We start from the raw sequence: 67,592 nt of genomic DNA on the forward strand, positions 1-67,592 counted from the left end.
GTTAGGCTTCCCAATCTGTAACTCCCAGGGTCGCCTCCATGAGCCCTGTTTAAAAATTGGCATTATATTAGCCTGTAAAGATAAGGCCTTTGTCTGCAGCCATATTGTAAGGCCTAAAGCCTTTGTCTGCAGCCAGATTAAGGGTATGTCTGCACTACGGGATTACTCCGATTTTACAGAATTCGATTTTTGGCAACTGACTGTATAAAGTCGAGTGCATGCAGCCACACTAAGCACATTAATTCGGCGGTGTGCCTCCATGTACCGAGGCTAGCGTCGACTTCCGGAGTGTTGCACTGTGGGTAGCTATCCCATAGCTATCCCATAGTTCCCGGTCTCCCCCACCCATTGGAATTCTGGGTTGAGATCCCAATGCCTGATGGAGCAAAAAACATTTTCCCGGGAGGTTCTGGGTACATCCTTCCCCTCCCTCCGTGAAAGCAATGGCAGACAACCGTTTCGCACCTTTTTTCCTGGGTGAACTGTGCAGACGCCATACTACGGCAAGCATGGAGCCCGCTCAGCTCAAGACAGCAGTCATGAACATTGTAAACACCTCACGCATTATTGTGCAGTTTATGCTGAACCAGAACCTGAAAAACCAGGCGAGGAGGAGGCAACGACTGCAGCGCGGCAACGAGAGTGATGAGGACATAGACACAGAATTCTCTCAAACCACGGGCCCCAGTGCTTTGGAGATCATGGTGTTAATGGGGCAGGTTCTAGCCGTGGAACGCCAATTCTGGGCCCGGGAAACAAGCACAGACTGGTGGGACTGCATAGTGTTGCGGGACTGGGACGATTCCCAGTGGCTGCGTAACTTTCGCATGTGTAAGGGCACTTCCATGGAACTTTGTGACTTGCTTTCCCCTGCCCTGAAGCGCCAGAATACCAGGATGAGAGCAGCCCTCACAGTTGAGAAGCGAGTGACGATAGCCCTGTGGAAGCTTGCAACGCCAGACAGCTACCGGTCAGTCGGGAATCAATTTGGAGTGGGCAAATCTATTGTGGGGGCTGCTGTGATGCAAGTAGCCAAAGCAATCGCTGAGCTGCTGCTACCAAAGGTAGTGACTCTGGGAAATGTGCAGGTCATAGTGGATGGCTTTGCTGCAATAGGATTCCCTAACTGTGGTGGGGCGATAGATGGAACCGTGTACAAGGGTTTGCCGGGGCTCGACCCCCTTCGGGGCGGCGGGGAGCCACACTGGCTTACTACACACAGTTGCTGGTCAGGGAATTAGTCTGGCTGTGGGGTCTTCCTCGGCAGCCCTTGCGGTACTGGAACAAAGACCATAAACCCAAGCCCTGGGTCAGGGCAGGGCACCAGAATCAAGGGCTCAGGCCCTCAGGCAGGGCTGAGCAACAATAGTACAGTTAGTGGCAAGCCCAGGCCCTAGGTCAGGGCGGGGCAACAATAGTAGGCCCAAGCCTCCAAAGGCCTGGGAGAGGGGGAGACTGCCACCCACGAGTTGGGTGGCAGGGGGGATGCAGACCCTCCCACTCCACTGCGTCCCAGCCCCAGACCCGCTGCTTAGTCAGTGGGGATCCTGGCCGCAACACACTGACATGGGCTCTGGCAGTGCTGCAGCCAGACTAGCGTCGGCTGCCCCCGGGCTACTTCCAAACTCCCCCTCGGGTCGTACTTGGGTCAGGGTGTTGTCCTCTGGGGGGGTCCAGCACCATAGGTTCCTCGGCGAGTGGCGGGCCCGGCAACTCCTCTGGGTAGTGGGCGCAGGGCAGGCCCGGCAACTCCTCCGGGTAGCAGGCGCAGGGTACACCCGGCCAGTCCTGGTGGCCGCCTTGAGCCATGGGGTTTTCCCAGTCGTGGGCTAGGCTGGAGGCGTCTGGCCTCTCCCGCAGCTGGAGCCTTACTGAGCTCTGAGGGCAAGCCTTTATACTTCCGGGTCGCCACCTGACCCTCTGAGGGGCGGGCTCAAAGCTCCCTAGTTCCGCCCACTCCGGCCTCCAGAGGGGCTCTTCCCTCTCCGGGGCAGCGGGGAGCCACATCGCCTCACTACAAACCCATATCCCTATCTTGGCACCGGAGCACCAGGGCAGCCAGTACATAAACCGCAAGGGGTACTTTTCAATGGTGCTGCAAGCACTGGTGGATCACAAGGGACGTTTCACCAACATCAACGTGGGATGGCCGGGAAGGGTTCATGATGCTTCAATAACACTAGTCTGTTTAAACGGCTGCAACTAGGATTTACTTCCCAGACCAGAAAATAACTGTTGGGGATGTTGACATGCCTATAGTTATCCTTGGGGACCCAGCCTACCCCTTAATGCCATGGCTCATGAAGCCATACACAGGCAGCCTGGACAGTAGTCAGGAGCTGTTCAACTACAGGCTGAGCAAGTGCAGAATGGTGGTAGAATGTGCATTTGGACATTTAAAGGGTCACTGGCACACTTTACTGACTCGCTCAGACCTCAGCCAAACCAATATTTCCATTGTTATTGCTGCTTGCTGTGCGCTCCACAATCTCTGTGAGAGTAAGGGCGAGATGCTTATGGCAGGGTGGGAGGTTGAGGCAAATCGCCTGGCCGCTGATTACGCGCAGACAGACACCAGGGCAATTAGAAGAGCACACCAGGAAGCACTGTGCATCAGAGAAGCTTTGAAAACCAGTTTCATGACTGGCCAGGCTACGGTGTGAACGTTCTGTTTGTTTCTCCTTGATGAAAACCTGCCCCCTTGATTGACTCATTCCCTGTAAGCAACCAACCCTCCCCCCTTCGATCACAGCTTGCTTTCAAAGGAAATAAAGTCACTATCGTTTAAAAATCATGTATTCTTTATTAATTGATTATAAACATAGGGAGAGAAATGACAAGGTGGGGTTTGGGAGGAGGGAAGGAAAAGGCCACTTCAAAAGTTCAAAATAATGACAGCCTTTTGCTTGGGCTGTCCACTGGGGTGGAGTGGCAGGGTCCACGGAGCCTCACCCCCCACATTCTTGGGCGTCTGGGTGAGGAGGCTATGGAACTTGGGGAGGGGGGTGGGCGGTTATACAGGGGCTGCAGCGGCACTCTGTGATCCTGCTGCCATTCCTGAAGCTCCACCAGACGCCGGAGCATGTCCGTTTGATCACGCAGCAGCCCCAGCGTTGCATCCTGCCTCCTCTGATCTTCCTGCCACCTCCTGTCATCTCGAGCGTCCCTCCTGTCCTCACGTTCATTGGCAGCTTTCCTGTACTTTGATACCGTGTCCTTCCACTCATTCAGATGAGCTCTTTCATTGCGGATCGACTGCATGATCTCAGAGAACATTTAGTCTCACATGCGTTTTTTTCGCCGCCTTATCTGAGATAGCCTTCGGGACGGAGGAGGGAGGCTTGAAAAATTTGCAGCTGCGGGAGGGAAAAAAGGGAGAGAAGTATTTAAAAAGATACATTTTACAGAACAATGCTTATACTCTTTCACAGTGAACAACACTATTCACATTACATAGCACATGTTATTTCAGTACAAGGTCGCATTTTGCATCTTAATATTGAGTGCCTGCGGCTTTGGTGTTAGAGATCACAGATGCAGGGCCGGGCAACAGAATTCGGCTTGCATGCGGCCATGGTAAGCCATTGTCTTTAGGCTTCTGCAACCTTCATAAAAGCAGCATCCTGCTTTCCCATACCAAGCAAAGCCCGTTGAGTGCTGCGGTTTTTGTGTTAACATGCAGCAGCAGAAACCAAACTAACCCCCCCGCCCATTCAATTCTCTGGGATGATTGCTTTACCCCTCCCCCCACTGCGTGGCTGGTATCAGGGAAGATCCCTGCTAGCCAAACGTGAAAAGCTCAGCGCCAATGCCCCCCCCACCCCCCAAACCACTTGGCTAACTGCAGGGAAGGATTTCTTTTCAGCCACAGATAAACAGCCCAGTAGGAACGGCCACCTCTGTCCCCTTAATTAAGTTCCGTATTTCAACCAGGTTACCACGAACTATATCACTCTCCTGAGGATAACACAGCGAGATAAAGAACGGATGTTGCTTGAATGCCAGCAAACACCGAGACCATATGCTGCCAGGCTTTGTCATGCAATGATACCAGATTACTTGCTACTAGCATGGCGTGGTAAAGTGTCCTACCGTGGAGGACGGAATAAGGCTGCCCTGCCCAGAAACCTTCTGCAAAGGCTTTTGGAGTACCTCCAGGAGAGCTTCATGGAGATGTCCCTGGAGGATTTCTGCTCCATCCCCAGACACATTAACAGACTTTTCCAGTAGCTGTACTGGCTGCGAATGCATTCCAAGTCCTCAGGGCAAATTAATCACGCTTGCTTTTAAACCATGTTTTATATTTACAAAGGTACACTCACCAGAGGTCCCTTCCATGGCTTCATGGTCTGGGATACCGCCTTGGAAGGGTACTTCAATCAGGCTGAGAAAAAGATCCTGGCTGTTGGAGAGAACGGAGTGCTGTGTGCTCTCCGCAAGCTCGTCCTCCTCCTCCTCTTCCTCATCTTCCCCGTCCGCAAAATCCTCAGGCATGGCTGAGAGTAACCCCTCATCGGAATCCACGGTCAGGGGTGGGGTAGTGGTGGCAGCCCCCCTAGAATTGCATGCAGCTCAGCATAGAAACGGCATGTCTATGGCTCTGCCCCGGACCTTCCGTTTGCTTCTTTGGTTTTCTGGTATGCTTGTCTGAGCTCCTTAACTTTCACACAGCACTGATATGAGTCCCTATTGTGGCCTCTCTCCATAATGCCCTTGAAGATTTTTTCAAATGTTTTGGCATTTTGTCTTTTGGAATGTAGTTCTGCTAGCACGGAATCGTCTCCCCATACAGCGATCAGATCCAGTACCTCCTGTACGGTCCATGCTGGTGCTCTTTTTCGATTCTCGGACTGCATGGTTACCTGTGCTGATGAGCTCTGCGTGGTCACCTGTGCTCTCCACGCTGGGCAAACAGGAAATGAAATTCAAAAGTTTGCGGGGCTTTTCCCTGTCTACCTGGCCAGTGCATCTGAGTTCAGATTGCTGTCCAGAGCGGTCACAATGGTGCACTGTGGGATAGCTCCTGGAGGCCAATACCGTTGAATTACGTCCACACTAACCCTAATTCGAACTGGCAATGTCGATTTTGGCGCTACTCCCCTCGTCGGGGAGTACAGAAATCAACTTTATGTCGAAGTAAATGGCTTCGTAGTGTGGACGGGTGCAGGGTTAATTTGATTTAATGCTGCTAAATTCGACCTAAACTCGTAGTGTAGACCAGGCCTAAAAGAGCAGCCGAGCAGCAGCCATAGCTGAGAAGCAGGAAGTCACATCCTCACATTCCATCTAAATGACATGAAAACACTGTAATATCAGGCTGTGAAGAAGGAGGTCCCATCTTAGTAACACCCACTATCACCAGATAAAGAAACAGATCTTAAGATGGCTAAAGAAAACTTAGTAAAGAAAACTTAGTTTGACAGCATTCTGTATGGCAAGAAATCACTTATCAAGAGTTGTGGTTGTGAAATCCTCATTTCTTTATTGTTTTCTCTTTATGGTCCCCACTTCCCTATTGTTTATCTGTATGATCTGTCTGGTTCTTTAATTGTTTCTGTTTGTTACATAATTAATTTTGCTAGGTGTAAATCAATTAAGGTGGTGGGATAGGACTGGTTAAAGAATTTTGTTACACTATGTTAGGATTGGTTAGTAAAATTTTAGTAAAATGATTGGTTAAGGTACAGCTAAAAAGGACTCAAATTTCACTATATAAACTGGGGTCCAAAAGGAAGTTCTTTGGGAACCAACTCCAGGACACAGCCCCAAGATCAGAGCTGCCAGACCTCAACACTCTGCCAATAACACCGTGCAGAAACTGGAGTCCCCCAGATGGACCTGATCCTGACTGGCCATCAGGTAAACTTCATGTGTCTTATTGGGAGCGGTGAGCACTGTATGTGTAGCGTGTGCAGTCTGTTTTTGGTGACTGTTAATAAATAGAGGTTAAGTAGTATATTACTGTGTAAGGCGCTTTCACTGGTAAAAGACCCTGTAAACCCACAAAAGATTAAGCCCTGAGTCCATAGGGAAAGGGTGTTTGCTCTGATTCCTCAGGGAAAGAGTGTTTGCCTGGAGCCCACAGAGGGGTAAAGTTAGGTGCTTTTCGCCGGGAGCCCTAGGAACTGGGAAAGGGTGGGGGTGCCTAAATTAAAAGGGTTATGCCTGGAGCCCTAGGAACTGGGTGGGTGCCCTTGAATGTGTGAGTAACAAAGAATTTTGTGCGGGTAATAAGTCCATCTATCCATGGGCATATAAAATGGACAGTAAGTTCAATAAAAAGAACAGGAGTACTTGTGGCACCTTAGAGACTAACAAATTTATTAGAGCATAAGCTTTTGTGGACTACTGCTCTAATAAATTTGTTAGTCTCTAAGGTGCCACAAGTACTCCTGTTCTTTTTGCGGATACAGACTAACACGGCTGCTACTCTGAAACCTGTCAGTAAGTTCAATGGTGCTATATGGAAGTAAGTGGTTTCTGTTCCTCTGGGGAGGTTCAGATTTATATGCAAGTAACTCCGATGGGTACTTCAACGCTTTCCCCAGCTGCCTGTTGTGTCTCTAATCTGTGCCAGCCATAAAGGGCTGCCCCTAGATGCCAACCTCTGCACAGGGGACTCAGGTTCTCTTCAGAGTTGGCTCTGCATTTCTCTTTCAGGTTTTGGGAATGCTGTCCCCAAGGTTCCTGTGAACCCCACAGGTCTTGCGGAGCTGTTCAGACACAGAGCCATCCTGGACACTCCACTGCACCCATGTCCCCTGGGGCCTAGGCCTGCCTATCCCAGCACCCTGGGGGTTTCCATGGAGAGCAGCTGCCTTCAGGAACTCCTTTAGAGAAGCGTCCGTCTTCTGATTATCAGTCTGCCTCATGCCACCAGGCAGGATGGTGGAGGAGGGCTCTGGCTCTGTGTCTACATTGTGAGCACATACCCAAGCTAGCTTCAATCTAGATCAAAGGGCAGCATGTCTATCGATGCCTATGTTGCAAGCACAGACCCCCAGTGGGGCTCTGCTGCCCTCACACCTGCACTGGCAGCATCCAGACCCGCTGGCAATGGCTGAGAGGCTCTGTGCTGCCCGGGACTGAGCACAGAAGGGCCGGGCTGGGTGCAGGGGGGCAGGGCATTGGGGGCCTGGACTTGCGCTGGGGGTCCAGGACACTGGGGGGTTGGGGCAAGGGGGGCTCGGGGCAAGGAGGGCTCAGGGGGGAAGCATTAGGGCACTGGGGGGAGGGCATTAGGGCAAGGGGGCTCTGGGGGGAGGGCATTAGGGCAAGGCAGGCTCTGGGAGGAGGGCATTGTGGGGCCAGGGGCCTGGACTTGCACTGGGGGTCCAGGACACTGGAGGGAAGGGCATTAGGGCACTGGGGGGTTGGGGCAATGGAGGCTCTGGGGGGAGGGCATTAGGGCGAGGGGGGTTGGGGCAAGGGGGGCTCTGGGGGGAGGGCATTAGGGAGAGGGGATGTTGGGGCAAGGGAGGCTCTGGGGGGAGGGCATTAGGGCGAGGGGGGTTGGGGGAAGGCGTTGGGGCGAGGGGGGGCTCTAGGGGAGGGCACTAGGACGAAGGGAGGCTCTGGGGGGAGGGCATTAGGGCAAGGGGGGTTGGGGCAAGGGAGGCTCTGGGGGGGAAGGCGTTGGGGCGAGGGGGGGCGAGGGGGGAGGGCATTAGGGCGAGGGGGGGTTAGGGGAGGGCATTAGGGCGAGCGCGAGTGGGGCACTAGGGGAAGGGCATTTGGAGCTCTGGGGGAAGTAGGGGCGGGGCGGGGCAATGACGCCGCGCAGGTCCCGTCTCGCGCTCCACGCCCCGTCCTGGCGGTTACCCGGGGAGGGGCCCTTTAAGGGGTGGAACTTCGAGGCCACGCCCTGTCGTTACGTCACCACTGACCCCCGCCCAGCGCACTTTTCCCAAGATGGCGGCGGCGGCGGCGGGGTCCCTGGCTGCTGGGCGGTGCTGAGGGACCCGCCGCCCTGGGACGCAGCGCGCCGGGAGTGGGGCGCAGGTGCGTTGCGGGCCGCGCGGGCGGAGGGGTGGGGAGCGTCTGGCAGGGCTGCGCGCTGACTGAGCTCCCGGCCCTGGCGCGCCCTGTCGGGGCTGGTGCGCTTGGCGTGTCCGGCCAGACCGGGCCCGGAGTGGGGCTGGTTGGGGCGGGGGAGGGGCCTCCCTAAGGCCCGGTGGCGGTCTCAGAGGTTGGGTGCTGCGGGGTCCAGTGCAAGTTGCCCAGCCGCGGCAGCGCCTCAGGCCAGGACGTATAAAGCCAATGCTCATTTGCTGGCGCGTGGGTGCCCTGCGGAACTCCCTGCTGCTGGATCTGAGGCGGACGCACAAGCAGCTGGAGCTAGGAGGAGCGTGGTTCTCTGTGAAGTGCTCTCCTGTCTGTAGTGGCACCTGCAGAGATGGGAATGACTGATCTCTTCAGGACACCCGCTCTTTGCCATGGGAGCGCGGAAGGAATCCCCCTGCAGGATTGGCCCCTTGCATTACGGGGACAGGGCTGCTTTCCACTGGAGGCAAGATGCCAAATGCGATGGCGTCAAGGTCCGTTCTGATACGGCAGCTCATGCAATTACCTGTGAGACCAGATTTGGCCGAACACATTTCTCCGTGCACGTGGTGCATTTTTGCCTGCTGGCTAATGGACTCTCCTGAGCACATGGAATGCTGCCAGAGCAGCCAATCTTATCGCTGTGCCAGGTGTCACCTGAGCCCTTAGAGAAGGAACTCCAGTTCTGCTCTCTTCATAACATTAATGTTCCCACCCCCCAGTAACAGGAAGAGGGATGGACCAGGAAAAGAAAAGGGCTGTGATTGCTTTAAGGGGCTGGAGGGCCTAATGCCTATCAGAGAGGACTGGGACCACTGCCCTGTCTCCTGTCCCTAGAACAGACTCCAAGGAAGGGCGAGGGTGGCATGCATGGAATTTCATCTCATGTTCATTTGTGACGTGGCTTTTATTTCTAACGTGCCCCTGGCAAACACTGGCTTTCCTTGGGGCTGGGCTTCAGACTTCCTGGGGCATCTTTGAAATCCTCAGCCGGAACCATGGGTACTGAAGGCGCATTGTATTTGCACACAGGTAATGGCTCTAGGGTGTGTCCGTGGATGGAGCTGTCCAGTCACCCTCAGATCCTGTGCCTTGTGGTGGGCTGTGGGTGAGGGTGGCTGGGAGTGTGCAGCAGAGAAGATGGGGAGGATGTTAGCAGCATTGATTAGGCAGGGCTGGTGTGGGGACTGCATGAAGCATTAATGGAATAGATTTTGATGGCTTCACTTTCCAGCACCTGCAGCCTTTTGCCATGGACTCTGTAAAGCCTGCTGTGTGCCATGCCCTCGAACCTGGACAGGTTTGCACCGTGTCTGCCTTGTTACCCTGGCCCCAGCAATGAAACGCTGCTCTCTGCTTATCTGTGGTGAGAGAATCGATTGCAGCAGGTCTCATTCATTTGTGCCTAGTGAGGGTTGGGCCGCAGCCTGAGCATGAGGCCCGGTCTCCGTACACGGCTGTTCAGTTCCTGATTCTGACTGGGGCCTCGAGCAGCTATTGACCATTAATATCCTTTAGGAGAGAGAATCCCGGCTCTCCCACTGACTTGCTGGGTGACTCCCCACTCTATGCCTTAGTTTCCCTGTCTGTGAAATGGGGATAAAACTTAGCTATCGTGCAGGGGGCTGCGGAGAATGATTAATGCTGTGAAGGTGAAATTATACCACATCTGACTCCTTAATGGCTGGGGGTTGCCTAGGTTCCCCCATGTTCCTAGTGGGAGAACTCTGCAGGGCTCTGATGTTCCAGCAGCAGGGTCCCTAGTTGACCCAGCAGCTATTTGAATCCCAGGATCCTACTGACCAGGGCACAGTGGAATCATGCAAGGAGTCTTCTCCGGGGTCTGGCACATCTGCGGGAGAGCTGTTGGTTTTTGTGTTTTTCCTGCTTAGTTGGGCTAAATTTGAATCTGCGAGAATGTTCGTCGTTCAGACATATTGATTAGCAGTGAGACTGAACCCACGGTTGCTGCTACTGGGCCACGTTTTATTGAGAGCTCTCAAATTCTGTAAACTGCATTGCATGCACACAGCAGCATTTTTTGACTGAGTCTATAAATATTTTTACCCTGCTCTCTGAAAACAGTAGCAAATCCCTCAATTATCCCACACCTCCCCCCTCGATGCCCTGTGGTGTGTTTGCTTTCTGGGTACTATAATTTAAACCTCAGGCGTTTCTGTCTGCTGAGACGGTAGCCTTTGTGTTCAGCTCCATGCAGAGGGGAGATATGCTGAGCATTGCCAGAGACGCTTGCTTTGGGAAAAGGACTGGTTTTAGATTAAGGACAAAGGGTTTGTCTGCTCTTTAAGTGGGGGGCAAACTGCTGTGGCTGCAGTAGGAAATATGCACCTAGCTGCATGGGAGAAGCATGCCCGCTGGATCTTTCTGGGATGGAGATTGGTGCGAAAACAGCATCGACCCTCAGTTGATCTGATAAGGCCTCAAAATTCACAACTCCATAGAGGGGGACAGTAGCAGCTCCCTTTGCTCTTGCTGGGAGATGGCAGCCTCGTGAGCTTCTCTTTCTAGCCAGAAGTGCTAGAAACACAATCTGATTTGAATTGAAAGCAGCAGTTTGTGAGGAGAGCCCATGTCGGCCCAGGCAGCTTCCCGCTGGCTGTGGTGATAGCTTCCGCGGCGGGGGTCTGCTCTGGAGGGAGAGATGTAGAAATCATAGAGGGAGGGAGGAGCAATGCTCCCACTAAGAGCTGAGCCCTCTTCTTCCCTGCAATCTCCTGGGTTCCCACCTCCCCTTCCCTTGCCCCCAACATGCCAATGGGCCTGACCCGCTGTGTGCTGTCTCCTGCAGCACCTCAACTCAGGATCCGACGTCACGCCGACACGTTTCCAGCTCGATGCAGAGACAGAAGATCTCCTTAGGGGGAGCAGACCGGTGATGTGACGGGGTGAGGGCAAAGGCAAGGCCAGCGGAACTCCTAAATGGAAACTCCCTTCTCTTCATTTTGCACCCAGCCCCCTCCTAGGTCGTCCTTACAGGGTGTGGGACTCCATCCTGAGAAGCACTGATGCTGAAAAAGATTTGGGGGTTGTGGTAGATAATCAGCTGAACGTGAGTTCCCTGTGCAGTGCTGCAGCCAAAGTGGCTAATGTCTTCCATGCATTGGCCATATAAACAGGAATATAGGGTAGCAAGAGAGAGGTTATTTTACCTCTGTATTTGGCACAGGTGCGACCTCTTGGGAAATACTGCATCCAGTTTTGTGTCCAGAACGTTGATAAATTATAGCGGTCAGAAAAGAGCCAAGAGAATAATTAAAGGATTAGAAAACATGCTTCTTAGTGGTCTACTCAAGGTGCTCAATCTAGTTAGCTTAACAAAGAGAAGGTGAAGGGGTGAGTTGATCACAGTCTGTAAGTACCTACATGGGGAACAAACCTTTGGTAATGGGCTCTTCAGTCTAGCAGAGAAAGGTCTAACATGCTCCGATGGCTGGAAGTTGAAGCTAGACAAATTCAGACTGGTAATAAGGCCTGAAATTTTAAGTGAGGGTAATTTGACCATTGGCCAGTGAAGGCAGGACAAGACGTAATGGGCTTAATCTGCAGCAAGGGAGATTTCGGTTAGATATTAGGAAAAACTTTAACTCTCAGGGGAGTTCAGCTCTGGAAGCGACTTCCAAGGGAGGTTGCAGTATCCTGGAGGTTTTTAAGAACAGGTTGGACAAACCCCTGTGAGGGATGATCTAAGGTTCCTTGCTCCTGTCTCGGCGCAGGGGGCTGGACTAGATGCCCTCTCAAGGTCCCTTCCAGCCCGACAGGTCTGTGATTCTATGATGGCACTAATCCCTTCTGGCCTTGGAATCTGCGGCTCCTCCGGGGGCTCAGCAGGGGCCACTTCGGGCTGCAGTGGAGAAGGCCAGACTTGGGTGTGGGTGTGAATGCTCTGCTTAGAGCTGGGGTGGGGTAGACAGGAGGAGTCCCAGAGAAGGCTCTTGTGCCCTGAGACATTGACGGGGCAGACGAGTGGCACTAGATGAGCAGAGCCGGGCGGGGAGGGCAGTGGGGCTGGCTGATCCCAGCCCCTTGGGGTGCTGACAAGGAAGATGACTGGAGGGGGTTCTGAGTAGAATAAGGAACAGGTGGAAGTGTGTGAGTCTGGGGAGATGGGGCTGTTCCCTCTAAATACTGGCAAAGCAGGCAGGAGTTGGAGCCAGGACATGGTCCCAGCGCAGAGTCACAGGGCGAAGAAAGGCCTGGAGGATGTGAGCAGAGGTGGAGCCAAGGCAGTGTCAGCTGTGCCGTGCTGCAGGGCAGTAGGTATTAGTGCAGACCTGGAGAAGGAAGATGCCATGGTGCAGACAGGGGAGGTGAATGGAGGGGGTGCAGTTCCCGTGAGGACAGGGATGGATCAGCCAGTCTGTCTCCTGCCAACGCAGAGCTGTTCCTTGCAAGCCGTGACGCTGCTCCACTGAGGTGGGAGTGACTGATTCTGTGCCCCAGCCTGGTGCTAGAGGACACAGCTGCAGAGTTCCCAAGGGCCTTTGCTAATCCGGTGGCACTTCTCACTAGTCTGTCCCTGGCCAGACCCAGATGCAGGCATTTCTGTTGAACTTCCCTCCCTCCACTCTCCCTGCAGCTCTGAGTGGACACGGGATGCTTCATTCCCTCCTCTAAACTTTTGCTGCTCTTCACCCCAGAGGTGGCTGCATCTCCTTGCTATCCCAATGCCAGCAAGAGTTTGCAGAGCGCTTTGGCGGGAGATCAACTCTCCACCAGGACCTGTAATTCTTCACTTAATGGCATTTACCAGCTTGCTCCTGGGCTGGGAAGGGAGCAGGTTGTACTTCTCACCCATTGCACGGGAGTGGGAGGACTTGGGCATGTTCACGTCACAAGCTGATTTCTCCAGCTAAACCAGAGTCCTTATAATTCTTTGCCAGCCTGTTCCCTGCGGCCAGCCAGCTCTGCTGGGTGGAGGAGGTGAGGCCCTGGCACTGAAGGGAGTGTCTCCAGTAGAGACTAGCACCCTGTGTGGGGGATGAGGCTGGCTGTGCTCTTCCCAGGAGGAGTTGGGGGGCTGCATGCTGCTGCCCAGGGCAGCTGAAAGGGGCACATCACCCAGTTAATGTGTGGATGTCTGTGTCTCGACAGCACCAGCTACACACACCACCTGACACTGCTTGTCGGGGAGGAGAGCTCTCTCCAGGCATCATGATCCGGAGACTCCTGGACAGGCCCTGCACCTTGGCCCTGCTCATTGGCTTCCAGTTTGCCTTCATGGTGTACTTCTCCTTCGGCGGTTTCCGGAACCTGACCTCCATCTTCGGGCGTGACTCGAACCCCGTCTTCGACTACTCCCGCACCCGGGATGTGTACACCAACCTGAGTCACCTCCTGCCCCGGCCGCCTCCAGGCAGCAGCCCCACGGGGTCCCTGCCCTACTGCCCCGAGCGCTCGCCCTACCTCAGTAAGTTGTGCACTGGGTGTGGGGCCAGAGTGGGAGCCCTGTGGGGTGGTAGAGGATCAGGGGGCCACAGGCAAGGAGTCCTGTGGGAGATGGGTGGGGCACCAGTGGGAAGCCCTGCAGGGGAGGCGGGGGGATCGGTGGGGTGCAGACAGGGAGCCTTGAGGGCCAGTGGAGTGGGGTTCACTCAGCCTTTCTGTAGCATCATTTGTCATACACGAGCCAAACTGGCTTTTAGTCAAGTCTGCTGTTTTCCAACAGGAATAATAACGAGCAGGGTATTTCCCCTCCCCCATCGGTGGGTGCAGGCCAAGCTATGGTGGGGAGCGAGCACCCCAGAGGCAAGGCAGGGGGAGGTGGGGAGACCCTTGTAGGGCAGGACAGGGCCGGGCAGGGGGAATGGCCTGTGTCATGTCTCCAGAAGGCTTATTGGTTACTTGTTAGACAAGGCGCCTGCCCTCTAGGGGACTCTTCTGCCATGTTCGGAGCTCCGTCTTGCTGTGGGCTGAGGGTCTGGGAAGGGCAGCAGAGACGCCCTCTTGCTCATGTGGCTGAGGTTTGCCTCTGGCGCCCCCAACAGTGTGACCCCCATGCACCACAGAGCTGCCGGGGCAATCGGCTCCTGTCTCCGGGTGTCTCAGAGCACTTGGAGAGCGCTTTGGAGTCCTTGACTGTCTCCCATCAGAGGGAGGGAACCTTGCGCCAGTCCCAGGGGAAGGAAGCACAGGCCAGCCTGAGCCTGGTGGCACGCACCAGCTCACTTGAGATTGTTTTGCCTTAACTTTTATTCAACTACAATTTTCTGTTGTAAAAGCTCGTGTGTGGCTGTGATGTTGCTCAGTGGGGATAACCCAGGCAACGTTGCCCCCTCCGAATGGTGATGTGGGTGCTCTAAAAACCTAGGGATGGAGCAGAACTTGGCCATTGATGGGTGGCGATTCTGTACCCATTGCATCCTGGGTAGGTCGATCAGCCTGCCCATTTCTGCACACCCAGTATTCAGCTCGCAGGCAGTGTGGGACTCGCTACAGGCTGGGATCCATGACCTGCCAGGACACGGCCTGTGTTTGGAGGAGCAAGAAGTCTCTGGAGCTTGCTGTGTCAGATGCGGAGCCATTCCCGCCTCAGATGCTCCCCCTGGGCTTAAACCCGGGGGGGCACCTTCAGGCTAGTGCCCAAGAGAGCTCAGACCAGCCCACTGCCTACACCTCCGAGTGGTGAAAAGACTAGAACGCTCCTCTGCCCCAGTGGGGCTCCAGCTCCCACTGCCAGCAGCGCTGAGGGAGACAAGGGGCTGGTGGCCCTGGGGGGCAGCTGCCATGTAGCCTGCACTTGCTGTGAGCCCAGTTCCAACGCCATGCAATGCCCTGCCGAGCTCGCTGTGGTGCTGGGCTAATGAGACTGCTGTGCTGCCGGGAGGCCCTGCACTGCTCTGAAATGAGATGTCCGGCTGTGCAGCTGGCGTGTACTCACCTAGACACGCCTAAGCACCCATAACAGCAACCCTGGGACAGACCCTGAATGGGGAAGCAGGCTCGGGCAGGGGGTGCATGTCAGCGGGGATCTGTTCAGGGATGCAGTGCATCAAACCCATCCAGGGAGCAGGGCACCTAGGCCCAGGCCTGCGTTCCAGTCCTACCCCCTGCTCTGAGAACCAAGCGACGCTGCCAGCGGGGAGCTGGCTCCTCTGCAGGGAGCAGATGGAGGCCCAGGCTGCTTGTCCTGCTGTCTGTCTCACCTGACGATACCTTGTTGGGGCAGGAGCGGGGCCTCCTGGGTGATGTGAGTTCAGCCGCGGAACTGAGCTAAGAGCTGCCAGGCCATGGGGAGGCTGTGCCTAAAGATGGGCTCCGGACAGGGTGGGAGCTCCAGCCTTGAGACCCCTCCATTGCCCCGCCCAGCAGGGACAGCTATGCCCGTCCTCCTTGTGAGGGCCGATGGAGCCCAGCATGGTGAGCACTTGTCTCCTGAACGAGCTGTAACTGCAGGCCTGTCTGTCCTGCATGGTGCCACACGGTTGTGCTGGGGTCCTTGGGTTAGCACAGTTCCCCTTTGTGTGCTGTGCTGCCCTGCCCTGCCCCGACACTGGTCTCCTCCCCAGAGGTGGCTGCATGGAGCTTTGGGTCTGTGGGAACGGGAGGGACTCTGAATCCTCTGCAGTCCCCTGCTCTCAGCCCCACCTGCGGCTCCGAACGACCCAGACCGGGCTCCCCTTGGTGTGAACAACCCCCCCTGCAGCGCTGACTCAGGGCACAGAGAGGAGAGGGCTGGAGAAATTGCAGACTCCTGTCCCCGGACAGCTGCGGTTGGAGGGAGCCATCATGGAGCTTAGCTGCACCTCGGATGCCCTGGCTGGAGTGCAGGCCGGCCCTGGAGGGGCAGAGCTGGCTGTTCAGGCCTATGGCTGGCTGTCCAGTGAAGAATGACCCTAAAGGACAGCTGGGCTCACGGCAGCCACTCACTCTCCAGCGCCTTGTTCCGCCCCCACGTGGTGCCAGGCTCCCTCGGGCTTCACCCGTCTGCCTGAGCCGGACTGACGGGGTCGGCTTGGGCAGCTGGCTGGGCGACTCTCCACGCCTGTGCCTGAGAGCATGTGCGGGCTGCCTTAGCAATGGCTGAGTGGGGAGGAAACGTTCGGGGCAGCAGCTGTGAGAGCTGAGGGGTCCGAGTGGCCAAGGCTGGCTGGGGACGAGACAGGGACACCAGCACAGAGGGGCCGTGTAGTGTGTATGGATGGGGATGCTGGTGCTGCTGCCTTGCTGGGTGTGTGGCCAGGCGCTGGGGGTGGGGGTGGCTGGGCACTGGGGCTGGGGTGTGGTGGCCTTAGCTGGGTGGGCTCTGGGGCTGTGGGCCCATGGCCAGTGTGATGGGCTGCGGGTGTGTCTCTGCTCCTGATGCCAGCAGTGCTCTTTCCCCTGCAGTTGGCCCCCTGACAGTGAGCTTCAGTCAGGTGCCGACGCTGAAGCAGATCGCGGAGAAGAACCCGGCGGTGAGGGAAGGGGGCAGATACCGGCCCGTGACCTGCGAGCCCCGCTCCCGTACAGCCGTGATCATCCCCCACCGCAACCGGGAGACACACCTGCGCCACCTGCTCTACTACCTGCACCCCTTCCTGCAGCGCCAGCAGCTGCACTACGGCATCTATGTCATCCACCAGGTCGGTCTGCGCTCGCCGCCGCCAGGCAGGGGGCGCTGTACTGGGGATCCCCACTGACCCAGGGTGGAGTTGGGGCCTCAATGACCTGACTGGGCTCCTGTCTGTCCTGGCCTGTCTGAGCTCCTTGCGCTGCCCCGTTGCAGGCTGGAAACTCCACCTTCAACCGGGCCAAGCTGCTGAACGTGGGAGTGAAGGAGGCTCTGAGGGACGAGGAGTGGGACTGCCTCTTCCTGCACGATGTCGACCTCATCCCCGAGAACGACCACAACCTGTACACCTGCGACCCCTGGAGCCCCAAGCACGTCTCCATCGCCATGAACAAGTTCGGCTACAGGTGAGATGCCACATGCCATTCTCCCACATGGCCTCCTGTCACCGCATTTGTCTGCTCGTCACTGGGCGCCATGGAACAGAATCTGTGTGAATCTGACTGAAAACAGCGGTCATGGCTCAGCATGGGGCAGGCGCTCCTCAGTCCTGCCCCTGCTGTTCCATTCCTGGGTCCCCTTGCCCTGCTCCTGAGTCATAGAATCATAGAATATCAGGGTTGGAAGAGATCTCAGGAGGACATCTAGTCCAATCCCCTGCTCAAGGCAGGACCAACCCCAACTAAATCATCTCAGCCAGGGCTTTGTCAAGCCGGGCCTTAAAAACCTCTAAGGATGGAGATTCCACCACCTCCCTAGGTAACCCATTCCAGTGCTTCACCACTTTCCTAGAGGAATAGTGTTTCCTAATATCCAACCTAGACCTCCCCCACTGCAACTTGAGACCATTGTTTCTTGTTCTGTCATCTGCCACCACCGAGAACAGCCGAGTTCTATCCTCTTTGGAACCCCCCTTCAGGTAGTTGAAGGTTGCTGTCAAATCCCTCCTCACTCTTCTCTTCTGCAGATTAAATAACCCCAGTTCCCTCAGCCTCTCCTCATAAGTCATGTGTCCCAGCCCCCTAATTATTTTCATTCCCCTCCGCTGGACTCTCTCCAATTTGACTACATCCTTTCTGTGGTGGGGGGACCAAAACTGGACACAGTACTCCAGGTGTGGCCTCACCAGTACTGAATAGAGGGGAATAATCACTTCCTTTGATCTGCTGGCAATGGTCCTACTAATATAGCCCAATATGCTGTTGGCCTTCTTGGCAACAAGGCCACACTGCCGACTCATATCCAGCTTCTTGTCTGCTGTAATCCCCAGGTCCTTTTCTGCAGAACTGCTGCTTAGCCATTCAGTCCCCAGCCTGTAGCAATGCAAGGGATTCTTCTGTCCTAAGTGCAGGTCTCTGCACTTGTCCTTGTTGAACCTCATCAGATTCCTTTTGGCCCAATCCTCCAATTTGTCTAGGTCACTCTGGATCCTATCCCTACCCTCCAGCATATCTACCTCTCCCCCCAGCTTAGTGTCATCTGCATACTTGTTGAGGGTGCAATTCATCCCATCCTCCAGATCATTAATAAAGAAGTTGAACAAAACGGCCCCAGGACTGACCCCGGGGCACTCCGCTTGATACCAGCTGCCAACTAGACATCAAGCGGTTGATCAGGAGGACCCATTGAACCCGACAATCTAGCCAGCTTTCTATCCACCTTATAGTCCATTCAATCCATACTACTTTAACTTGCTGGCAAGAATACTGTGCGAGACCGTATCAAAAGCTTTGCTAAAGTCAAGATATATCACGTCCACCACTTTCCCCATATCCACAGAGTTATCTCATCATAGAAGACAATTCGGTTGGTCAGGCACGACTTGCCCTTAGTGAATCCATGTTGACTGTTCCTGATCACCTTCCTCTCCTCCAAGTACTTCAAAATGGATTCCTTGAGGACCTGCTCCATGATTTTGCCGGGGACTGAAGTGAGGCTGTAGTTCCCCGGGTTCTCTTTCTTCCCTTTTTAAAGATGGGCACTATATTTGCCTTTTTCCAATCATCCGGGATCTCCCCTGATTGCCACGAATTTTCAAATATAATGGCCAATGTCTCTGCAATGACATCAGCCAACTCCCTTAGCACCATCGGATGCATTAGATCCGGCCCCGTGGACTTGTGCATGTCCAGCTTTTCTAAATAATCCTTAACCTGTTCTTTCACCACTGAGGGCTGCTCACCGCCTCCCCATACTGTGTTGCCCAGTGCAGCAGTCTGGGAGCTGACCTTTTCTGTGAAGCCCAAGGCAAAAAAAAAGCATTCAGTACTTCAGCTTTTTCCACATCATCTGTCACTATGTTGCCTCCCCCATTCAGTAAGGGGCCCAGACTTTCCCTGACCTTCTTGTTGCTAACATACCTGTAGGAACCCTTCTTGTTACCCTTCACATCCCTTGTTAGCTGCAGTTGTGCTTTGCCTTCCTGATTATACCGCTGCATGCTCTAGCAATATTTTTATACTCCTCCCTAGTCATCTGTCCAAATTTCCACTTCTTGTAAGCTTCCTTTTTGCGTTTAAGCTCACCGAAGAGTTCACTGTTGAGCCAAGTTGGTCGCCTGCCATATTTGTGATTTTTTTTTCTGCACATCGAGATGGTTTGTTCCTGTGCCCTCAATAAGTCTTCTTTAAAATACAGCCAGCCCTCCTGGACTCCTTTCCCCCTCAGATTAACCTTCCTGGGGATCCTGCCCATCAGTTCCCTAAGGGAGTTTTAAGTCTGCTTTTCTGAAGTCCAGGGTCTGTATTTTGCTACTCTCCTTTCTTCCTTTTGTCAGGATTCTGAACCATCTCATGGTCACTGTTGCCCAGGTTGCCACCTATTTCTACTTCCCCTACCAATTCTTCCCTGTTTGTAAGCAGCAGGTTGAGAGCAGCACATCCCCTAATTGGTTCCTCCAGCACTTGTACTAGGAAATTGTCCCCAACACTCTCCAAAAACTTCCTGGATGGTCTGTGCACAGCTGTATTGCTTTCCCAGGAGATGTCAGGGTGACTGAAGTCCCCCATTAGAACCAGGGCCTGTGATCTGGAAACTTCAGTTAGTTGTCCGAAGAAAGCCTTGTCTACCTCATCCTTCTGATCCGGACATCAGCCTTGTTGCTCTCACCTCTAAACTTAACCCAAAGACTCTCAACAGGCTTTTCTCCAGTTTCATACTGGAGCTCTGAGCAATCATACTGCTCTCTTACATACAGTGCAACTCCTCCACATTTCCTCCCATACTGTCCTTCCTGAACAGTTAATACACATCCATGACAGTGCTCCAGTCATGTGAACTGCCCCACCAAGTTTCTGTTACTCCAATCACATCATAGTTCCTTGATTGTGCCAGGACTTCCAATTCTTCCTGCTTGTTTCCCAGGCTTTTTGCGTTCGTGTACATGCACCTAAGATAACTAGTCAATTGCCCTTCTTTCTCAGTATGAATCAGGAGGCTTCCTGTCTTGTACCCTCCTCCTGGTATCCAACTCCTCCACTTACCTCTGGGCTTAGGTCACCAACCCCTGGCAAACATAGTTTAAAGCCCTCCTCACTAGGTTAGCAAATCTGATTGCGAAGATGCTCTTCCCTCTCTTCGTTAGGTGGATCCCATCTCTTCCTAGCAATCCTTCTTCCCAGAACAACATCCCATGGTCAAAGAATCCAAAGCCCTCTCTCCGACACCACCTGCGTAACCACGCATTCACCTCCACAATACGACGGTCCCTACCTGGGCCTTTTTCTTTGATAGGGAGGATGGACGAGAACACGACTTGCGCCTCAAACTCCTTTATCCTTCTTCCCAGAGCCATGTAGTCTGCAGTGACCCACTGAAGGTCATTCTTGGCAGTATCATTGGTGCCCATGTGGAGAAGTAGGAAGGGGTAGCGGTCCAAGATCTTGATCAGTCTCGGCAAACACTCCGTCACATCCTGGATTCTAGCTCCAGGCAAGCAGCACACTTCTCAAGGCTCCCGGTCTGGTCAGCAGATGGATGACTCCATCCCCCTTAGGAGGGAGTCCCCAACCATCACCACCCATCTCCTCCTCTTGGAGTGGTGGTCATGGAACCCCCATCCCTAGGACAATGCATCCCATGCCTTCTGGCCGTTGGGGTCTCCTTCTGATCCCTTCCCTCAGAGGGCTCTTCCACATCCTTCTCCGTAATAGTCCTGCCCCTGCGGCCCCTGAGTCCTGCCCCCACGGCCCCCTGCTGGTCCACACCTGGTTGCATCTGTCAGTTAATACCAGCTGTGCCAGTTGGCACCATGGTTTATCATTGCAGCTACACGCCCTCACTGCCCGGTATCCAAGCCCCAGCCAGCCTGCCCGGAGCAGGGACTGAGCTCTGAGATGGTTTCCCAAGGGAATCACAGCACCCGGGGCCTGGCTGCTGCAGGTAGCCTCTGAGCCAGGATCCCTCCTCAAGCCATCAGTCACTCTTCTCTTCTCTTCTCCAGCCTCCCGTATGCCCAGTACTTTGGCGGCGTGTCGGCGCTCACCCCAAATCAGTATCTGAAAATGAACGGCTTCCCCAATGAGTACTGGGGCTGGGGTGGGGAGGACGACGACATTGCCACCAGGTGAGAGTCGCCTCCAGCGCCTGCCCTGCGCCTGCACCCTGCTTCTCACCCCCTCCCGCTGTGCTGGGTGTATAACTAGCAGATCGGTCCCCACCCCGCTGCTCTTCCTCCCCTATCCAGACACAGGCCCAGTGCACGCATGTCGGCAGGGTCCCCGTGTGGCCAGCCAAGAGAAGGAGCATTGGGGGCCAGGGAATCCCGGCTGCTCTGGCCAAGCCATAGGGTCAGAGGGAGCAGGACTTGGCCCACACCCCCTGCTAGTGCAGCTCCTGTCTCTGGGGGGCACTAACAAGCTGTGGGGTGAGTAACTGGCCAGGGGACGGGCATCAGGCACTGCCTGCCTGGCGTCAGCGGCCTGGTGCTGGTGACACATACTGTCCTTTGGGATCAGTCACATGGGTCCCCTGTGCAGGAGGGAGGAGTGTGATTGCGCCCCTCTCCATTGGCTCAGTGGGGCATGCCAAGGTGGACCTCTGCTCGGCCCATCCTGCCTCTTGCTCCCCCAGTCGCTGTCTCCCTGAGGATCTGCTCCCCAGAGTGAGAGGTGTCTCTGCTGCCATCCCCGCCCCCTTGGCCCTGGGCAGCGTGCTGGGCACAGCTGTCAGGCAGGGCCTGTGTACTGCCAGGGCTGGGAGAGCAGGCTGCAAGGTGTTCGTGGGCCGGCAGGCCAGGCTGGTGAGGAGCTCGCTCGGGGACCTAGGCGGACGCTCTGTTCTAGCTGTCGCCCCCCAGTCTCTGGCTGAGCCCGGTGACAGCGCTCGGGCAGCGGGTCCCTCTGGGCTCCCGCAGAGGCTGAGTGTGTAGTGCTCCTCTGGCCCTGCCCCCGCTTCCTGCGCTCTGAGTCTCATTGTCAGCCCGCTGTGGTCCATGGCTGTGTCTCATTGCCCTGGTGCCCCCCTTCCCGCCCATGGTCTGTGACTGTCTGTCTCATTGGCCCTGGTGTGCCGCCCCCCCTCCCCACCATGTTCTGTGGCTGTCTCTCCTTGGCTCTGGTCATCCCATCACCACCCTGCCCCCCACTGTGGTCATGTCTCATTGGCCCTGGCGTGCCCCCCTCCCCGTGGTCTTGGCTCCTCTCACCATCTCTCTCTTCTCTCCACTCCTGGCTCTCGGGACTCTTTGCATGCTCATTTCTCCCAGTGCCATTGCCAGCCATGCTCAGGTAGGTCCAGCGCAGCGGGAAGGAGGCGGGTCGGTAGCTGTAGCAGAGCTGGTGGGGTGAGGACGAAGTGACTGCCCTGAGCCCCCTGCCCATCGCCATGGTCCCTGGGACTGCTCTGCTGAGGCTGACCTGGCCCTGCTGTTCCATGGCCTGCTGCCTGCACTGGTGCAGCTGGCTCCTGGATGCTAATGGGAGAGAACCTGCTCGCCCCACGGCAGGAATCGGGTGACTCCTGGCCGGTGCTGCACCCGCTGGAACACAGCTCCCTCTGCTGGCCGGGGAGCTGATCTAACCCAGAGCCCTGCAGCCTGCTGCACCATCGCCATGGCAACTCTCCCCGTCACATGCCGTGGCAGCGAGTGGGGGCGGATCCTGCAGCCCCTGCGCTGGGCGCCGCACTGACACATCTGTTCCTGTGTCTCCAGGGTGCGTCTGGCTGGCATGAAGATCTCGCGCCCCCCCATATCGGTCGGCCACTACAAGATGGTGAAGCACAAAGGCGACCAAGGCAATGAGGAGAACCCGCACCGGTGAGTGTGCTGGGGCCCCACCCTGTGCCGCTCCTTGGCAAGGCGGGGAGTTCACGCTGGCTGGGCCGGTGGGGAGGCTCCCAGAGGGCAGGGGCTGGGCTGGGCAGAGCCCTGGCGCTGACTCTCCTCCCCACCCTGCAGGTTTGACCTGCTGATCCGGACACAGAGGATGTGGACACAGGACGGCATGAACTCGCTCACCTACACGCTGCTGGCCAAGGAGCTGCATCCCCTGTACACCAACATCACCGCTGACATTGGGACTGACCCCCGGGCGCTGAAGGGCAAGAAGGGCTCTGTGCCCGGCTTCGGGGGGCAGAAGTACAAGACTGAGACCAACCATGAGTTCAGGCAGGAGATGCTGCGCAAAACACATCCTGCCAAGCTACCCTGGGCCACAGCAAACTGGGGGAAGCAGCCCGCACCCCTGCCCCAGAGGTCTGGACAGGATGCTGGCTGGGGAGTGCCCACAGCCCCCGGGACACAGAGCAAGGGGCCTGGAGCCGCCGCAGGCCAGCTGGGGGGCAGGGAAGGGGCTGCATGGGACAGCACCCAGAGGAAGGCCCCGGGCGGAGCTGCGGACAGCTCTGGGCCTCAGCGTGGAGCTGCTCAGGGCACCCAGCCGAGTGCCGGCATCCCTCCACGGAGCCCTGACGCATTGCAGCACAGCCAGGAGACCTCTAGCAAGGGGAAGCCTGAGTCTGGGGCAATGGATTTGGGTGGGGCTGAGAATGCAGGGGGCAGTGCCCCGCAGGCCCTGGCACAAGGGCAGCCCCCCCAGACACAGTGGGACAATCAGACCCTCCCGCCGAGCACCCGCTAGCCAGAGAGGGCCCTGGACATCAGGAATGGGGTCGGGGCAGCCAGAGACTCACCGTGTGAGCTGAGCCCTTCCCAGCTCCTAGAACAAAGCCCATGGGTCATGTTGGACTGGAGGCACTGGCCCTGTGCTGCTCCCATGTGCCAGGCTTGGTTGTGAGGCCTGGCACCCAGGGGCTCCTGCCCAGGCCAGGCGTGGACAAGTCTGCAGGTGGACCCTGTGTGAGCTGATAGGTCTTGGGCCTGTTCACAGTGGGACAGGACCCATCAGCCAGCTTGCCCCCACCGTTGGCACCTTTGTCTGCAGCCTCAGCACAGGCTGTGGCTTAGAGTCCCCCAAGCTGGGCTGTAAAGCAGAGAAGGTTGGCCCATTGCTGGCTGTGTTGGCCCAGGAAACCATCCTGCTGAGGCAGTAGATCAGGGCAGAGCCTAGTAGCACAGGAGGCAGGGGGTAGTTTCCAGCAAGGAGGCTAAGCCCCCAGGAATGAGACTGGTTGTGCTGGTATCTGCTGCATCTTCATGATGGGGCCCTAACCCATGGGTGTGGTTACAGTAGGTCCCTGGCTGGGTCCTGCAGGGGCAACAGCTGCAGTCAGTCCTGGCATGCTGCAGGGGAGAAGTAGGTGCTCTGGTGCCATGGGCACGAGCTGGGGCAGAGCTGAGCAGTAGTGCCCCCTAGAAGCCTGGTGCTGTTGGGTGTTCAAGCCAAGTATTAGCTGTAGTAGGCTCTTCCTGAGCCCAGGTGCCCTGCCCAAGACCCCTTCCCCCCCTTAGGGCTGTGAGCTCAGGGGAGCTGAGAGTCCTTGAGCCTCAACCCCTCCCATCCTGCTGGGCTCCTGAGGACAAGCTGAGCCAAAATCCCTGTGCTGTAGGTGGGGCAAGCTCATGTTTTCCCCCCAATCTAGCACCCCCTTCCCTGGCAGGGAGGAGGGCCTAGGACTTCCTGTGTTGTACTGGAGAAAGCCCCCACCTGACCAGTCTGCCTGGGCCAGTCGTGAACTGCAGTGGGGCCCCAGGCTGCTCATAGCACCCACTGCTGTGTGTGTCTCTGGGCACTGTGTGCAGCTGCTGGCAGCCCTTTGTCCTGGAATTGGCTGCTGCCACCCCTGGGTGTTGCAGTGGGCCCTGGCCAGGCTGCTGAGTGGGGCACTGGGATTTGGGGAGAGGCTGGGCTCAACTCTGCCCCTTCACGCTGGAGCTGGTATCCCTTTGGTGCTGGATTTACATACCACACTGGTCTGCTGCTGTTAATCCTCTGCAGGTGGGAGGGGGCACTGTGTCCTGAGGGGAAACACTGCTGGAGGTGGGCAGCCCTGTGCCAGGGAGCTGCTCTCCCATGGGGGGAATGGGATAAGGGGACTTGGCTCCCTCCTTTCCTGGGGGCTAGTACTCACCTTGTGCCTGACTCCCCTGGCTGCTCTTGAGCTGGGGAGCCGCTAGTCTGGGCTTTTGGCCATGCCTTCCCCCAGTCCCTGGTGCAGCTGCCCGAGCATTCAGCACCAGCAGCCTCCATTGTACCTAGCTGTGCCCTTGGCGCGCACAGCCTGCTGGGGCAGGGCAGAATCCCAGCCTCACCTCCCTGCCCCCTTAAAGCAAGAGGCAAATGCTGGGTGCCCAGCCTCCCCTCCCCCTGCTGGGCAGGAGCCTCCAGGGGAACAGCTGGGCAAATGGCCTGGGCTGGTCCTGCTGCCTGGAGCAGCAGAGAGAGGAGCCCCTCAGTGGGATTCCAGCTGGGGCTTAGCCTATACCTGCTGAAAGGCCTGCAGGCAGCAACTTCCCCAGCACTGAATTCACTTTAAGGGATGGGTGCTGAGAGCGAGCCAGGCTGCTCCCATCCCCTCGCCCCAGAACAGTTTGTGACCTAGGGGGCTGTGTCTAGCCCCCACAGTGGTTTGGGGGAGCCCCAGGGTCGATCCTCCTCTACCTGTTGACAATTTGCTGTGGTTATTTATTTAAGAACGTGCTTGCCGTGCCTGGCGGCTGCTGTACCACACAGGAACTGAATAAAATATTTGGTTCCTCAGTGGCCCCATAGCTCATCCCTTTGCATCACCCCAACCTCCGGGGGAGGGGATATCACAGCCCAGGGAGCCTGGCCCTGGCCCGGGGCTGGACTTCCTCCACTCAGCTCCCTTGGCCCAGACAGAGCCTCTAGAAACTGGCTGCCTCCCAGGGTGCTGCTGCTGCTTCTCCGGAGCTGTTCTGTACCTAGCTGTGTCCACCCACTGCTGCAGCACCAGCTCAGTGCCAGGTGCTGTGCTCCTTGGCAGTGGCCTGCCCACCCCCATCCCAGCATGCTGTAGTGAGGGGCAAATCGGTCAGCACAGAGCCACGCTAACCCAGCCTTGGGGGGTTTATTAGTCAATGACAGAGCCTGAGGTTGTCCAGGGAGCTGCAGGGGTCACAGCCAATCCCCCACACACACAGTGAGCTCCACAAAGGCAGCAAAACCACACCAGCCAGAGAGGGGCTTGGCCAAGGGACAGTGGGGGGGGGGGGGGGGGCCTGAGTGAGACAAGCCAGCCCACCCCCTCCCTTGGGCTGGTACCTGACCACTGCTGGGAAGAACCCAGGCTGCAGCCTACAGCTGCTGCGAGTCAGTGCCCCAGCCTCCAAACTCACCTTCTCGGAATGTCTCTATCACAAGAGATCCCCCAGCAGGACACCCCAGCCCCCCCTCGGGCAGGAATCCAGCTCCCAGTGCCCTCAGAGGAGGCAGCCTCTCCTCACAGTGCGAGAGCCCATTGCCTGGCTGGGGGCTCCACTGTTCTCTGCTCGAAGCAGAGTTAGTTCAAGAGGCGGGTGCCCGGTGGCAGATCAGCAGGCCTGGTCCAGGAGGCGGGTGACTGCCGTCTTGGCACTGTAGATACAGTCATTCACAGAGACACCCTGGTAGGAGGCCCCGATCAGGCTCAGTGGCAATCCTTCCTGCTTCAGGTAACGATTGATGGTCTCTGTCAGGGGGACAGAGGGAATAAGGCTAGAGGGGTCTCTACCACCCCCAGCACATGGGCTGGAGCTGTGCTCCCCTGGCTGTGCTGATAAATCCCACCTGTGCCCTATTGCCCAGCTCAGGACCCCACCCCCAGGCTTGACTTTGGGGGGATAGCTCAGTGGTTTGAGCATTGGCCTGCTAAACCCAGGGTTGTAAGTTCAATCATTGAGGGGGCCATTTAGGGATCTGGGGCAAAAGTCTGTCTGGGGATTGGTCCTGCTTTGAGCAGGGGGCTGGACTAGATGACCTCCTGAGGTCCCTTCCAACCCTGATATTTTATGATTCTATGATACTGCAGAGGGGAGAACAAGCGAGGGGCAGCCTGATGCCATAGATGTGAGAGGGCACCAAGGGCTCTGCCAGCCTTACCTGTCCTCTGCCAGTGGCCGAGCGTGTACTGGGGGATGCAGGCCTGTGGAAGGACCAGAGACAGGGTGAGGGCTGGTTTGGCCTGTATGGTTCCCAGTGCTGCCCACCCCCACCCCACCTACCTTGAGCACCTTGACGATTGTGCGAGAGGGCTCGGCCACAATGCCCAGGTGTACCCTCACTGCCTCCTTGGCACGGCTCAGCAGCACAGCCAGTGGCACAGTGTCTGGGTCCCCAAAGCCCTGTTCGAACCACGCACCTCCCAGCATCACCTGCAGGCAGCAAAACAACCACTCAGGGGGGAGCAGGATCTTGGCTGCGGGCCAACAGGACTCCTCTGAACTGGGGTGGGGAGGAGTAACGGCTCCAGAAAACTAGGGTCTCCCCCCCTCCCTACCCTAAACTGGTTTCAAAGTGGAGTAGGTATTAAGCACCCCAAGGGAAAATCAGCGCCTGTGCACCCTGTGACCAGGGGTCAGGCTGCCAGGGCCCACGGCTGGATCTGTGCACATCCACACCCAGCCCCCTCTGCCACCAGCACGCCTTCCTGGTGGGAGCAGGGTGGTGTGCTCACCGTGAGCCGGACGGAAGGGCCACAGGTGCCATTCTGCTCCGGGAAGGCGACCGAGTCGTAGACAATGCCCAGCAGGGAGCTGTCTTCGAACGAGGGCACCAGGTGCCCGAACCCCTGGGACAGAGACAAGGAAACACCTGTTAATCCCCAAGGTCTGCCCCACTTCTCCCTGGAAGATGGCAGCTGGATGGGCAGACGGGTGGACACCCTGCCCCCACCCCCAGCTCTGGGAGCCAGCTCTGCATGGGACTTGCTGGCAGCTCCCCCCCCAGCCCCCACCCCACAGCCACCCGCTGCTCCCAGGATGGGGTAGGGCCCCATGATATGAGGCTAGGGCTGTAGTCGTGGGGAGTTCTCCCTTCCCACTCAGCCCCATGTAATGCTGGGTGCTCAGGGACGGGATGGGGGCATGCTGGGCCAATGCTGAGGGCTGCAGTGGTTTATGGTGGCAGGTGGGGGCGCCCCAGTCTCACCGTGATGGGCAGCGTGGCACCGTTGTACTGCAGGTTCACCACACCCACCGACACGGCCTCAATGCTGCGCAGCTCCTGGGCCAGCGGCTCGGCCCAGCCAGGAAGCAGCACCGCCAGAGCTGGAAACAGAGATGCCTCAGCACAGTGCAGCTGGGGGCTCCACACCCCTCTCCCCCCTGCACAGAGCCGGAACGCCTGCTCCAAACCACAGCCAGGGAGAAAACCCAGTAGTCCGCCACTCCCATCACTAGCCCACACTCCTGCACAGAGGGGAGGGCTCCCACGCCCAGCCACCAAACGGGGGTCCCAACCCCCACTGTTCTAGTGCCTAGATGGCTCCACAGCCACATGGGACCACACCGGGCACAGATCCCCATCAGAGCAGAGGGGCTCCCCTCAGCACAGCACCACCCCTACCTCTGGCTGGGATGGCACTGATCACATGGTCTGCTCTCACGCTGCCATCCTCCAGGGTGATCTAGATGGGAAAGGCACAGTCAGAGCAGAGACCTCGGCCCACCTGCTGGCAAGCCTGGGCCTACACCCCTGCCCCACAGAGCAGAGAGGTGATTCACCCAAGCAGGAAGACAAGTGGCCAAGCTGGGATAGAACCCAGGAGTCCGGGCTCCCAACCCCCCTGCTCTGACCACCAGCCCCACTCCCTTCCCAGAGCTGGGAACAGAACCCAGGAGTCCTGGCTCCCAGCCCCCCTGCTCTGACCACTTATGTTCACACCTGAACGGGGCAACGGTGAAGTGTTTGACCAAAAAATACAGCAAGAAGTGGAGGCTCAGTTTCAGTTCAACCCTTTGGAGCCCAGCTCCCCTCCCCTCCGTGTCCCAGCAGAGCCCTGGGGTCTCCGAAGGGGTGCAAGAGGATGCACCCTGCTGCCTCCCACCTGCCAACACGCAGCCGCCGTTCTCTCCAGGCGCTGCAGTCGAGCATGGCAGTGCATTTCCACCCCACGCCGTCTCAGGAAGTCCTGCAGGGCCTCGGACAGTGTCTCCATGCCAGCACGCAGCGACCACTGGCTCCAGCGCTCGTCGCGGGCCCTGCGGCTCAACGCCGAGTCCAGGGCGGGGTCCTTCCCTAGGACGGGAGAGCAGGCTAGAAACTCGTCCACACGGCAGATCCCCCAGGAACCCGCCAATCTTCCCACTTCCCAGCTCTCCCCCACTGCCCTGACCCACTGGGCTGCCAACCAATGGGAAGGGGCTCCAGAGATCAGAGCTGGCCCTGGGAGCCAAGGGAGGAGGCTGCACAGCCAGTGATGGCGCAGGGTCCTGACTCAGGTGCGTGCTCCTGTCCCTGTGGAAAGCCTTTCTGCATCACGCTCTTCTAGAGCACAGGCGCAGCCTATCCCTGGCCCAGCGGCTCCAGAGCCCCTTTGCAGGTGGCTGCGCGGCCGACTCTCACCTCCGCCCAGGGCCATCCCCAGGATGACGGAGCGCCGCCTCCGCTCGGCCTCGAACAGCGCAGGGAAGCAGGAGCGCATGCTCAGGGCCCGGCAGTCTCCAGCAAACACCCCTCGGCACAGGCTGTCGATGGCGATGTCGGCCAGCTAGGGAGCCAAAAGGAGAGGATCAGCCAGGCCCTACCCCAGCCCGAATGCTGCTGGGCACAGGCAAGAGAGAAGCCATCTTCCCAGTGGGGCTCTGGATACGCTGAAGAGCCAGTGAGGGCAGCTCTTGCATCCCCCAGGGGGCAGCTGTGTGAAGGGGCAGAGACCACCCTGGACCGGAGTGCTGCTCTCCATCCTCCCAGCTGGCTCCACAAACCCTGGAGTGACCAGGGACAACCCTGGGTCCACCTGCCCTTCCCCCACCGGGACTGGGCAGACGAGGCTGCCAGGCAGCCCCCAGAGCTCCTGCACCAGGCCAGGCTCACTCCTCACCAGCACAGAGCGCAGAGACTGGAGAGGCCAGCCCCAGGCCTGCAGTCAGACTGTGCCCACCCCACAGGGGGGAACACACACCCCACCCGGCCACAGCAGGTTTCTCTCACAATCAAGCATGGGGCAGGAGAGCTCCCCATGCTGGGGGCAGGAGCCTCCTGCTCCGCCGTTCATACTGGTTGAAGCAGCCCCTCTCTCCATTCATAGGACTCCCAGCAAGTTCCCTCTCCCCCGCCGCTCAGTGGTGCTCTGATCCTCCAGCCCTGCTGGCTGCCTGTTCACCCCTCGCCTCCTCTAGCGCCTTCCCACCCTCGGGCTCCAGAGCACCGTGGCAACTAGGCTCCCCACCGCCAGGATGTCAGGCATGATCAGATGGGGAAACTGAGTCACAGAGCGAGGAAGAGCCATGCCTTGAGGCACACTCTGTCTGTGGCAGAGCCAGGAATAGAACCCAGGAGCCCTGACTTCCAGTCTCTCCTGCTTCACCATCAGGCCCTGCCCCATTGAGATACCAACAGAGAAACCAGTCATGGCAATGCAGCCCCCTCTGGGGCAGGAAGTGGCAGCGGTTCCACTGCACAGCAACACTGCCTGGCAGTTTGGAATGGGAAATGCAGAATCCTGCATGCGTCTGCCTGCACTCAGGGTACTAGGAGAGCCTGGCAGAATGGCCTCAGGACACCTGGGTTCACACCCTGGCTCTTATGGAAATTGCCTTGGGTCTCCAGTGGGCCTGAGCAACAGGGCTTGAGGCAAGACCCCATGACAGTGCGGCACAGATCACAGGCTGCCTGGGGCCCATCTGGGAGGGCCACGCCTGGCTCCCTTCCCTCACCCGCTGCAGGATGAAGATAGGCAGAGCTGCTGCCACCACGCCCTGGGGCCCAGTCCCAGCTCCTCCCCTGCACTAAATCTCTCCCAGTGCCCTGCGCACAAAGCTGCCTCCCCCTGCCCTGTGGGCAGAGCCCACACTCACCCCTCCTAGGCTCCCCTCCCTGCACAGACTGGGCTCATACCTCCTTTCCGAAGCGGCGGCTCACAAAGCTGTGGATGGTCTCATCCGGCTGGGTGCCCCGGGGGGCTACCAGCTCACGCAGCCCACTCCAGAGTAGGGGTCTGGTGAAGGGCGGCACTGTCCGCAGAACACCGCTGCCAACAAACACAGAGGGGTTACCAGGCTGGGGCATGGCGGGCAAAGTGAACAGAGGCAATGCAGCTGGGAACCTTCCCTGTCCCCACCCCCAGACCCATCACCCCCTGGCACAGTCACTAGCTGCTGGGATTGAGGGGAAGAGTCAGCTCCCCCACACAGAGGCTGGGCAGGCCCATGGACAGGGACATCCGCAGCAGCAGGACACGTACCCAATGCCGGATGGCAGCCTGTGCAGCGCCCCGCTCACGTAGAGGTAGCGGTTCTTGGAAGCCGGGTGATCGCCGGGCACCGGAAGCACGTCTGCATCCAGGCCAAGTTCAGAGACCTAGGGAGAGACAAGCAGGCCAGACATCGACTGCTCACATTACTGGGTATTAGGGCAACACCAAGAGGCCATGACCAAAATTGGGGGCCCCTGCTGTCCCACAGACCCCCTACTCCTAGCTGAGATCAGGGGAGCGCTAGTCATGCCAGACCCCCTGGCCCTGACTGAGATGGGGCAGGACAGACCAAAATCAGCAGGCTCTGCCCAACTGCACACAGCCATTTTGCAGACTCCACCCAAACCGCCCCAGAGCTGCCAGATGTTCCCCACCTTTGACCATGCCCCATGGGTTCCTCTAAGCCATTGCCTGCCCTCCCCCTGCTCTGTAGTGCGCTGGCATGTCTGCTTCCTCGCCAAGGCCATTCCAGCCAGGGGCTGAGTACCAGCCCTTCAGCAGGGGTAGACCCAGCTATTGGAATCAAGAGCACCCAGCTGTCACTGTCCTGCTGGCGTGCAAGCGATTGCCAGGCTCTGGGGCCTGCCCCTGCATGGGGGCTCCCAGCCCCTCCCTCAGGAGATCAGCCCAGCTGGACAGATCCCACCTGGCTGCAGAGCCAACACTCCATGTCTCCCTCTCATCCCCCCACCTGGGCCCTGCCCCCTTCCCCCCATCCTGCAGGCTCTCCCCACCTACCATGAGCAGAGTGTTCTTCCCCACGGTCCCGGTAGGTCGGATCCCCCTGGGGCCATGCTCAAATACGGCCCCGTCCTCAGTTCGAGTGGAATGGAGCCAGCCCCCCAGGCGGCCGCTGCCCTCCAGCAGGATTATCTGTGGGGAGGTGGGAGCCCATCAGGGCAGGGCTGCAGTCGCCCCAGTTCTCGCAGGAGAAGGTGCCAGCAAGCACCTGTCGCTTAGCCAGCTCCCCGTAACACCAAGGCTCCCGGTACACATGGCCCTAACTGCCCCGGAGCCCAGCCCAATCCAGCTTCCCCTGAGCCCCGGACTGTGGCGGCCATTTCCTGGCATGAAGCACCACGGTCAGCACTGGATTGCACCATCTCCCTACTGGTGCCCCAGCACTGCAGAGCCTGGCACCAAGAGGTGGGGGAAGAGCCCCAGGACCTGCCCCACAGCCAGGTGGCCGAGCCTCACAGAAGGGACCAAGGGCCACCCACAGGCCTGAACTCCAGGCAGGGTGATGCCCTAGCTGGGTGGGGCAGCTGTGATCACAGGGTCATTGAATGCTGCACAAGCCAGCCCCACACCGGGTACCCTTTACCCCCCCCACTGGCACTTCCAGCACAGAGGCCAAGAGCTGGAAGCTGTAGGGAAGGGGCTCCTCTCTGCCCCCGGAAGGCAGGGCAGCCCTGGTGCTGTCCATGGTCTCCACAGAAAGGCCTCAGTTGGTCTCCAGAGCTGTGGGGCAGCCCCATGGTCAGCAACCCACCACGTTAGTGCCCTGCAAGCAGCCCCTGGGGATGCTGCCCCGGGAGGTCTCACCTTGGGAGCATTGGGGCACCTGGCCAGGTGGTAGCAGGCGGTGAGGCCACTGATCCCACCACCGACGACTGCCACCGTCCTCTGCATCCAGCAGCCTGGGAGAGAGGAAAGGGGTCGGTGTGAAGAGGGGCTGGCTGTGCCCCCACACTGGGATCAGCTGCTCCCCGTGAACCTGGGGTCTCTGGGGCTAGACCCCACCCAGAGGGCCAGCAACATGGGACAGAGCCACACGTAGGACGGGACCCATGACACGCGCTGCCCTGCCACCAGCCTCAGCCCCCCACTACCCTCACCCCAACCACCCACAATCTCAGCCCCCCACCCCCATTACCCTCACCCCAACCACTGCCAGCCCCCCACTGCCCACAGCCTCAGCCCCCAACCACCCCCCCACAACCTTCCACCCCAACCATTCCCACCCCAGCCTCAGCCCCCCACAACCTCAGCCCCCCACCCCCATTACCCTCACCCCAACCACTGCCAGCCCCCCACCACCCCAAGCCCCCCACAACCTCCCACCCCAACCATTCCCACCCCAGCCTCAGCCCCACACCGCCCCCTCCTTCCCGTCCCGACCGTCCGGCCACTCTCACCCTCAGAGCAAAAATGCCCCTTCGCCGCCGCGGCCGGGATTGGTAAGAGTGGGGGCGGGAACAACGAGCTATGGACCAATCAGACAGCAGACCGTCCCGTCCTGCCTCAACAAGGTCGGCCCCGCCCCTGTGACGGGATGGGGCGGGGGCGGGGCGGCCCGGCAAGGCGGGGCGGGGCCGACCTTGTTGAGGCAGGACGGGACGGTCTGCTGTCTGATTGGTCCATAGCTCGTTATTCCCGCCCCCACCCTTAGCAATCCCGTCCTGTCCCGTGACCCCGCCGCAAAGACCCCCCCAGCCCCCGTATCACCCCCCATTGCCGCCCCCCAGCCCCCTTCTGCCCCTCCAGCCCCCTGTCACCCGCACTGCCCCAATACTGTCCCCCAGCCCCCGTGTCACCCCCACTGCCGCCCCCCAGCCCCCTTCTACCCCTCCAGCCCCCTGTCACCCCCACTGCCCCAATACTGTCCCCCAGCCCCCGTGTCACCCCCACTGCCGCCCCCCAGCCCCCTTCTACCCCTCCAGCCCCCTGTCATCCGCACTGCCCCAATACTGTCCCCCAGCCCCCGTGTCACCCCCACTGCCGCCCCCCAGCCCCCTTCTACCCCTCCAGCCCCCGTGTCACCCCCACTGCCGCCCCCCAGCCCCCTTCTACCCCTCCAGCCCCCTGTCACCCCCACTGCCCCAATACTGTCCCCCAGCCCCCGTGTCACCCCCACTGCCGCCCCCCAGCCCCCTTCTACCCCTCCAGCCCCCTGTCATCCGCACTGCCCCAATACTGTCCCCCAGCCCCCGTGTCACCCCCACTGCCGCCCCCCAGCCCCCTTCTACCCCTCCAGCCCCCTGTCACCCCCACTGCCCCAATACTGTCCCCCAGCCCCCGTGTCACCCCCACTGCCGCCCCCCAGCCCCCTTCTACCCCTCCAGCCCCCTGTCACCCCCACTGCCCCAATACTGCCCCCCAGCCCCCGTGTCACCCCCACTGCCCCAATACTGCCCCCCAGCCCCCGTGTCACCCCCACTGCCCCAATACTGCCCCCCAGCTCCCGTATCACCCCCCATTGCCCCAATGCCGCCCCCCAGCCCCCTTCTACCCCTCCAGCCCCCTGTCACCCCCACTGCCGCCCCCCAGCCCCCTTCTACCCCTCCAGCCCCCTGTCACCCCCACTGCCGCCCCCCAGCCCCCTTCTACCCCTCCAGCCCCCTGTCACCCCCACTGCCCCAATACTGTCCCCCAGCCCCCGTGTCACCCCCACTGCCGCCCCCCAGCCCCCTTCTGCCCCTCCAGCCCCCTGTCACCCCCACTGCCCCAATACTGTCCCCCAGCCCCCTGTCACCCCCACTGCCCCAATACTGCCCCCCCAGCCCCCGTATCACCCCCACTGCCCCAATACCGCCCCCAGCCCCCTTCTACCCCTCTAGCCCCCATGTCACCCGCACTGCCCCAATACTGTCCCCCAGCCCCCGTGTCACCCCCACTGCCCCAATACCGCCCCCCAGCTCCCGTATCACCCCCCATTGCCCCAATGCCGCCCCCCAGCCCCCTTCTACCCCTCCAGCCCCCTGTCACCCCCACTGCCCCAATACTGCCCCCCCAGCCCCCGTATCACCCCCACTGCCCCAATACCGTCCCCAGCCCCCTTCTACCCCTCTAGCCCCCATGTCACCCCCACTGCCCCAATACTGTCCCCCAGCCCCCGTGTCACCCCCACTACCGCCCCCCAGTCCCCTTCTGCCCCTCCAGCCCCCTGTCACCCCCACTGCCCCAATACCGCCCCCCAGCTCTCGTATCACCCCCACTGCCCCAATACCGCCCCTAGCCCCCTTCTGCCCCTCCAGCCCCCTGTCACCCCCACTGCCCCAATACTGCCCCCCCAGCCCCCGTATCACCCCCCATTGCCCCAATGCCGCCCCAGCCCCCTTCTACTCCTCCAGCCCCCTGTCACCCCCACTGCCCCAATACTGCCCCCAGCCCCCGTGTCACCCCCACTGCCGCCCCCCAGCCCCCTTCTGCCCCTCCAGCCCCCTGTCACCCGCACTGCCCCAATACTGTCCCCCAGCCCCCGTGTCACCCCCACTGCCCCAATACCGCCCCCCAGCCCCCTTCTACCCCTCCAGCCTCGTGTCACCCCCATGGCCCCAATACCGCCCCCAGCCCCCGTATAACCCCCACTGCCCCAATACTGCCCCCACTACCTCCCCAGCCCCCATATCACCCCCACTGCCCCCAATACCGCCCCAACCCCCCACTACCCCGTGTCACTCCCCCCAGCCCCATATCACCCCCATTGTCTCAATACCGCCCCCCAGCCCCATATCACCCCCACTGCCCCAATACCTTCCCCCAACCGCCCACTACCTCCCCAGCCCCGTGTCACCCCCCCAACCCCCTTCTACCTCCCCAGCCCTGTGTCACCCCCATGGCCCCAATACCACCCCCCAGCCCCCGTATCACCCCCACTGCCCCAATACCGCCCCCAGCCCCTGTATAACCCCCACTGCCCCAATACTGCCCCCACTACCTCCCCAGCCCCCATATCACCCCCACTGCCCCCAATACCGCCCCAACCCCCCACTACCCCGTGTCACTCCCCCCAGCCCCATATCACCCCCATTGTCTCAATACCGCCCCCCAGCCCCATATCACCCCCACTGCCCCAATACCTTCCCCCAACCGCCCACTACCTCCCCAGCCCCGTGTCACCCCCCCAACCCCCTTCTACCCCCCCAGCCCTGTGTCACCCCCTACTGCCCCAATACCCCCCCAGCCCCGTATCACCCCCTACTGCCCCAATACCCCCCCAGCCCCGTATCACCCCCCACTGCCCCAATACCGCTCCCCCAGACCCGTCACCCCCCCACTGTTCCAATACCGCCCCCATCCCCATATCACCCCCATTGCCCTAATACCACCCCCAGCCCCGTATCACCCCCCACTGCCTCAATACCCCCCCAGCCCCGTGTCACCCCCTACTGACCCAATACAGCCCACCATGCCTCCTCCCAGCCCTGTATCACCCCCTGCCCCAATGCCGCCCCCCAGCCCACCATGCCCCCTCAGCCCCATATCACCCTCCACTGCCCCAATACTGCCCCCTGACCCTCTCCCAGCTCCTGTATCACCCTCAATACCACCCCAGCCCCCATATCACCCCCCCACTGCCCCAATACCGCCTCTCCCAGCCCCGTGTCACCCCCCACTGCCCCATACTGCCCCTCCCAGCCCCCATATCACCCCTAATACCCCCCAGCCCCCATATCATCCCCCCTGCCCCACTACCCCCAATGTTGCCCCTCCCAACCCCCCCACTACCTCCAATGCTGCCCCCCCAGGTCCCCACTACCGCCCCTCGTGTGACTTGCACCATCCCCTGTGGCAGCTGCTCCTGCCAGCCGCCGGGCTAGGAACCCTGCTCAGAGAGCAGCAGGCCTGTCCATTTCAGTCCCCGGGCCGCCCCAGATGGGAGGAACCCCCCAGAGCCCTGCACGTCTCCAGCACCCTAATGCCAAGGACCTTTACAGTCACCAAGGAAACCATACCCTCCCTTGGGGGCGTGGGGGAGGAGCAGGACTCCGCTGTAACTATGAAGAGAACCCAGGACTCCCAGCTACTAGCAGTGCCAGGGCCCACAACACGCCCCATTCCGCACCTGGCAGGGTGCATCAGAGAACCGGTCTGAGCAGCCCTGGGGGTGACGCTGATGAGGCTTTTCAGGGTCACGCCTTAGACTCTGGGGTAACATTAATGTAGAGCCTGGATCCCAGGCGATCGAGCTGGAGAGGGGCCCCCCAGAGGCCCCATCCAGGGCTTTGGCCTGTTTAAATTGCCCCATGCGAGGGAGCAGCGGCAGCCCATAGAAACAGCTCTCGTGGCAAAAGGCTACTGACCATTCCTGCCTCTCCTGGCGGGGAAGGCGTCTCGCTGGGCTGGCACATGTAGGGGCACTCAGTTCATCTGCCCTAGGCCTGGCTCCCCTCACAGCCTGACAGTGAAGTGCTGCGGGCAGGAATGGTGCCCCACACCCTCCGGAGGCTTCTCTGCTGCCCTTTTAACTTGCGGGAGCCTGAAATAAGCAGCCCGAAGGGCCGTGGGGAAGCCAGGCTTTCTATACACATGCTGCAGTGCTTTAGCAACCGGGGCAGCCCGGAGGATGCAGGCCCCTGAGATCGCAGCCTCCCCTTCCCCACCAGCTGGGGCTAATTAACTCCTGGCAACCAGCACGGCATGTTTGTCAACACACAGCGCAGCCCTCAGGAGCCCTCCCCAGGAGCAGCGGGATCCTGGCAGCATGGGGAACCTGCCAGCCCTAGGCCTTGGGGTGTTCTCAGGCAGAGTGGGAGAAGACAGCAGCTGAACATCCACCCCTCTCTTCCCCTCGTCGGGCGTTTGCGGCAGGAGCCGCTCGTCTGGTATTAAACCTATCGGAGAGGCTTGTCCCCCAGCCGGTACCGGGGGTTAGTCTGGTAGCGGCTGAGGGAGCCACTCTGCCCCGTGCAAACAGTCATCCTCAGTCCTGAAAGCAGCACGAGCGCTCCCCAGCCCCCCACTCATTCACATGCTCCCCCAGACCTCCACTGCGGCTGTGGGCACTCCTGGCTGCTAGCTTAACCCCTTCTGGGACAACGCAGGCTGAGCAAGGGAACTGCTGAACCACATAACAGCCACAGTGGATCAGACCAATGGTCCATCCAGCCCAGTATCCTGTCTTCCAACAGCAGCCAGTGCCAGGTGTTTCAGAGGGAATGAATGGAACAGGGCAATTACCAAGTGATCCAGCTTCTGGCAGGCAGAGCCATAGGGTTGCATCCCTGCCCATCCTGGCTAATAGCCCTTGATGAGCCTCACCTCCAGGAACTCAGCTAAATCTTTCTTTAACCCAGATATACCATTGGCTCTCACGCCCTCCCCTGGCAATGAGTTCCACAGGCTGACTGTCATGTGAAGTACCTCCCAATGTTTGTTTTAAACCTGCTGCCTAGTCATTTCATTCGGTGACCCCCTGGTTCTTGTGTTATGTGAAGGGGTAAATAAGTCTCATCACTTTCTCCACACCACTCACAATTTTATAGACCTATCGTATCTCCCCTTCATTGTCTCTTTTCCAAGCTGACCAGTCCCCCCCCCTTTTTAATCTCTCCTCATATGGACGCTGTTCCATTTCCCCCTCATCTGTTTTGTTGCCCTTCGCTGTACTTTTTCCAGTTCTAATGCATCTGTTAGGAGATGGGGTGACCAGATCTGCACACAGTAATTCCAGGCATGGGCAGACCAGGGATTTAGATAGATAATGACAAAATATTAGGATGCTACTATCGCTTTCCTAGTGGTGCCTCCCTTTCTATTGGCTTTTCTGACTGCTGTTGCTCACGGAGCAGTTGTTTTCAGAGAACTACCCCAACCACCGTGACTTTACACTGAAAGTCCTCGAGTGACACAGCTTTGGAAACAACACCAATATAGGACACACTCAGACACACCCCCTCCATCTGAGCTCCACCCAGTTGGTGTGCAGACTAGGCAGAGTCCATCCTGAGCTTGTGCTCCTGTGAGCCCCTCTTACACATGGCAGTGGTCAGTCCCCTGGCCCAGAGCAATTCCCCCCCCTCCTTAAATAGGCCTGCGCTCATTCCCTCCCCCTGGCTCTGAGCCAAGTGCTCAACCCCAGGGCAAGCTTTAGCAAAAGCTTTTGATACGTCCTCCCACAGTATTCTTGCCGCCAAGTTAAAGTAGCATGGGCTGGATGAATGGACTATAAGGTGGATAGAAAGCTGGCTAGATCGTCGGGCTCAACGGGTAGTGATCAATGGCTCCATGTCTAGTTGGCAGCCGGTTTCAAGCGGAGTGCCCCAAGGGTCGGTCCTGGGGCTGGTTTTGTTCAATATCTTCATTAATGGTATGGATGGCATGGACTGCCGTACCAGGCCCTCGGTGTTTCTCGTGCCAACGGCATTGTATTCTGGGCCCCGTCTGCTGGCCAGGCCGATCTCACCGGGGCTGGCCATGTGCACTGAGCCCGGGCTTCCTTCCCAGCGTAACGTGCAAGGTGCGCGTGCTTCGGCTCTCCCGTCCCTTCGGCACTAAGCCTCTAGGCCCAGGACAGCAGATGCAGGTTCCTCCACCTCGGCCTGCAGCAGATGGTCCTGGCGCCAGGCAGATACAGGCGAGGTCAGCCAGGGGTGGGGGAAGAGATGAGCCCAAGCGCCCAGCAGGGTCCTTCTCCCCCCACAGAGAGCCTGGGCACTTTTCTTAGTAAATTTATTCACAAAAAGTTCCTGCCTGGGGGGTGGCTCCGGGATTTATTTACAGCCTTACTGTGTGCACAAAGCCCCCCACTGTGCCAGAACAGCAGGGGTAGGGGCCACGCCAGGCCCCTCCCCCCCATACCCAGCGATGGGCAGGCCAGGCCCCTTGCCCCTGTCCAGCGGGTCGGCGCGTCTCATCTTCCCCCAGGCACTGGTGAGCAGGTGGACTGCCCATCCCCCACACCGCCTCCAGGCCTATGGGGGGCTGAGGATCCCCGAGAGCCGGGCTCAGTCTCTGAGGTAAGAGGGTTGTGGCGCAGGCGCCAGGGTCCAACACTTCATTGTTTCTTCCCGTGGTGGTCGTCCAGCTCGTAGAAGAGCACATAGCCCTCGCTAGACTGCACCTGGTTCTCGCTGAGTGGGGACACGCTGCAGGGAAGAGATGGCGTTAGCTCTGCACCCAGCCTGGCCTAGCCCGCGAGCGCCCCCCCCAGGGCCAGGGCCATGCACTGCAGGCTAAGCCAAAGTGCCAGCGAAAGCACTGTGTGCCATCCACACAGCAGCAGCTGCCAGCAGCACTGTGTGCCATCACTGCCCAGGGAGCAGGCTTGGCTGCCCCAGGGCAGGGGGTTCTCAGCTTTCAGAGCAGTTTAGTCAGCCAGTGCACCAGAGAGAGAGGGAGCCCTGGAGCCAGCCAGCAGGCAAAGGGCAGCCCCTTCCAGGAACGCCTGTCATCGGTGCAGGGCCTAGGAATGCCCAATGGGCACAGGACCCCACTATACCAGGGCTGGACCTCCCTCCTTGCAGCACGTCCCAGTATCACACCCAGACACAGACCCGCAGCTATAGGCCCACTGGCCTCCTCTAGGGGATTCAGGATCTCACCCTGCGCCCACCCCAGTGCCATGGCTGCAGGAGCACCCTGCCCCCCACATACCGGGAATCGTTGTAGACCCGCCAGCCGGACTGGTCCCTGCAGAAGGCGGTGTAGTGACCATAGTGCACGCTGCCCGAGTGATTGCACAGGGCGTAGAGGTTATACACCGGGCTCCCTGCAACACACAACAGCTCAGGCCTCGGCACGCAGCCCCCGGGGCATTCCCCCAGCCCCCCCACCACTCCCCAAGCTCTTTCCCCTCCCCCCCCCGGAGTCCTGACCACTTCCCCAGAGCCTTCTCCAGGTAGCCCCCTGGGCATTCTCCCAGCCCCCAGAGAGTCCTCACCAGGCAGCCACACCTCAGCGCTCCCCCAGCCCCCCCAACTCCCCTTCTCCCCCAAGTCCTGACCACTCCCCCAGAGTCCTCACCACTCCCCCAGCCCCCCACACTGCCCTGCCTCCTGCCCCCCACCCGTGAGTCCTGACCACTCCCCCAGAGACTTCTCCACGCAGCCCCCAGGGCACTCCCCCAGCCCCCCCAGAGCCCTCACCGCTCCCCCAGCTCCCCCCCCTCCCCTGAGTTCTGACCACTCCCCCAGCCCCCTGCACTCCCCCAAAGCCTTCTCCATGCAGCCCCCGGCACTCCCCCAGGCCCCCAGAGCCCTCACCATGCAGCCACACCCCAGCACTCCCCCAACCCCTCCCACTAGGGATGTAAAATGTTAACCGGTTAACCAGTAAGTAGTAGCCTTACCGGTTAACCCTGCACTGTCTGGCCGGAGCAGCCGCAACCACACTGGCCAGATCGATCTCAGCCCCAGCTGCTTAATTAGTTAACCATTTAAACAAAACATTTTAATAGTTTAAACGGTTAACTTATAAAACGGTATTTACATCCCTACCCTCCACAGCCTTCTCCACGCAGCCACCCCTCTGACACACCTCCTCCTCCCCTCCAAGAGCCCTTTGCAGGCAGTGAACCCCCTTGCTTACCCCAGAGCCCCTGCCATAGAGAGAGGCCACCCCCGCTAACTCCCTGCGTGTGTCGAGCAGTTCCTGGCTGGGTTCCAGCCTCGCTCTAGGTGGAAGGTCTGGCATCCCCTTCCCTAGCACAGGATCTGCCTCAGCCTTCTGCAAAGCTAGGCCCAGCTAGCGGAGCCAGCAGGGGTCAAGACGCCATGCCCTGGGGGCAGCCAAGCCTGCCCGCCTCTGAGCCTGGCTGACACTGCCCTTCTGCCCCATGCCTGGCTGCACCCACTTGCAGTCCCAGATTCTCAGCCCAGGATGGTGGTTCTGGGAAGAGTGTGGGCTGAGCACAGGCCAGGGAGGCAGAACATCTGGGATTTAACCTCGGCTCCAACCGAGTTCTTTTGCAGCTTTGGGTAAACTGCGTCCCCTGTGCCGCAGTTTCCCCACCTCCAGAAACGGAAGGAGGATGCTCCACTCCTCTAGGGCGTGCTGTGGGGGAGCGCTGCCTGTCTGCTCAGCACCATTCCCAGCCACGGGCCAGGTACAACCAGAGTGAGCTGCCAGCAGCAGTGCAGGGAGTCCCTCCCCGGGTGTCTGCAGAGCCCTAAGGAGGATGCTCAGTGCCCACGGAGCTGGTTCCCCCAGAACCCACCCAGCTCCTAGGAAATGGGGCTGAACTGTCTGGATTTGGCCTGGGCGGAGTCCATCCCCCAGAGCTCCATGGCAAACACTTTCATTGAACTGCTGGCTCCCTTCAGCTCCTCCCTCCCACTCTCCTCAGCCCCCTCAGTTCCCTTCAGCCCCTCCCTCCCCCTCACCAGAGCCCCATCTGCTCCCCATTCCCTTCTGCCCCTCCCCGCTCACAAGGGCCCCCCCATTCCCATCGCCTCACTCCCTTCAGCCCCTCCCTCCCCGTCACCAGAGCCCCACCTGCTCCCCATTCCCTTCTGCCCCTCCCCGCTCACAAGGGCCCCCCCATTCCCCTCGCCTCACTCCCTTCAGCCCCTCCCTCCCCGTCACCAGAGCCCCGCCTACTCCCTTCTGCCCCTCCCCCCTCACAAGGGCTCCATCTGCTCTCTGCTCCCTTCAGCCCCTCCCTCCTCCTCACCAAGGCCCCACCCTCTCCCCATTCCCTTCAGCCTGGGTTACCATATTTTAAAATGACAAAAAGAGGACACTCCAAGGAGCCCCGCCCCAGCCCCAGCCCCAACTCCGCCCCCTTCCCCACCCCAACTCCGCCCATTTCCCAAAGTCTCCGCCCCTTCCCATGAACGCTCCGCCCCCCTGCTCCTCCCCCTCCCCTGCTTCCCGCGAATCAAATGTTCGTGGGAAGCCTGAAACAGGCAGGCAGCAGGTAAGCTGGGGCGGGGGGGGGGGGGCGCGCGGGGAGGCGTGGACCAGTCTGGCCCCCCAGCCAAGCGGCTCTGGCCTGGCTCGGCTCGGGCCCTGGGGCGCCGGCCCCGGTTCAGGCCGAGCGCCCCAGCCCCGCCGGCTCCAGCTTGGCTCAGGCCCCGGGACACGGGCACCAGCCCCGGCCGAGCGGCTCCGGGGCACCAGCCCTGGTTCCAGCCGAGAGCACTGGCCCTGGTTGAGCGGCTCCAGCCCACCCCAGCCCCGGCGGTTGCTGCTCGGCTCAGGCCCCAGGGCACCGGCCCGTCCGGCACCAGCCCCAGCACCGGCCCCGGCTGAGCGGCGGCGGCCGGCGGCCAAGCACCGCCAGCCCCCGCAGCTCCGGCTCCGATCCAAGGCCCACGACCCCTCCCTATTTTCCCAGACATGTCCGGCTTTTTGGAATTTCCCCCTGGACGGGGATTTGACTACCAAAAATCCGGACATGTCCGGGAAAATCCGGACGTATGGTAACCCTACTTCAGCCTCTCCCTCCCTCCTCACCCAGGGCTGGTGCTACCATTAAGGCAAACTAGGCGGTTGCCTAGGGCCCCAAGATTTGGGGGCACCAAAAAGCGGTGCCCCCCCCCTTTTTTTTTACAGCGTTCCTATGTCCCCTCCCCGAGCACGCGGTCGCTGCTCCACTTCTTCTGCCTCCCAGGCTTGCAGCGCCAATCAGCTGTTTGGCGCCGCAAGCCTGGGAGAGGAGGAGAATTAGAGCGGGGCCGGCGTGCTCAGGGAGGAGGCGGAGCAGAGGTGAGCTGGGGTGAGGAGCTGCCGCATGGCTCCCTGGGCCGGGGGGGTGGGGAGCAGCCGCATGGGTGCCTCAGGGCGGGGGAGGGGAGCTGCTGCGGGGCTCCCCACCCCAGCTCACCTCTGCTACGCCCCCTCCCCAAGCACGCCGTCGCTGCTCCACTTCTCCCGCCTCCCAGGCTTATGGCGCCAATCAGCTGTTTGGCGCCGCAAGCCTGGGAGGGGAGGAGAATTAGAGCAGGGGTGGCAAGCTCGGGGAGGAGGCGGAGCAAAGGTGAGCTGGGGTGGGGAGCTGCCACACGGCTCCCCGGGGGCGGGGGAGCTGCCGTGGGGGGGGGCGAGGAGCTGCTGCAGGGCTGGGGGGGCCGGGGGTGGGACGCAAGGTGGAAGTTTCGCCAAGGGCGCGAAACTTCCTTGCACCAGAACTGTCCTCACTAGGGCCCCATCTGCTCCCTTCAGCCCCTCCCTCCTCACCAGGGCCCTGCCCACTGCACATGCCAATAGCACAAGCCATGGGCATGGGCCAGGTGTGGGGTATTAGCTGCGGGCTGTTAGCCTTTCAGCCCTGCTCTGCGCCCCACTGGAGCCACCCCAGGGGCCTGCCGGCCAAGGTGGTTTGGGGCGAATGCCTACAGCAGCTGGTCGAGCAATGCGAGAGTCTCCCTTCCCAAGAACAAGGTCAGGAGCCTGTGTGCGCCCCACCCCAGCCAGGGCCCTGCAAGATCTGGCTCGGGGGGAGAGCGCAGGACATGCCAGGTGGGCTGGTGCCAGGACACCTACCAGCCTTCTCACTGGCAAACTCCTTCAGGTTGAGTCGCTGCAGAGGGAAGTCTACGAAGACAGAGCATTTCTTGATGGAGTACCGGGTGGTGGAGAACCTGTTCAGGTCTGGCCAGCGGAGCAGCAGGGTTAAGGGAGGTAACGGGCAAGGGGACCAAGAGGTAGGGGTGGCCTTTGTCCTGATGGGGAGGATGGCTTGTAGCCTGCAGGAACTTGCGCTAGCCTACCTCCTCGGGATCCAGCACATCCCTCTCTACACTGCATGCTGCCAGTGCTAGGGACACACCCACAGCTACCTGGGCCACAGATCCCGGCCAGGCACCGAGCAGACATCTGCCACCCAGGCTCTACCACGTCCACGTTTGCTGTGTCCTGCACTACTAGTCCCCACCCCTCCAGTGCTGGGACGCTGTCAGGAAGCCCAGCCAGACGCAGGGCTGCAGAACACCATGTGCTGGGTAAGGCCAGGCCTGTGGACCATGGGGCCAGCAATAGCCAGTACCCAAGGAGTCGCACCTCAGCTAATCCCAACATCCCCAGATGCTGAACAGGGCCGAGCCAGGGCTGAATGGGCCACCCAAAGGCAAAAGGCTTCGGCCCCTTCCTCCCCTCCCCCCAGAGCACTCCCACACCACAGCAGACAGGATACGCAGCACCAGGATGCGGGGGAAGCGCTGGATGGTCAGTTTCTTGGTGCTTCTCGTCCTCTGCCGGCACTTGTCACAGACCTGCTCCAAGGCACAGGACAGCCCAGCTCAGAGTGTGCAGGGGAGGAGGCCAAGCTGTGCTGATGCTCCAGCCCCGCTGTGGCTGGCACAGCCAGACCCAGAGCCTCCTGGCTCAGTTACACCAGTGCCAGCTGCCCTCCCACGTCCCTGCATGAGCTGCAGGCTCCTGGTGCTTTTCTGTCAAGGCTCCAAGCAGCCTCCTACCGTCCCTCCCTGCTCGCCCCCTTCCCAGTCACGCTCCCCTCCACCTGGTGCCTGGATCTCAGCCTCCAAGCACCCCAGCTGGTGCTGCACCAGTTACTGCCCTACAGAGGCGGTAGTGATGCTGGAGCCCTCTGCAGCCTGACCTGGTCCAGCTCCTAGTGCCCCGCCCCATCTGGGATGTTCCTCGCAGCCCTGTGGGATGGAGAGGTTAAGGCCCCCCAAGCACAGCGGGGCAAGGGCCCCTCCCTACACACCCAACGGGGTGGGGCCTCTGGCCCTTCCCTTACCGGAGCGTTCTCGGAATCCAGCTCCTCCTCCTTGGTGAAAAGGCTGAAGCAGTCGAGGAGAGAGACCTTCCCACCGGCAAAGCCTTTCTGCAAGGGAGAGCAGGGGAGGGGCGCACAGGGTCAGAGCAGGGGCGGGGGCTCAGCCCTGACAGGGAGAGGTGTGCGGAGTCAGGGCAGGGGGGCTTGCATGGAGGGGAGGGACAGACCAGAGAGGGGGCTCAGCCCCCCGAGGGCACTGTCTGCGCGAGGCTGGCTCAGCTCGTCACTCTGATGGGCAAAGAGGGGGCAGCCCTGCGCTGCTCCAGGAGCAAGGAGGGGCAGCAGGTGTGCCAGGGCGCAGGGAGGCTGCAGCAGGGGAGTGGGCACACGCACAACCCTCGCTGGGCTGGGAGGAAGCATGCCCCCCCCACACACACACACACAGTCCCTAGGCCAGGGCGGTGCTATGCATCCAGCCATGGGCGGCAGGTATCATAGGCCAGAGGAGGCTGTGCCTCCCCAATTAGCCTGGCGTGGCCCCGCCCACGCTCTGCCCCCACGTCCCTTCCTGCAGTTCCTTCCCGCTCTCCCGTAGCCCAGGCTGACTGTGGCTGGGGCAGGCCACCGGGACTCGGGGCGGGTGGTGCTGGGACCGTGCTACTCGGCACTCCGGGGCTGGGGCCCGCCCAGCGCGCTGGGGCCGGGGCCGAGCCGCCTGACGCTCAGGGGGCTGGGACTGCGCCCGGAGCTCTGGGTCTGGGGGCACTTGGGCAGCCCGGGGCTGGGAGGCCAGAGTGAGGGTGCTCTGGGCTCCTGCAGGTGGAGCAGGGAAAGGGGAGGGCGAGGAACAGGGCCTTGGGCAGAAGGGAAGGGGCCGGTAGCTAGCCTCCCCCAACGGCCGGTTTACCAGCCACCCATGCATCCAGCTGCTGACAAGAGGATGAACCAGAACAGAGGGGGCAGCGGGTCTCTCCCCGTGCACCCCAGCCAGGATGGGCTGGCCCAGCCCCCACAGCCCCTACCTTTGGGATGGGGAGGGAGAGGTCACAGAAGACTTCGAAGGTGGTGGAGCGGTAGCCACAGGCCTGACACTTGAGGCAGCTTTTCAACTGGCCGACAAAGAGATCTGGGAGGGAGACGGGACAGGGTGAGCACGTGTCTCCCCCACCCCGCGCCCCCTGCTCAGTGCCCGCTGCCAGCCCAGCTTGTCCTGGGACCAAGTATGCCCCTGACAGGAGCCAAGGGGACACGCGGCTCCTCCCCTCGCTCCAAGGTAGCTGTGAGTGCCAGTGCCCAGAGGGTCGCCCCAGCACCGCCGTACCCAGGGGCCCAGACCCAGCCAATGCCAGCTGAGCTGCTGGGTGTCAGTGGCTGGAGCACTGTCCAGTGCCCCAGCCAGGTTCCGTCACCAGTGGCTGCTCCACGCCAGACTGTGCTAGAGATGGGAGAGGGGACGTGTGTGCCTCTCCCCTCCCCCAGGGGCTTGGATCCTGCCCATGCCACCTGGGAAAGGGGCAACACTCCAGAGTTTGTGCCCATCTGGGGCTCGTCTGCTGGCTTGGTTAGACCCAGCCTTCCCCTGCCCATCACCCTGCTCCAGGGAGGGGCAGGATGCTGTGCACTTAGAGCCCCAGCACATGCCGAGATCAAAGCCCCATCCTCTTGCACAGGGGGCTGGAGGGAGATACAGTCCTGGCAGAGTCTGCCTGTCCCAGTCAGGGCTCTCCTCTGACTCAGCCCCCAGCAGCGGGCCCAAGGAAGGGGGTGGGCATGGAGCCATACCTCCATCAGAGCCCCCAGCCGCAGGCCCAGAGGGACTGGACGGAGGGGATAGAGGGGTGGGAGTGGAGCCTACACTTCCATCAGAGCCCCCAGCCGCAGGCCCAGAGGGGGGGTGGGGCATGGAGCCATACCTCCATCAGAGCCCCCAGCCGCAGGCCCAGAGGGACTGGACGGAGGGGATAGAGGGGTGGGAGTGGAGCCTACACTTCCATCAGAGCCCCCAGCCGCAGGCCCAGAGGGACTGGGCGGAGAGGATAGAGGGGTGGGAGAGGAACCTACACTTCCATCAGAGCCTCCAGCTGTAGGGCCAGAGGGATTGAGTGGGGGGAGGGCATGGACAGCGGGTATAAAAGCGGAAGCTCCTGAGAAGTGGGAGGGCCACCGCACTCCACCCCGAGGCCTCACTGGGCCTCTTCCCCTGTGGCCTCCCTAGCACTGTGCGGGGCCACAGACCCAGCAGCAGTACCCCTCCCCCACTTCTAGGGAACCTCTCACACTCGCTCCCAGCCTCCCCAAAGGCCAGAGTCAGGTGCTGCCTATGGGGGAGGGGAGGCCATACGCCCATCAGAGCCCCCAGCCCTGGGGCCAGACAGGGAAGTTGTGCTCACCCACTATCTTGCTGTCCTCTCTCTCCAGGTAGTGCTTCCACATCTGGTTGGCTCGTTCGTCATCACTAGGAGGGAGACAATAGTGGGGGGCTGCTGAGGGAGGAACCCCAAGGGCAGCTCCCTCCACGCACCAGCCTGGGCTCTCCGCAGCCCCTTTGCGAGGCAGCCAGGGGCGGGGTTGTGCCTTGGGGGCTCCTATCCTGCTAGCAGGGCTGAGACTCCCCAAACTCCTCCCCCCAGGCCCCGAGCAGGCAGCCCCCGGGCTGAGAGCAGACCACGTGCTATTGTCAATCTCCTCCCCACCTGCCCCCTTGCCCCCGCCGCAGGCTCCCTGCCCCCTGGGCGACAATGCAGCTGCTGGGAGGGGAGCCTGGGAACCCTACGCTCCAAATCTACTGAGAGCTGCCTGCTGGCCCTGGGGCTCTCGCCGCTCCTGTCCCCGGAGCCTAAGCCAAGGTCAGACTAACCAGACCCAGCCAGGACAGTGGCCAGGATCCCGCCCCCAGCCCCAGCCGCGCAGCGACGGAGTCCTTGCCAAGGGCAGTCCTGCTGCTTTCAGACCCTCAGTGCAGGGCTACAAGGATCAGCTCACAACATGAGCCACATTTCGCTGCGTCCCTGCGAGTCGCAGCCCCTGACCAGCTCGGCCTGTTCACCTCAGGGGGTCCGAGTCCTCTAGCACCGAGGGCCATTTGGTATCAGAGAGGATGCTGGGAGTTTTGCGCCCCTTCCTGTTGATCTCCACGTGCAGCCGGTCCATGAAAAACTTCAGGAACTCCTGGGCATCCTGCTGGCTAGAGACAGGAATGGCCAGTCAGCCCCACCCCACCCTTCAAGAGCTTCCACACACTGCGTCCTCTACCCCAGACCCACATCCTCAACACACTGGGTCCCCAGCCCCCTCCACACACCTTATCCCCAGCCTTAGCCCTGTCCCCAGCCCCCTCCACACACTCGGTCCCCTCCCCCAGCCCCCGCACCCTCCACACACTGCGTCCCCTTCCCCAGCCCTGCCCCCCAGCCCCCTCCACACACTGGGTTCCTCCCCCAGCCCTGCCCCCCAGGACCCTCTACACAATGGGTCCCTCCCCTGGCTTCAGTTCTACCACCCAGGACTGTCCACATTCAGGGTCCCCTCCCCTGGCCCCACAGCTCTCCACACTCAAAGTTCATCAGCAGTGGGGCTTTCCCTGCAGCTCTGACAGCCAGGCTCTGACCCCAGTACTGCTGCTGTTGGCCCCCCCTCACTCAGCACATCACCCTACCAAGGCAGAGGAGCGGAGCTCCGGCAGGCCGCTGCGGGAAGGGACTGTCAGGCAGGACCCAGAGGAGGTCCTGGCTGCTCTGCACAGACCTGACATCGCAGGGATCCCATGCCCTGGCCAGACCGGTTCCTCCCAGGTGCACACTATGCTGGCTGCTAAACTCTGCCCAGAAGTGGCTGCATTCCCATGGTGCTCTGGGAGAAGGGGTCCAGGGCGCACATAGAGCCCTCTCACCTGTAGCCTGTGAAGGACGGGACGTATTTCTGAAAGACGGCTTTGAAGCGCCCAGGGTTCACAGCTTCGGTGGAGTCTGGGTGCCACAGGGAATTGATGACATCTGCAAATGCTGAGGGGAGACAAGCCACCAGCCACGTTACCCCGCCTGCACCGCCCCGCAGCCAGCTCACTCACCCCAGCTGGCATGGCAGCCATGGGGCAGGATTCCCTGCCTCTGGGGAGGGGCCAAGCTCCAACTGGACCGTGCTGGAGCAGCCCTGGGGGCAGGGGGGGAGGGGGAAGCAGGAAATATCCCCAGACCCACAGGGTATTGCTGCCCCCAAACCCCTGCATGTGGCACAGACTGGGGGACAGGGAGGGGTGAAGGAACAGCTAGATGGGGTCAAAGGGAGCGTAGGACAGTGAGCGGAGCCCAGGAGAAGTCAGGATGCCTGGATCCTACTCCTGACTCTGCCACCAAGATCTCTCCCCCATGCTTCGTGACGGCCCTCCAGCCTTGCCCTTGCCTTGCAGTGCCCAGAGCGATACGGACACGCTCAGCACTCAGGGCCCATCCTCCATACACCTGTGCCCACCCCGCTCCCATGCTGGGCACAGTACCAGTACTGCCACGGCAGGGAATTCGGCCCCGCTGCTTATGTAACCGACTTTCCAGCTGGCCTCACTTCAGCAGGGTGCTTACATAACCCTGGTCACTGGCGCGGGGATTAGCTCCCACGGCAGCCAGACCCAGGCCCCAGGGAGCTCCTGGGCAGCGAGCCAGCTGTGTGAGCACAGGGCTGGGGAGCAGCAGGGAGGCGTCCGGCCAGCTCACCTACCTTCCGTGAGCTCCTGCTGGGCCCGCGAGGCGCCGGGCTGCTCCTGGAGGAACTCCTTGCGCAGGCAGTAGTCACGCAGAGGCTTGGTGCTGCTCAGGCACTGGAGCACAGCGTTCATGAAGCACTGCAGGGGCACAGGTAGGCAGTCACAGCGGGTCCCACACCCCAGGCACTGGCTCCCCTGGCCGTCTGCATGCAGCACCTGGGCAGCTGGGATTGGCCAGCCCAGGAGGGGCTGTAGTTCCTACTGGACAGGAGCCATGGAGAGCGGCGAGCCCACAGAGTGCAGGCAAGTGGGCACTGGGACCCACCGTTACCCCTCACAGCCAGCTCACCCTGCCAAGCTCTGCTCCAAGCATCCCCCTCCAAACCCGGCCATGCTGACAGCCACAAGAGGGTGCTCTTGAAGCCACAGATCTCTTGCCACTGTGCAGAGACCAGGCTGGCTGGCAGCAGATGTAGCAGGGGCACCAATGGGCTCCCAAAGGAGGGGGCCACCCGCAGTGAAGCGGATCAATGCTGGTGATGGGGAGGAGGGTCTCTAGAGATCAAACCCCCCAACACCACCAGGAAGACAGTCACTGGCCATGTGCAGCTGCTCAACCACCTCCCCAGCTAGACTCAAGCTGCCGCTACTCATTGCTGCACCAGGGACTCTTGGAGCCTCTCACACAACACAGGGAGAACTTGGCTCAGCCAAACCCCTGCCACCTGGGCTACAGGAGAATCTCCATCAGCAGCACAGGGCCTCTGACACACAGCAGTGACACGGTGCTAGACACAGCAGGGTTTGGGCAGAGGGCCAGAAAGCCCCCAGAGCAGCCTGGGATGGTTTAGTGCCCTCCAGCGCCGGGGCTGCAGGGAACAGCGCAGAGGAAACAAGCCTAGGGGGTGCAAGGGGAACCACAGCTGGGTGGGAAAGGTGGCTGCAGGTGTCAGCTCCACTCACAACACAACTGCTGGCTCCTCCATGAACACAGGCACGGCCCTTTGATTGGACTCAACGGGGTCTTTGTATGGGCACGTGCAGGCTCTGGCCCACCATACTGCTGGCAGTAACAGGCGCAGCCCCTGATCACCGCCCCCATCCACCTGTCCCAGCCCAAGGGCTCCGGGAGCCCATCTGCACTGCTGGGGAAAGGCTGCTGCACTCCCAATCCCACCCAGATTAAAGCAGGCAGGCAGGCGCTGGCTCAGAGATAGCGGCAGTGGGAGAACAGTGCACGGTGAGCAGTATTCCAAGGGTGCTCATCGCATCAGGGAAGGGACAGACCCGGGAACACCGAGGAAGGGATGACTGGGGGAGGTTACATAGACCATGATGACATTAGACTCGTGTGGGAAACTACAGCACTCAGCGACCTCAGATCTCCTTGGCGGGGCACCCCCAAGGGAAGGGGCACCCCCACATAGCACACCAGGGAATCATGGCCCCAGTCATGTAGAAACCAGGCAGCCCAGGTCTCCATTCTCTGCACTTTGCGTCACTGACACAAGTACAAAGCGGGTGTGAAACACCATGGTGCAGTGCTAATCTTGCCCTGGTGTGAACAATGGTGACGGCTGCACAGGGAGAATCAGGCCTGAATTGGGCACAGCAGAGGGGGGTGCAATGTGGGGAGGACGTGCTACCTTGAGTCTTCCCAATTCCAGCCCCTCTGCATGTCAAACGCTTTCCCAGGCACCAACTGATATTTTTGACACCATCAAACACAGGCTATTGGCTTTTCAGAAAGCCTTCTACAGGGGACATCCTGTCTCCCAGCGTCTGTGTGTGTGTGGGGGGTGTCCCGCTGCCCAGGGTTCCCCAGCACTGAACGCTGGGTGCTTACCGTGTTGCCAAGATTGCGGAGTCCGATGTGCCCAGAGCCCAGGAGGAGGGTGTGGTGTGTCTGAGAAGACGAGAGAGAGACGGGATGAACACCTGGGAAAGGGACTGCAAAGCATGAGCAGGAAGAGACCGTGCCGTAATACTGTAAATAGGTTGATCTCTACCTCATGTCTCCCCAGGAGGATGGCCACACATGGCCAGCCCATCCATACACACAGCCAGCCCAACCCATTCCCTCCACACACACATGCACACAGCCAACTCATGGCCCCCAGAGGCTGGAGGTGTCCCACTGCCTACAGCCAGCAGAAGGAAGAGCACGGGGCATTACCTCACTGGTCATCAGCAGCAGCCCCATCACTGCCGTGTGCACCACCGACTCCGAGATATCCGCCCCCTTGCCCTGCAGCTCTCGTTTGGTGGCCAACGTGCGGTGCAGCTTTCGAGGCAGCTCCACCAGGGTGGCTCCCTGCAGGCCTGGCATGGCTCCTGCCGCACGGAGGAGCAGGCAGCCGGAGCGCTGAGCTTGCCTTGCGGCACCAACTGAAGGGACCACAGGGCCCTCCCTCTGCCTCTATAAACCATCAGCTCATTAGCTGATCCGATTTCCCCTGGCTATTCCGGGCCCTGCTCGAGGCTCATCTCTGTGGGATTAATTAGCAAGGAGTGCTACTTTGGGGACAATGGGTGTTTGAAGAACCATGGAACAGAGAAGGAAAATACAACCAAACACTCAACGACCATGGGCAGGCACAACACACTCCTAGAAGGGATGGGGGAGAAACCAGCTACCCCGGCTGACCTGTCTCAGGGCTGCCATAGTGCACTGGATTGCTAGGTGGGCACATGCCAAGCTTCTGCACAGCCGGGTAGCCCTGCCCAGGGCGACAGGCCATGCCTAGTGGTCAGCCCCACGCCTGTGCTAAGACAGATTACTTAAGAGATTTCCTAGAAGGAACTGATTACACTTCCAGCCAGTGCCTGGTGGACACACCTGGGAGGTTCTTTTGCTAGGGAAGATGAGGAGCTGCAGGCAGGGGCTGAGGGGAAGGTCTGGGTCAGGCCATGGGGGAATCCCAAAGCTGGTAGCTCAAGATTTGAGTGAGCATTTGGACAGTTTTGGACACTTTGGTCACCTGGGGCAGAGCCTTGGACATCAGATCTGTTGTAGGGGACACTCCCGCAGTAGCCAGAGAGATTGAGGGGCCATTGCTGACCTCTGTGGTTTTGCACATCACTCACCGCCCCCCCATCACACATCCCAGAGTCTCCTGGATGAGCAATCCAACAATTGTCGGGGCATCTGTTAACTTCACACGCAATCCCACTAGCTAGATGCCTTCACTGAAACCACGAGCTGGTTCTCCGCCCCTCCCACCCCGAGGGCCCCCCAGCCGATGGAGCGCTGGATGCAGTTCCTGGAGCAGCCAAAGTCGCTGCTGCGAGGCAAGTCAGGGCCCAGAGGGATATCATCCACGCTGGGACTGCTTGCTTGCTGGCATGCCATGCTCCTGCTCAGCAGAGCCAGAGACCCCCCCAGACTTCCCACAGGCCCGGCGACTAAATTCTGATGCAGCCCAGTCCCCACAGGCTTGCAAGTGTATGAGGGCAGATAGGAGGACGCTGAAAGCATGGTGTGGTGGAAGGATGCTCCTGGGAGAAGCACGGCCAGGCAAGGGACTCGAAAAATCACTCCACCTCCAAGTCCCAGCTGCCAACCTTGCTGAGGCATATCACCCTCCCGCCAACCCAGCACACCCGGCTAGTCTGCCTCCCGGCAGCGTCGTTCTGACAGCAGCAACTCTGTCGCTAGCTCTATGGGAGGCAGAGTGCCCAGCTGGACGGGCAGACCGGGAGAGTCCATGGTGGTGCTGGCTTTCCACTTGCCTGCTCAGCAGGTTGAAGCCGGAATCACTGCGACCACAAGTTCATTTTCCCAGGATCCCACCCACAAGGTGCTGGGTTCTCATGGAACGAGGAGGCTGGGGGCAGCTTGGGGGAAAACCACAGAGCACCAGGGCTCAAGGGGGAGCCTTTGGCCTAGACTCCACCATAGAAAGTAAGGGCTGGGGCAAGATGGGAGCAAGCCCCCCTCCCCCTTGAGGAAGCCCCAGATTGGAGCCCCCAGACATCAGGCCAGGTACTGCCACTCTCTAGCAGTCTGCAGTAACGAGGCTCATCCACCCCAGCAGGCCTGGGAGCAGAGCACAGGGAGGATGGCAACGCAGAGTGCTACCCGCCCCGCTCAGTAGATGTCAAACAGCAATTACAGCAGACACCTTCTTGTCGGGCCTGCTCGGAGCTGGAGGCGGTACCTTGCCCTGGGGTGGGCTCCCAGCCACTGGGACATCCTGGGGGTGCACGTACTCGGAGACCTGAGGATCGGGGGGGTGAGTCCTGGTGCAGCCCTCAGTGCGGACAGAGAGCAGTGTGCCTGCGGGCCTCCCATCCAGCCCAGGAGACACATTGACCCTCCTGAGCGAGGAGCTCCGCTGGAGAGCCAAGGGCCCCGGGCCCAACTTCTGGCTGCAGGACGGGCTGCGGTCCCGGAGCACCAGGCGACTGAGCACCATGCTCAGCTCCTCCCCTCGCCCCCCCACTTGGCTCAGGTCTCCGATGCTGATAGATTTGGAGCGGGCGAGGTTGTTTCTCCTACGCTCAGAGTCTCGTTCCACCAGCAACACTCCTGATGGCAGGGAGAAGGAGGCGCTGCCTGACATGGTGCCAGGCTGTGGGGAGTTGGGCACCTTGACCGCATGGTCAGCCTTCACTGGCCCTCGCCTGGGCACCGAGCCCCGCAGCTGGTCGCTGCGCTTCGAAGCACGGCCCCTTTCAAGCTCCTGCTTCTTCCCCCGATCGTCCAGCGGGCTGGGCCGGGGAGGCAGCGGGCGAAGCTTGGGAGCCATGGAGAGCCCATTGGCCAGTGCAGGGGAGACTGAGGTGTGGCGTTCCTGGCTCACGGCCCGGTGTCCATTCAGGAGCTTGGTGGTGGCCTTGGGCTGCGATGTGATGACCTGCTCTCTAGCCCGGCTGACCCGGTGTTCAGAGGCTTGGGGCATCGTAGAGACAATGAAGAGGAGAATCCTGGGGAGACAGGAGAAAGACGAGTCAGCGCAGCGGACCAAAGCCAGTGTCACTCAAATGGAGCCCAGCTATCAGGAGGCAGGACTCCAGGCTGCCAATCCCAGCTCCAGGAGGGCAGTGTGGTCTAGTGGGTTCAGCAAGGGAATGGGAGACCAGGCTCCTGGATTCCAGCGCCGACTCCCTGTGTAACTTGGGTGGATTCTCTGGAATTCGAAGCTGGCTAGCTGCATTATGGAAAGCAGAAACCTTCCTCTGCAGCATCAGGTACTGGCCACGGCTGAGGCGCAGATGCTGGGCTGCAGGGACCGGGGCTCTGAGGCAGCACAACCAGACATACCTCTCACAATCTGCAAGCGTCTCTTCCCCACCAGCGCCAAGCTCACACCCCTCCACGGTGGCTGTCCAGGTGGAGATTCCCATTGGCTGGGGCCCTAGAACACAAGACAGGATGATCCAGGAACAAGCTCCTATGGCAGTTTCATCCAGGACTAAGTTCTGGCCACCAGAATCTCTGGGAAACCCTCTGAAAGGCAACAGAGCCCAGCCCAGAGCATCTCAAACTGGTCCATGTCACAAGGGAAAGGGAGGAAGGGTCTGCAGTGAGACAGGCCCCATGGGACTCCACCCACCAGAGTAGGATACTGCACATCTGGGTGGGAAATGATGCGGTATCCTCAGGAGGGCAACAGGTGGTGCTGCTAGTGGAGAGAGAAAGCTGGGCACAGGCTCTCCCTATCCCACAATGCACCAGCACCATCACACAGCAGAGCCAGGAGTGACTGCGCCTAGCTAGAGGCGGCATCACGCCATCTACCCCCCTTGCCGCTCTGCTTCGAGGACAGTCTCCTGAGACGGCCTTTTACTCCCCTTTCAGCAGGTTTTCAAGGGAGAGAGTTAATGGGCTCTGGTGCCTTCCAGCCAAGACCACCAAGCTCCAGGCAGGTGTAACTAAGGTTATGTCAACGCTGCAATGAAAACCCCCGGCCGGCCTGTGCCAACTGACTCAGGCTAAGGTGCTGTTTAATTGCAGTGTAGATGTTCAGGCTCGGGCTGGAGCCCTGGCTCTAGGACCCTGCGAGGTGAGAGGGACCCAGAGCTGAGGCTGCAGCCCAAGCCCAAACATTTACACCGCAGTTAACAAGCTCTTAGCCTGAGCCCTGTGAGCTCAAGTCAGCTGGCACGGGCCAGCCATGCGTGTCTAATCACAGGACTGACATACCCTCCGAGGCCTGTGCATTGCTGCAATTACTGAGCAGGAACCTGCACCACATGGGGATCAATGGGGGCCTTGTGTCAGTCTGACAGAGAGGCCAAGGGCTGAACGGGCCCTGGTGACCAGACTCCGCTCCTGCAGGGGTCTCTCCATGGCATGGCTAAAGCCTGTCAGCGGTCCCAGTTTGCTCTCCCTTCAGACTTTTCCCCACACGGTGCTACTGTCAAACCCCCTCACCTCTCACTCAACTGAGCTGAGGGATTTGGGCGAGTGAGGCTCTCACTGTTCGCTAACTACGGAGGTGATTAGGGTGAGTCACTGAGCCTCTAGTCAGGACGTGGGTTGCCAGTTACTCCCACCAACCGCCTCTGGCAGGGGCTGGGCTTTGCCAGTGCAGAGCTCATAACCAGAAGCAGTGCTCATATCTGGCAAAGAAACTTACTGATTCCCCACCCCCACTCTCTAGAACAGGAGCACTGGCCCATTCCTGCCTTCTGGCATCCGGCACAGAACAGTGGAGAGGGCACAGACCCCACACAATGAAGCCAGCCAATACTTGGCACATAGGATCGAAGAGAGCTAGAAGCCTTAATTAGGGTCCATCGGCACAATTCTGTACACTGTCGTTAACTGGCTGATGTGTACGCATAATGCTGCCATCTTCTGCATGGAATCAGACCTACTCAGCTGTGTGTCATAGGCCCGATATTCACAAAAGCTAATGGGGATTCCCTTTTAACTCAAATAACAGAGGTCTATGCTTTTGGAGCAGGAGGATCAGTGTTTTTTCTATCCCTGATGTCATCATGACGTTCCTACCGGTCCAGCATAATGGCAATTGGGAAGCCACAAACGTGTCACAATAGCAAATCTCCACAATACATATTGAGATAAGAGGAGCACGATTCGTTTGTGATTTGCTTCAGAAAAAACAGCACAGGCCCCTGCTACTGCTCAATGGCCTCAAGACAAAGTATGTGGCATTTCAGAAAGGGAAAGCACAGGGGAGTGCCATGAACTGGGACACCAGGCCAGGGCTTCAGAGCAGCTGGCCAGTCAAAGCCAAGTCATGTGACACTTCCCCTTGCAAGTAGGATGGCGCAGTGCGCAGACTCTGCCCATCTGAGCATGGCATTGGTCAAGTTGCCAGGAGCCCAAGGGCTGCCCAAAATGTGAATAAAATGGAGAAAGCTGCATCCGCCTTCCATCTTATACAGAGAGGTGCTGCCCACAGTGACTACAGATCCCAGCATGCAGTGCTCCCTCTCAATCTAAGCAGCCATGCTGCATGGCTGGCTGGGACCAGTAGTCTCTTCAGGCCGCACTTCCATGGACAGCGCCAGACAGCAAAGACTTTTCATTTCCCAGACAGCAAGGACTTTTCATCTCCTGAGCAATCTCTGTACGGATCACTCAAATAAAGAACATTTCTTTTCAAAACTTTCTGTGATGTTCCCCCACCAGCCACACTCACCTCCGTCATTCCTCATCCTACCCAGTTCACCCACCCCTTGCTGCCAGCCAGCCAGCCTGCCCCTTGCCTGAAGGGAGAGAACCCAAGTACAAGGGGCAGGGCAGTGTCCTTGTGCAGAGCCCAGCTACTGATCATTCCAGCATTCCCTCACCCTGCCCCCCAAACCACATCTACTCTATGTGACCTCCAGCTCCCTGTTAGTCTCAAAGGTGCCACAGGACCCTCTGTTGCTTTTTACAGATTCAGACTAACACGGCTACCCCTCTGATACTCCAGCTCCCTAGAGACCCCCTACAGCGCAGCCCCCTATACACCATTCCATAACCCTATGCAGAGGAATCTATCCATCATCCCACAGCCCCTAGAGAGAGAGCAGTTACCCCTATATACAGCCCATAAATAAATATATATATATATATATATTACACCCCCATATGGAGGCCCCAAACCTCACTCCCTTATATACAGCCCCCTATATATACACATTATCCCCTATATGCAGGCCCCAACCCCCTATAGAGTAACCCCCTATATACAGCCTCCCATACATACATTATCCCCTATATGCAGGCCCCAACCCCCTATAGAGTAACTCCCATATATACATTACACCCTATATGCAGGCCCCAGCCCCAAGAGAGTAATCCCCATATACAGCCCCCCTATATACCTCACCCCCATCCCTACAGCCCGAGGAAACCCCCCTAACACCACATACCATGGAGGGTGCCCACCCCCTCCGAGGCCCTGGGAGGTGGGTCGGACCCTACCTCCTGCAGGACGCCATAGCAACAACTCCCGCACCAGAAGCCGCCATCTTTGTTTCTGTCCCCGCTGCCCGGCTACAAGTTACTTCGGTCGACTCATGGCGCATGCGCTGACATCCGCAGCCCCTCTGCTTCTTGGCCCAGTCTGCGCGTGCGTCACCGTCCTGCTCTAGTGACACATCCCGTCGCCATGGAGGCAGAGAGGCGTCCCCCCCACCCTTAAAGAGACAGTAGCACCAACAGGGAAAGTTACTGTAGGATCGCCGAGGCTCCGGCTGCTGCTGTCCAAGGGGGCTTTGGCACCCGATTATCGTCACAAGCCCCCCCCAGTCTGAGACATGCGAGGGGGGCACCTGTGCTGGGGGCACAGGATATACCACATCCCCTGGGGGGACGCCTGTGCTGGGGGGGCAGGGCACGTCCCTGGTGGGGACTACTGTTCTTGGGGCTTAGGGGACACACCTCGGTGCTAACCCTAACCATGTCCTTTGGGGACCCCTGTGCTGGGGGTACTGGACATACCACATCCTGTGAGGCCCCCTGTGCTGGGAGGTATGGGACACACTACATCTATGCTACCAGGGTGGGGAGATGCAGCACTAGATGTGTAAGTAAAAGGGTTAAGCCAGCCTGGCCACTGAGGACATGTCTCTTGGCATACTTATAGGATACATTGGCATGTCCCATACCCAGGGCCAGATCTAGGCACCAGCAAAACAAGCTGGTGCTTGGGGTGGCACATTTTTAGGGGCGGCATGGCCGGCGCCAGAATGCCGCCCCTGCCACCCCTAAAAATGTGCCCCGGTTGCCCTAGCTCACCTCCGCTGCCGCCGCCGCTCGCGCACCACTGCTCGCCCTCCCTCCCAGGCTCTCAAACCTGGTAGGGAGGGGAAGATCCCGAGTGGCCGCGGCATGCGAAACAGCTGATTCGCGTGCCGCTGCTCCCCTTCCCTCCCAGGCTCTAGACTTCGAGTGGCCGCGGCCTGCGCGCTGCTTCTCCCCCTCCCTCCGAGGCTTGAAAGCCTGGGGGGAGGAGGCAGGGCTGGGGATTTGGGGAATGGGCAGAGTTGAGGCAGGGCCAGGGGGTGGGGTAAGAAAAAAACGGGGAGGCGGCCAAAATTGATTTTGCTTGGGGCGGCAAAAATCCTAGAGCCGGCCCTGCCCGTACCCCCTCCCAAAGGGGTCCCCAGGGATATGGCGGGGAAATACTATACTAGTGATCAATGGTTCCATGTCTAGTTGGCAGTCGGTTTCAAGTGGAGTGCCCAAGGGTCGGTCCTGGGGCCGGTTTTGTTCAATATCTTCATTAATGATCTGGAGGATGGCGTGGACTGCACTCTCAGCAAGTTTGCAGATGACACTAAACTGGGAGGAATGGTAGATATGCCGGAGGGTAGGGATAGGATACAGAGGGACCTAGACAAATTAGAGGATTGGGCCAAAAGAAACCTGATGAGGTTCAACAAGGACAAGTGCAGAGTCCTGCACTTAGGATGGAAGAATCCCATTCACTGTTACAGACTAGGGACCAAGTGGCTAGGCAGCAGTTCTGCAGAAAAGGACCTAGGGGTTACAGTGGACGAGAAGCTGGATATGAATCAACAGTGTGCCCTTGTTGCCAAGAAGGCTAACGGCATTTTGGGTATTGCCAGCAGATCAAGGGACATGATCGTTGCCCTCTATTCGACATTGGTGAGGCCTCACCTGGAGTACTGTGTCCAGTTTTGGGCCCCGCACTACAAGAAGGATGTGGAAAAATTCTAAAGAGTCCAGTGGAGGACAACAAAAATGATTAGGTTGCTGAAGCACATGAGTTATGAAGAGAGGCTGAGGGAACTGGGATTGTTTAGTCTGCAGAAGAGAAGAATGAGGGGGAATTTGATAGCTGCTTTCAACTACCTGAAAGGGAGTTCCAAAGAGGATGGATCTAGACTGTTCTCAGTGGTACCAGGTGACAGAACAAGGAGTAATGGTCACAAGTTGCAGTGAGGGAGGTTTAGGTTGGATATTAGGAAAAACTTTTTCACTCGGAGGGTGGTGAAGCACTGGAATGGGTTACCTAGGGAGGTGGTGGAATCTCCTTCCTTAGAGGTTTTTAAGGTCAGGCTTGACAAAGTCCTGGCTGGGGTGATTTAGTTCGGATTAGGTCCTGCTTTGAGCAGGGGGTTGGACTAGATGAGCTCCTGAGGTCCCTTCCAACCCTGATATTCTATGATTCTATACACTAAACTTGTGCATGTCTGAGATCCGCTCATGGCTGAAGAAGAGCTGGCTGAAGCTGAATTCGAGGAGGACAGAGGTGGTGCTAGTGCAGAGGACAGTATTTTGCAGAGCTTGCAGCCACGGTGCAGTCTCCTTTGACTGAAGGGTCACATCTGCAATTGGCTAATTCCGTCTGTCAACTTAGGAGTACTCTTGGGTTCCTTGCTGACGTTGAGTGCTCACATAGGAACTGCCCAAGTAACACTTTCCACCATCTCTGGTTGGCTGGGAGACTCTGTTCCACCTTGGCAGATGATGACCTGATCTAAATTATTCACGTCTTCGTCACCTCTCAGCCGGATGGCAGCCAGGTGATAGGCTGGGCATGAAGGCTTTGGCACTCAGGAAACTCCAACTGGTACAGAACATTGCAGCCACGTCTCTTCAGCAGCACAGGCTGCCACAAGCACATCATATCCGTCCTCTGCTCCCTATGCCGGTTGCCACAGAAAATCAGACCAAGTTCGAGGTTGCGGTCTTTATCTTCAAAGTGCTACATGCCCTGGGCCCAGAATACTTAAAGACCGTTAAGAGCTCCAGGACGAAGACTGTGGTCAACAACTTCACTCCTCTGGCTCAGTGGAGCTCTCAACTATAAAAGTAAAGCTTGTCTGGGCAAGAGACAGAACTTTCTCCAGGGCTGCCCTGAGACTGTGAATGAATTCCCCTGAGAACTAAGAAACGTCACAAACCATGTCACTTTCCACTCCAAGTGCGAGGCATATTTCTTTGCCCCGCCTTCTCTAACAGAAACACATGGCAACAGGTATAGTTATAAATGGTAATAATCATAACCATCAAATAAAATTTAAAAGAAAGCCTATGAAAACAAGACTCCTCTGCACATGCTTCTCCTTCTGGGCAGAGAAGGAAAGACCAAGCAATGGGTAACACATGTCGGTTACAGTGCAAACTTCTGGTGCTGATCAATGGATATTTATAGTTTCAACAAACACCTGTTTGATATTTCTGTGAGTTATAATTCTGAAGAGCTCATGCTGCTGGCCCCACACACACATCAATATCCCTTTGTACCACACTGAAACAGCAGTATATGGGGGCTGTGAAATTGCCAAAAAGCCTCTCCCCTGTTCCACAAACACTGCCCTGCAGACAGTTATCCCCATTACTGTGAGACTTTAACACTATCAGCACTTTCTGTAACAAGGAAGAGAGAGTGTGCTGTGGGAAGGGGGTGTATTGCGGGGGAGGGGGCTGGGGGGGTGGAGATGATCCATAATGCAGCCATTCAGAATGGATATAATGCTTTTTCTCTGTGTTTTATACACACGACTTCAGTGGCTGGAAGCTGAAGCTAGACAAATTGAGATGGAAATCAGCCGTACATTTTTAACAGTGTGAGTAAATTAACCATTAGAACAGCGTACCAAGATTTGTGGTGGATTCTCCATCACTGGCCATTTTAAAATGAAGATTGGATTTTTTTTAAAACCCGCGTTCTCTAGTTCAAAATACGTTATTTTGGGGCAGGTCTCTGGCCTGTGTTATCCAGGAGGGCAGACTAGATGATCACAGTGGTCCCTTCTGGCCTTGGAATCTATAAATCCATGAAAACAGGTCTGTATGTTCCCATGGAGAACTGCTGCTTGGTGATCCCAGATACAGCTGAAGATGCCAGAGAAAAACCAACTGCTTCTTCAAGGAACTTTTCTTAGGCGTTTGGGCCAGTTAAATAAACGGATAATCTGCAATTCTCTTTCCCATTTGTTAGTTTGCAGCCACACAATAAGGGAACCTGATTGTGTATTTCCAGTATGTTTGGGTGCATGATGTAGCTGTGCAATAAAGCACTGGCTGGTCTGAATGTATCTAGGCTTCAAGTGGCTTATCTGTGTAATAGGATCCATGTTCAGGGAAGTTCTCTGGCCCCTGTTCTGCTGGTGCTGGAGGTCAGGCTAGATGATCACAATGGTCCCTTCTGGCCTTAAACTATGAATCTCAGTTACTTTGAATATCTGTTTAGCTGTTTTGGGAAGGGAGAGGAATGGGGTACAGCAGTGGCTCTCAACCTTTCCAGACTACTGTACCCCTTTCAGGAGTCTGATTTGTCTTGCTGACTGCCAAGTTTCACCTCATTTAAAAATGACTTGCTTACAAAATCAGACATAAAATACGAAAGTGTCACAGCCACTATTACTGAAACATTGCTGACTTTCTCATTAAACCAACTGGAATAGAAATATTGTACTTACATTTCAGTGTATAGTATACAGAGCAGTATAAACAAGTCATTGTCTGCATGAAATGAAATGTTGCCTGTTGTAAAACTAGGCAAATATCTAGATGAGTTGATGTACCCACTGGAAGACCTCTGCATATCCCGGGTTGAGAACCACTGGGGTATGGGTTGGTGGCATGTGTGTGGGTGTTTATGGCTTTAAAAGTAAGCTAACTAGTGTCATGTGAAAACCTGGACATTTTCCCCAATTCCCTCCCCCTTAAGGACAAAGTGAGCACCTGCAGACACTTAGTGATGTTTACTCTGCACCAGTAAGAATGAATCAAATGATTTTAATAAAATTATCCTGTTTGCGTGGCTTTTAGCTGTAACAATTTAAAATGTAGCTGTATTACAAGTACTTTCTCCATTCCTGGGTATAAAGGGTTAATCAGAACATAAAAAAGCATATTTACTTTGACAATACATGTGCTTTCTTTTGGGCTTTAAAATCAGGTATAAAGCACTGGTCTGATGTGAGAAAACTGATGCCAAAGTCCTTTCAGGACCTATATCCCCCAAGTTCCTGTGGCCAAAGGGCTAGGTACATTATCCTGCTGTGTCTGAAGTGAACTAAAGACGGGAACCTGTTTGGCATGTTTGTGGCTGCACCCAACACATGCATGTTATCGCTTCGATTGCAAAAACATAAACCATCGATAGAGGCAGAATACAAGAATCAAAAGAAATGGAGTGACCTACTGCCTGTATTAGAGGAGCAGTTGACCTGTTTGAGGAAAGCTGGGAAAAATGGGATGATCTGATTTTAAAAATTGATAGACAGAACTTTTACAAATCCCTATGAATATCTACTTGAACACATAACTACAGCGCCTCCGTGCTGCCATATTCCCTATTTGTTATATTGGTTTCCTCTCTTTTAATACTTAAGAATGCCAACACTTCGGTTTATCTTTAAATACAAAGCCTACCCTTTGCTTTCTAAGAAAAAATGTGTAACAAAAATATAACACATCTCACAGATTATTAAAAATCGCTTTGACAACATCCCAGGGCGGCCTTTTACTTTCTTTTCAAATATTCATGCAGAGAAACAAACTGGGGAGGTTTTGGTAATGCCTAGATCTACCCCTGTGCCTTTTTCCTTTTTCGGGCTCTTTGCAAGTATTTTAAGGCTCCCTGCTCTCTCTTTTCACATCAAAGCTTGTCTCCTTGTTTTCTCTGCAGTTCTCTATCATTTCTAGGGATAGTGGGAAAATAACACAGCGGGGCACAGACAAATTCTTGGACTGCATTGCAGACAACTTTTTATTTCAGAAGGTTGAAAAAGCTACTGAGGGGAAGCTGTTCTAGACTTGATTTTAACAAATAGGGAGGAACTCGTTGAGAATTTGAAAGTAGAAGGCAGCTTGGGTGAAAGTGATCATGAAATCATAGAGTTTGAAATTCTAAGGAAGGGTAGAAGGGAGTACAGCAAAATAGAGACAATGGATTTTAGAAAGGCGGATTTTGGTAAGCTCAGGGAGCTGATAGGTCCCATGTAGGGTTACCATCCGTCCGGGTTTCCCCGGACATGTCCGGCTTTTTTAGCTTTAAATGGCTGTCCGGGGGGGAATTCTAATAAGGTAGAAATGTCCAGGATTTCCCCCTTCCCCTCCTGCAGAGTGCGGTGCAGCTGATTGGACGACTGTGCCTGATTGAAAGCCGCTCTCAGCCACTGGGGCCTCTAGTGGCCAGAGTCCCTCCCCCTCTCCTCCTCCCCCGCAGAGCAGCGCCTTATTTGTTTGGCTGCACATGGCGCTCGCAGCTCTCCCTCGGCCTGGGGGGGGGGGGCAGGCAAGGGACAGGGAACGGGGGGGTTAGATTGGTCGGGGGTTCTGGGGGGGCTGTCAGGAGAAGGGGGTGTAGAGAGCGGTTGGGGCAGGCAAGGGACAGGGAACGGGGGGGGTTAGATTGGTCAGAGGTTCTGGGGGGGCTGTCAGGAGAAGGGGGTGTAGAGAGCAGTTGGGGCAGGCATAGGGTTACCATACGTCCGGTTTTTCCCGGACATATCCATCTTTTTGGTAATCAAACCCCCGTCCGGGGGGAACTGCCAAAAAGCCGAACATGTCCGGGAAAATACCGCCGGCCAGGCACTTCCCCTCCCGCGGCTGCTCTGCTCCTCCCCTGACTCTTCGGCTCTGTTTAAGAGCCAAGCTGCCCGAGCGCTCCGGCTTCGGGCAGCCCCCTTGCCTCCGGATCCCGAGCCACCAGCCGGGCACTTCCCCTCCCGGGCTCCAGCTGCTCTGCTCCGGCGGCGCAGGGTCCGGCGGCAAGGGGGCTGCCCGAAGCCGGAGCGCTCAGGCAGCTCGGCTCTTAAACAGAGCCGAAGAGTCAGGGGAGGAGCACAGCAGACGGAGCCCAGGAGGGGAAGTGCCCGGCCGGGGGCGCAGGGTCTGGAGGCATGGAGGCTGCCCGAAGCCCGAGCGCTACCGGCTTCACAGTTTGCCGGGCAGCCTCCAGACCCTGCGCTTCCCCTCCCGGGCTCCAGCTGCACTGGGGAAGCGCCGGCCGGGGACGCAGGGTCTGGGGGGGACTGCCCGGCAAACCATGAAGCCGGTAGCGCTCGGGCAGCCCTTTTTGCGTGGCTGGGAGGGGGGGGAGTTAGGGCGGGGACTTTGGGGAAGGGGCGGGGAATGGGCGGAATTGGGGCAGAAATGGGCGGAGTTGGGGCAGGGCCAGTGGGAAAGGGGCGGGGCCAGGGGCCAGTGGAGTGTCCTCTTTTTTTATTTTTTAAATATGGTAACCCTAGGCAGGCAAGGGACAGGGAGGGTTAGATTGGTCAGGGGTTCTCAGGGGGCTGTCAGGAGAAGAGGGTGTAGAGAGCGGTTGGGGCAGTCAGGGGACAGGGAGCAGGGAGACTTAGATAGGGGGTAGGGTCCTGGGAGCAGTTAGGGTGGGGGGTGGACAGGTAGGGGGATTCTGAGGGGGGCAGGAAGTGGGAGGGGGCAGGGCTGGGGCAGGGCTAGGGCGGCACCCCGTGTCCTCTTTTTTGATTGTTGAAATATGGTAACCCTAGTCCCATGGGAATCAAGACTGAGGGGAAAAACGACTGAGGAGAGTTGGCAGTTTTTCAAAGGGACACTATTAAGGGCCCAAAAGCAAGCTATTCCGCTGGTTAGGAAAGATAGAAAATGTGGCAAAAGACCATCTTGGCTTACCCACGAGATCTTGCATGATCTAAAAAATAAAAAGGAGTCATAAAAAATGGAAACTAGGACAGATTACAAAGGATGAATATAGGCAAACAACACAGGAATTCAGGGGCAAGATTAGAAAGGCAAAGGCACAAAATGAGCTCAAATTAGCTACGGGAATAAAGGGAAACAAGAAGACTTTTTATCAATACATTAGAAGCAAGAGGAAGACCAAAGACAGGGTAGGCCCATTGCTCAGTGAAGAGGGAGAAACAGTAACAGGAAACTTGGAAATGGCAGAGATGCTTAATAACTTCTTTGTTTCGGTCTTCACCGAGAAGTCTGAAGGAATGCCTAACCTAGTGAATGCTAATGGGAAGGGGGTAGGTTTAGCAGATAAAATAAAAAAAGAACAAGTTAAAAATCACTTAGAAAAGTTAGATGCCTGCAAGTCACCAGGGCCTGATGAAATGCATCCTAGAATACTCAAGGAGCTAATAGAGGAGGTATCTGAGCCTCTAGCTATTATCTTTGGAAAATCATGGGAGATGGGAGAGATTCCAGAAGACTGGAAAAGGGCAAATATAGTGCCCATCTATAAAAAGGGAAATAAAAACAACCCAGGAAACTACAGACCAGTTAGTTTAACTTCTGTGCCAGGGAAGATAATGGAGCAAGTAATTAAGGAAATCATCTGCAAACACTTGGAAGGTGGTAAGGTCATAGGGAATAGCCAGCGTGGATTTGTAAAGAACAAATCGTGTCAAATCAATCTGATAGCTTTCTTTGTTAGGATAAAGAGCCTTGTGGATAAGGGAGAAGCTGTGGATGTGGTATACCTAGACTTTAGTAAGGCATTTGATACGGCCTCGCATGATATTCTTATCGATAAACTAAGCAAATACAATTTAGATGGGGCTACTATAAGGTGGGTGCATAACTGGCTGGATAACCGTACTCAGAGAGTTGTTATTAATGGTTCCCAATCCTGCTGGAAAGGCATAACAAGTGGGGTTCCACAGGGGTCTGTTTTGGGACCGGCTCTGTTCAATATCTTCATTAACGACTTAGATATTGGCATAGAAAGTACACTTATTAAGTTTGCGGATGACACCAAACTGGGAGGGATTGCAACTGCTTTGGAGGACAGGGTCATAATTCAAAATGATCTGGACAAATTGGAGAAATGGTCTGAGGTAAACAGGATGAAGTTTAACAAAGA

The 67,592-nt window shown here is 58.4% G+C and overlaps 4 protein-coding genes across 13 annotated transcripts in view; 2 read left to right on the forward strand and 2 right to left on the reverse strand.

Moving 5' to 3' along the window:
* Positions 1-2,785, forward strand: part of LOC128827000 (uncharacterized) — a 7,124-nt gene extending 4,339 nt beyond the window's left edge. The window contains exon 4 of one of the 2 annotated variants that reach the window (XR_008442917.1): positions 1-2,785. This exon is cut by the window's left edge and continues 668 nt beyond it. Coding sequence is in view for 1 of the 2 variants with exons in the window: in XM_054010638.1 (XP_053866613.1) it covers positions 576-1,241 (666 nt within the window). In the remaining variant the exon portion in view is untranslated. The other variant, XM_054010638.1, reaches the window with a different exon arrangement.
* A 5,114-nt stretch (positions 2,786-7,899) lies between these two features.
* Positions 7,900-24,544, forward strand: B4GALT3 (beta-1,4-galactosyltransferase 3). 5 transcript variants are annotated; one of them, XM_054010370.1, is made up of 9 exons: positions 7,900-8,001; positions 9,278-9,409; positions 10,853-10,949; positions 13,156-13,471; positions 16,390-16,625; positions 16,769-16,959; positions 20,994-21,116; positions 22,704-22,808; positions 22,950-24,544. In XM_054010370.1, the coding sequence occupies exons 4-9, from the start codon at positions 13,216-13,218 to the stop codon at positions 23,629-23,631; spliced, it is 1,593 nt and encodes a 530-aa protein (XP_053866345.1). In that variant the 5' UTR covers positions 7,900-8,001; positions 9,278-9,409; positions 10,853-10,949; positions 13,156-13,215; the 3' UTR covers positions 23,632-24,544. The 5 variants fall into 5 exon arrangements, with proteins under 5 accessions (XP_053866345.1, XP_053866346.1, XP_053866344.1 ...); XM_054010371.1 differs by lacking the exon at positions 9,278-9,409 and having other exon boundaries at positions 10,853-10,961; XM_054010369.1 differs by lacking the exon at positions 9,278-9,409.
* Positions 24,545-26,120: 1,576 nt separating this feature from the next.
* On the reverse strand, positions 26,121-33,478 carry PPOX (protoporphyrinogen oxidase). The gene is made up of 13 exons (XM_054010375.1): positions 33,445-33,478; positions 32,852-32,946; positions 32,045-32,179; positions 31,295-31,410; positions 30,949-31,081; positions 29,455-29,599; positions 28,937-29,127; positions 28,456-28,516; positions 28,039-28,157; positions 27,566-27,679; positions 27,114-27,263; positions 26,992-27,034; positions 26,121-26,581 (listed from the first exon to the last, which is right to left on the reverse strand). Exons 2-13 carry the CDS (start codon positions 32,936-32,938, stop codon positions 26,445-26,447), a joined length of 1,431 nt encoding a protein of 476 aa, XP_053866350.1. The 5' UTR covers positions 32,939-32,946; positions 33,445-33,478; the 3' UTR covers positions 26,121-26,444.
* Positions 33,479-39,941: 6,463 nt separating this feature from the next.
* USP21 (ubiquitin specific peptidase 21) lies at positions 39,942-58,839 on the reverse strand. 5 transcript variants are annotated; one of them, XM_054011352.1, is made up of 14 exons: positions 58,736-58,787; positions 55,616-55,709; positions 54,465-55,278; positions 52,196-52,255; positions 50,364-50,487; positions 49,543-49,654; positions 48,700-48,837; positions 48,044-48,108; positions 46,676-46,779; positions 45,675-45,761; positions 45,105-45,183; positions 44,456-44,563; positions 40,625-40,739; positions 39,942-40,116 (listed from the first exon to the last, which is right to left on the reverse strand). In XM_054011352.1, the coding sequence occupies exons 2-14, from the start codon at positions 55,696-55,698 to the stop codon at positions 40,026-40,028; spliced, it is 1,980 nt and encodes a 659-aa protein (XP_053867327.1). In that variant the 5' UTR covers positions 55,699-55,709; positions 58,736-58,787; the 3' UTR covers positions 39,942-40,025. The 5 variants fall into 5 exon arrangements, with proteins under 5 accessions (XP_053867327.1, XP_053867328.1, XP_053867326.1 ...); XM_054011353.1 differs by having other exon boundaries at positions 54,510-55,278; positions 58,684-58,766; XM_054011351.1 differs by lacking the exon at positions 55,616-55,709 and having other exon boundaries at positions 58,736-58,839.
* Between the last annotated feature and the right edge of the window lie 8,753 nt (positions 58,840-67,592).

Source organism: Malaclemys terrapin, chromosome 21 (assembly GCF_027887155.1).
Source record: "Malaclemys terrapin pileata isolate rMalTer1 chromosome 21, rMalTer1.hap1, whole genome shotgun sequence".
NCBI lineage: Eukaryota > Metazoa > Chordata > Testudines > Emydidae > Malaclemys > Malaclemys terrapin.

What these genes read in the sequence shown, in the direction of transcription:
- B4GALT3 (XM_054010370.1), top strand. Translation starts at nt 13,216, where the DNA reads ATGATCCGGAGACTCCTGGACAGGCCCTGCACCTTGGCCCTGCTCATT. An exon ending in ATGAACAAGTTCGGCTACAG is followed by an intron (nt 16,960 to 20,993) that starts GTGAGATGCCAC and finishes TCTCTTCTCCAG; the next exon opens with CCTCCCGTATGCCCAGTACT. An exon ending in GACGACGACATTGCCACCAG is followed by an intron (nt 21,117 to 22,703) that starts GTGAGAGTCGCC and finishes CTGTGTCTCCAG; the next exon opens with GGTGCGTCTGGCTGGCATGA.
- PPOX (XM_054010375.1), bottom strand. Translation starts at nt 32,938, where the DNA reads ATGCAGAGGACGGTGGCAGTCGTCGGTGGTGGGATCAGTGGCCTCACC. An exon ending in GGGGATGGCCCTGGGCGGAG is followed by an intron (nt 29,128 to 29,454) that starts GTGAGAGTCGGC and finishes CTCCCGTCCTAG; the next exon opens with GGAAGGACCCCGCCCTGGAC. An exon ending in CGGCCACTGGCAGAGGACAG is followed by an intron (nt 26,582 to 26,991) that starts GTAAGGCTGGCA and finishes TCCCCCTGACAG; the next exon opens with AGACCATCAATCGTTACCTG.
- USP21 (XM_054011351.1), bottom strand. Translation starts at nt 58,839, where the DNA reads ATGCGCCATGAGTCGACCGAAGTAACTTGTAGCCGGGCAGCGGGGACA. An exon ending in CCCCCGCATCCTGGTGCTGC is followed by an intron (nt 44,564 to 45,104) that starts GTATCCTGTCTG and finishes TCCGCTGGCCAG; the next exon opens with ACCTGAACAGGTTCTCCACC. An exon ending in CGGGTCTACAACGATTCCCG is followed by an intron (nt 40,117 to 40,624) that starts GTATGTGGGGGG and finishes TCTTCCCTGCAG; the next exon opens with CGTGTCCCCACTCAGCGAGA.